Raw genomic sequence first — 72089 nt, forward strand, 5'->3', positions numbered from 1 at the left:
TCACTCACTATCCGGGGTGGAAACCAATCCCGGCCTTCCTGCCTTGAATGTTACGCTGAGTTGAGTATCACCATTCACTAAAAGGACCCACGATGGAGTCTAGAAGAGCCCAAGGGAAAACTTTGTGGGTCACTTTGGACTCTGTTGGAAACAGATACCAAGATGGAATCAGACACACAAGTGATTTGCCTGGGAAATGCTCGTGGTGAATAAAGAAGCAGGAGTAGAAGGGGAGAGCATTCCAACTGCGATGCAGGACACTTGAGAGACCAGACAGGGGAAGAGGCAGGATCAAGCAAGAAGAGACTCGGACTTCGGTGCAGCTCTGAGAAAGCCTTGGTCAGGCAGATGGGGAGCTCCAGAGCAAAGGTTGCCCACTGGGGGAATCCCACACCAGGCAGGGAGGGCCCCACTCTACCATCCAGCCACTGGCTGGGAGAAGCCTGGGGGAGAGCATGGCCCCAGTTCGAAGGCCTCGGGGGGATCCCAAAAGTCCCAGAGATGAAGTAGCTGGGGGCTGTCCCTGCTGTCCCTACTGCCCCTACTGCCTCTTACAATATGTCACAATACGTTCTTTTGAAAGGGAGAGCTGAAAAGCGTACTTCCACAGGTGCCTCACTAAGAAATATAAATCTAGTAAACTCACCATACCAAGATGCCTACAGTCTTCAGTGTCTGCATGACAATGAAATATCATGAACACATCTGGACTTCTATGTGCTTGCCTGTCAATTAGGATGTTTAAGAGTATCGCACTGCTGTTCCTAATGATATTGAAATCAAATAAGAATTATGTGTCTGACTCAAGGGATTTTTTTTCTAAACTTTGCTTTGTTTACAAACAAGTAAAAATTTCACATTGGGAAGCCTGGATGGCTCAGTTGATTGAGCGTCCAAATCATGATTTTGGCTCAGGTCACGATCTCACAGTCGTGGGATCAAACCCTGAGTCGAGCTCCGCACCGAGCGTGGAGCCCCTGAGATTCTCTCTCTCCCTCTGCCCCTCTCTCCCACTTGCATTCTCTCTCTCTCTCTAAAAATAAAAATGTAAAGAACGCTTTAAACTTCACATTTTTTAAATTTACAAATTAAACTGATATAGAGACATATGTCACTATTCTGTAGTCTCCATTATCTATAAGTACAGTGATTCTCTTTTGTGTTCCCATCCTAGGGCATCCTTAATTAGCTTACTGTAAACAGGATTTCTTCTGCATGAACACATACTCATTATTTATTTGGACTTCACATAAAATGATCGCTACCCTGACCCAGCGGTCCCTAATCACTCATGTGTGTCTAGAACATTCTGTGCCTAGTGATGCTGACATAAGATTGTGGAAATCAGCCCTCCTTCAGTGTTTATTATGTGATGCTCAGACCTCTCAGACTCATTTGCCTTGTTACTTTATTCCTATGAACAGCATATCCCATTAAAGCAGAAAGACACAACTGGCTTCCGATAAGAGGCCAAGCTTAAGCAAGAGACTGATCCTTTATCCCTCCCTTTGCAATGTTCAGTTTGCATAATTTATAATAGGAAAGAAGTGGAATGTCTCACTCATTGTTGTACTAGAAGGATACAACATCTATATTAGGTTGGCCTTCTGTGCAGGAAAATAGAAATACGAATCCCTATAGGTTTCTCTAACAGAGGCCACTCAGTCCAAGGAGGTGCAGAGAATTCTAGAAATGACATGCATCTGTGATGTCTACCATGTTACATGCCTTTACCCAAACCTCTTCCTATCTCACTAGAAATCTCTTACTACCAGCATGGTTTTCTGTTTAGTCTCATGGCCACAGTAAACCTTCTGGAAGGAGAACAGCTTTCCAGTTGGAACATCAGTATTCCTTCCTCTCCTGACGGCCTCACCCTCCAGTCCCCTGACTCAATGCCTATGCACTTTGGCCCTTGAATGGCTCTGACTGACAATTTGACCTCCCTTTATTCCTGTCACCACCCCTCTGCCCCCTTTAACAGAAAACACTGTTCAATGACAGTGCAAGAAGACCCATCAAAAATAGAACCCAAGTCACTGTTAGAAGACTCACTATAAAACATCAAAACCAAATTTGCAAAATCAAAGCTCACATTAGAAGCCAGACCTCCCTTGGGGCGCCTGGGTGGCGCAGTCGGTTAAGCGTCCGACTTCAGCCAGGTCACGATCTCGCGTTCCGTGAGTTCGAGCCCCGCGTCAGGCTCTGGGCTGATGGCTCAGAGCCTGGAGCCTGTTTCCGATTCTGTGTCTCCCTCTCTCTCTGCCCCTCGCCCGTTCATGCTCTGTCTCTCTCTGTCCCAAAAATAAATAAACGTTGAAAAAAAAAAAAAAAAAAAGAAGCCAGACCTCCCAAAGCCAAAGAAACTCCTTGACTGACAAATATACTAATATAGCCCCTTTCCAAGGCAATTCTTCCTCTACTACGACACTCTGTCCCCCGCTCAACCTTCTGTAGAAACAGAAACTTAACTAATCTAAAACACAACAGCTGCCAACATCTGGGGCTGAAAAGCCCATTGGAAGGATGAGGCGGGACGTTTTGCCACTCAATGGGTTTTGGAGACATCCAGATTGTCCACTGGGTCTCTTCGGGGCCCTTCGCCCAAAATCTAGTCCACAGCCTTCATAAGACTACGCATCAGGGCAAAGGAAATCTCAAAGATCTCCTCCACAAATATTTACGGCAATGATGACAACCAGATCTTTTGCACAACCAGAAATGGGGATCTTGTGCTCTTATTTCTGTGCTTTTGTGGGATGCATGGCTGAAGTTTTAGAATTCAAGCTCTCCGTTTGCGTCTGCCTGTATGTGTTCATGTCTGTGAATACACGATAGTTTCCTACCTTTGGATGGTATTACAAAATTAGAACATAAATTTCTTAAAGGGACTTCTTTTCTGATTGCTCTAAAGATGAACACTTCACACTAGAGTTCTGAGAAATTCAGGGAACTGCGCTTCTGATATTTTCATATGCTTTAAAAAGAAGTACTCTAATAAAACTAACTCAAAGATTTTTAAAAATTCAAGTTCACCTAATTTATGTAAATCTTTGGCAAACAGGACTAGTTTGATATTGTTGGTTGAATAAAAATGGCTACGTTTTCAGTGTCATACGTTTTTATTCTATTTGTACGTATTTCTCCTAAACTTACAAAGGTTTCCTGATTAGGGGCACCTGGGTGGCTCAGTCAGTTGAGTTTCCAACTCTTGATTTCAGCTCAGGTCATCAGGCTTTGCAGAGAGCATGGAGCCTCCTGAAATTCTCTGAAATTCTCTCTCTCTCTCTCTCTCTCTCTCTCTCTCTCTCTCTCTCTCTCTCTCTCCCCCTCCCTCCCCACCCCCCCATTCCTCTATTCTGCTCACACTGTCTAAAATAAAATAACAACAATAATAATAATAAATAATTTTAAAACAACAAAAAAATAAAGTTTTCTGGGTTAAATAAACCAGCATTGTAGCTACCAGATGCTTCAGATTATTAAAAATGTGCGTTTGTGTTTAACCAAATTGAACCATTCTTCCGACCAAACTTATTTCAACAGTACTTACGATTCGTAGTATGAAAATAGTTTCCAATCTCTTTAGATAACTTAAAACCTTAAACTTATGCTAAACTGAGCTGATAGTATCCTGTGGAAGGGTGCCTGGGTGGCTCAGGTGGTTAAGAGTCTGACTCTTGATTTAGGCTCAGGTCATGATCTCGCAATTCATGAGATAGAACCCCACATCGGGTTCTATCCCCACATCTGCACTGACGGTGTGGAGCCTGGGATTCTCTCTCTCTCCCTCTCTCTCAGCCCCTCCCCTGTTCCCCTCTCTCTCTTGGAAGAAAGAAATAAAACTTTTTAAAAAATAGTATTCTTTGGGTACCCAAGTCACTTATAAACAAGATAAAATACTGAAAATTAATTACTAATTTTTGTCTCTTCATTTTTACATGGTACAGGGAGGCTACAGTCTCTTGACTTACCGTAACATTTTATATTAGCATTTCTCTTTTTCACCTATGGCACCCCTCTTTTCAGATACCTGATCTCCAGGTCTCTAAAACAACCGATCTGAGAACTGAGGTCAAGAGATGCACCATCAGGGCGCCTGCGGGGGGGGGGGGGGGGGCGCAGCCAGTTGAGCGTCTGACTTCGGCTCAGGTCATGATCTCGTGGTCCATGAGTTCGAGCCCCATGTCAGGCTCTGTGCTGACAGCTCAGAGCCAGGAGTCTGCTTCAGATTCTGTGTCCCTCTCTTGCTCTGCCCCTCCCTTACTCATGCTCTGTCTCTCTCTCTCTCTCTCAAGAATAAATAAAATATTTTAAAATTTTTTTTAAAGAGAGAGAGAGAGATGCACCATCAATTTATTTAAGAAACAATTTCATAATTAAGCAGTTATACTTCAAGAACATTTTGAACTCCTACTATCTGGGGGGATAACTTCAGAACACTAGCAAAGATGCAGAAAAATGCACACAATTCCCTGTACAAAGTTCCCAATTTCTCCTAATATTTCTGTTTTAGTTCCTAACTTATGGTATAATTTATAATTCCTTCCTTATAGTTTTTGAGGTTGGCCTTGAGTTTACAACACATATTTTTAAGTAATCTAAAGCCACCTTGAAATAACATTACACCACTTCACGTGTAGTGCAGGGACCTTATAACAGAGTGTTGCCAGTTCTTTCCCCTCCTCCCTGGGACATCCTTGTCATTCGTTTCACTGATCTAGATTCTGTAACTACATTACACATTGTTAGTATTGTCACTTTAAACAGTTATCTTTCAGAAATCAATTAAGAATCACAAAACTCAAGGATTCCATTTTACCTTCACTCCTTCCTTCCTGGAAGCACCTCCTTTATGTAGATCCAACTTTCTAATCTTTATCAGTTTGGTCATGTTTAATGTTTGTGATAATGTTGGTGCCAGAGGTTTCAAATGCCTCTAGTGTTCTTGTTTTTGTCTCCCCTCTTGACTTTGGGCTTTCCTAAGTACTCTTCTTCAGAGAGAATCTTTGTCTTCCTGTTCTTTTGGCTATAATTCACTCTTACTAGATTGGTGTCATGGTAGACTGTTGGTGTCATAGTAGGCTTTGGTGTCATGGTAGGTTGTTGGTGTCATGGTAGACTGTTGGTGTCATGGTGGACTGTTGGTATCATGGCAGGTTGTTAGTGTCATGGCAGGTTGTTGGTGTCATGGCAGGTTGTTGGTGTCATGGTAGACTGTTGGTGTCATGGTAGGTTGTTGGTGTCATGGCAGGTTGTTGGTGTCATGGTAGACTGTTGGTGTCATGGCAGGTTGTTGGTGTCATGGCAGGTTGTTGGTGTTATGGTAGACTGTTGGTGTCATGGCAGGTTGTTGGTGTCATGGCAGGTTGTTGGTGTCATGGTAGGTTGTTGGTGTCATGGTAGGTTGTTGGTGCCATGGTAGACTTTCAGGGAGAGAAAGCATTCTAGAACTTGCCAGGGAGTCCCAGTCTATAGTGGGCCTCTGTCTGGGGCTGTGATCTTCACAGATTTTTGTGACTCTGCTGCAGGGACATATCTCTCTGCCTGTGGCCCCTGCTCCTTTCCATAACTGCAGCATTCCCTATCTATTTCTTGAAGCTCTATCACCTGTCGATGTCTTTTACCCACCCACCTCCCTACATGAGAAAGGAAGGATGCAGGAGGCTGAAGTGGGGGATTATTTAGTCCCTAACTAGGATAAGATTTCAGAATTGCACTCTGGCCAAGTTCTTTCTCCTGGAGAGTATCCTTCTGCTCTATAGAAAGCTCTGCTCATGTTTCCAAACAATTCCTGTCTCCCACCACCTCCTCCTTGCATTCAGCCCCCTCCAGAGCCACCAGGGCATCTCACTCTTCACCATGAGAGCCTATAAGAGTCCTGATGGAGAAGCCCCAAGACTGTGGCCTCCAGGATTTTCTCATTCTCAATGAGTCACACAGCCTCCAGCGATTTGTCAGAATTATCATTTAAGTCTTCCTACCAGTACAGGGCTACAGTGGTGCCTGCCACAGATCTCAGGAAGCAGCAAGCAGGTCTCAGTTCCTAGCTTTCTGCCTGTGCCTGTCTCTCCAGCCTTGCGGGTAGCAATTAGCCTTGAAGCCTTGGTTCTCTGATGAGTCCGAGAAAAGCTATTGATTTCCAACCTGTCCAGAATTTTCTTATTGTAAGGATAAAAGCGATGACTTCTAGAAGTTGCTTCCGTTAATATTAACATCTCATATAACCATGGTACATCTGTAATACTAAGAAATCAACATTGGTACTATACTGTTAACTAAATTACAGATTTTATTCAGATTTCACCAGTTTTTCAACTAATGTCCTTTTTCTCTCCCAGAATCCAAATAAGGATAACGCATAGAATTTCGTTATGTATCAGCTTAGTCATCCTTAATCGGTGATACTCTCACAGCCTTTCCTTGTTTTTCATGACTTTTTCCGTTTGAAGTTCTCTCCCTTAGATTATTCTGATACTTTCTATTGATTAGACTGAGGTTATGGTTTGGACGAAGTATAGCACGAAGGTGAGAACCCCCAAGGGGTACATGACGTCAACATGACTAACCACCGGGGGTGTTAGCTTGATCGTGGGTTTTGGTGGTGCCCGCCAGACTTCTCCTCTGTAAAGCTACATTTTCTTTTCTCAAAAGTATCTATCAGTTAGAAGCCAATCACTAAATCCAGTGCACACTCAAGAGGAAGGGAGTTAAGTTCTTCTTCTTTGAGTCAGGAATATTTGCATTTGTATTATTAATTTTTCTGTTATTTATTTTTATGGTCAATAATTTATATTTATATGGATGCATGGACATTTATTTTATTCTTTGAGATATGACCCAGGATTTGTGTTTTATTTTAACAAATAAAAATTTGTTAAGAATTTTCTAGTTTAACCTTTGTTTGAGCTTATAGCTTATTCAGTCTGCGTCTGTCCTAAGTAATGCTGAGCTCTTATTTCTTCCCATGGGTGCCCGTCACTTTTTAGATTTCATGTTGCTTGTTTTTCTGTAATCTCAGTTCTCTGATGAGCTTGCAAAAAGTAATTAATTTCCAGCAATGCTCTTGCCAGCTCTCTATGTCTCTGAAGTCATTTGCTAGACTGATATCTGTCAAAAACACCTTTCCATTTATCCATAAAAATGTCCAGAAAAATCTCTGATAAATCATGATCCAAGAGCTCATATGAGAATAATGGGTGTATAATTACAATATAATTTCTGACTCATTGGTTCTGTGTGCTTTGAAATGTTTTGATCCAGGCTGGTGCCATTAAAGAAGATAAAAATAGAGAGATTACTTCTTAGCGTCACTTCAGTTCTCTCCCTCTGCCTCCATCCCATTTCTGCCTCACTCACAAAACCTATTACACACACGGACCATGACTCTTGGCTTGTTTTACATCTGCACTATCAATCATGCTCTTTGGCCTTACAGCAATATGCTCACTCCCTACTTTGTCCTCAGTGGAGAATATAGTAAATTACCAAAAACAGAAAGCTCACATTACTCCCATAAAGTGTAGTTAACAAGCAGGGGGAATGTTCATGCAACACCCTCATCAATCAGCCCCATGCCAAGGCATAACAGTAAATATCAATGGCAAAAAAATAAAGGCTTTTAAACTGGGCACACTCCCAGGATCTTAGGAATAAAGGCAACATGCATTTAGGACTCAAGAGAGGTGGAAAGGTTGAAACAGGTCAGGAAGAGTAAAACTAACACTATCTCATAGATATGAACAACAACCTTAGGAAAAACCCATTACATAATACACCTGATAAATGCTGATGAATTAGCATGGAAATGTACTGTCTTGTACGATTGAAAAATACTGTAAAAATGTTGGGGCGCCTGGGTGGCTCGGGTGGCTAAGCATCCAACTCTTGATTTCACCTTAGATCGTGATCTCAGAGGTCGTGGGTTTGAGTCCCATGTCAGACTCTACACTGACAGCATGGAGTCTGCTTGGAATTCTCAGTCTCCCTCCCTCTCTCTCTCTCTCTTTCAAAAATAAACTTTTCATTTTATTTTATCTTATTATATTTTCTTTCTTTTTTTAATTTACATCCAACTTAGCATATAGTGCAACAATGATTTCAGGAGTAGATTCTTTCATGCCCCTTAACCATTTAGCCCATCCCCCCCTCCCACAAAGCCCTCCAGTAACACTCTGTTCTCCACATTTAAGAGTCTCTTACGTTTTGTCCCCCTCCCTGTTTTTATATTATTTTTGCTTCCCTTCTCTTATATTCAGCTGCTTTGTATCTTAAAGTCCTCATATGAGTGAAGTCAACAAACATTTTTTTTTTTTAAAGACACTATAAAAATGTATTCTGGGAAGGGATCCAATATGGCAGCAAAGAAAGACCCTAAACTGATCTCCTCCTACAGACACACCAAATCTACAGCTATGTATGGGTAATTTCTCTGTGAAAAAGATGTGAAATCTAGATGAACTGCTTCCCCACAACAAAGGATAAAAGAATCTCGAGACATGTAGGAGAGGCAGAGACAGAGGTCTTCACAAAAAAAACTCAACCCCCAGTGTCCCAACACACGATAGGGAGGGATCTCACCAGTCTAGTGCTTCTTCTGGAAGAGTGAGGGGTTGGTGCCTGACATCAGGCACCCCAACCCTTGTGATCTGCAGCGGAGAGATGAACTCCCAAAGATGCCTGGCTTAGAAAACCATGGAGGCTGCCATCCCAGGAACCCAAGTGCTACAGGAAACAGAGATTCTCCTTTTAAATGGCTTCTGTTCGGTCTCACTCACCGGGGGAGCCGGCTCAAAAGCACCAACTTTAAAAGCGCCTAGACTGACGTCAAAGTCTCTGAGACCCTTGCTCACCTGAGGGTATCTGCCGGAGGGGCAGGGGAGAGTCAGGGGCCTCTCTGGAGGCTCTGGCAGACACTGTGGGCTTTCCACCTACTCTGCTGGCACAGGTGGGCACACCTGTGCCTGACTAGGGCTAGTTCGCTCCCTGACTAGGGCAGGCTAGCAGGACGAGTCGTGGCATCTTCCTGCCCCCAGCCTGGGACCTGGGACAGGGCAATCTCTTGCAGCATTGCTGGAAGCCGTGAGTGCATGCATTCAAGGCATTTTCCTGTTCTCTTTCTGAAGCCAGAGAGCGTGCTTTGCCCCCTACACATACCAGCTGCCTTGCTAAAGCCGGTAGGCATGTGCAAACCACACAAGAGATGCCCCTTGTTTGCGTGGCCCTGGTGGCCAAGGGAGTCAGCACTGCTAGGCTCCAGGGGACCATAACAATTGGAAAGACACTCCTTGGCAGGTCAACTGCCCCAGGGCACTGCACAGACGACAGAAACACACCCCCAGTCTTCCTGTGAAAAAGACCGATTTACTTACCCTTCAACCTGAGGGACAAGCTTCAGGTTTCTCAGACTCCCAGGGAATAGAAGCGGGGAGACACCATCCCTGGGCACCCCACTGACCTCACTATAGCTCTGCCAAACATCCCAGAAAGGACCTTAAACATTTATCTAGGGCCCTGATGTTTTAAACTGTTTTAAACACCTCCAGGTTCCCCAATCTGGAGTCCAGCTGGGCTTATGATTGTGGCCCTACAGGACTATAAATATATTCACACTTTAAAAGCTTCTGCCTGAGGGTCTGGCTTCCAATCAGCCTGAAACTAAGGGTTAAATTAGATTCCTCTCCTTGGAACATTGCCAGATCTTGGCACCCCCTCAACAGTGGCAGCATATCAAAATAAATCTGCCTGTTTAGACAATGACAAAAGGTAGGAAACAACCAAGAACTAGGACAAGGGTGAGCGAGAAAATTCATCTTTACACGTGGCAACTCCTTCAAGACTGAAAAGTTGTTGTTTTGCCAAATATAGGGAAACACAGAAAGTCCAGCAAAACGAGGAAACGGAGAAATATGTTCCAAATAACAGAAGAAGATAAAACTTCAGAAAAACCTTAACGATACGGAGATAAGTAATCTACATGTAATGACTCCAATTTCATAAAGATGCTCATCGAACCTAGGAGAAGAATGCATGAACACAGTGGGTACTTCAACAGAAATAGGAAGTGTGAGAAGGTACCAACTAGAAGTCACAGAGTTGAAGAATACAATAATTAAACTGAAAAGTACACTACAGAGGTTCAACAGTAGACTGGATGAAAGAGAAAATAGGGTCTGAGAGCTGGAAGACAAAGCATTAAAATTCACCCAGCTAGCGTGGCAGAAAGAGAAATGAATTTAAAATAGTAAAGATAACTGGGCACCTGGGTGGCTCAGTTGGTTAAGCATCTGACTTTGGCTCAGGTCATGATCTTGCAGTTCATGAGTTTGAGCCCTGCTTGGGGCTCTGTGCTGACATCTCGGAGTCTGGAGCCTGCTTTGGATTCTGTGTCTCCCTCTCTCTCTGCCTCTCCCCTGCTCATGTTCTGTTTCTCTCTCTCTCTCTCTCTCTCTCTCGCTCTCTCAAAAATAAACAAACATTAAAAATATATACATTAAAGATAACTTAAGAAACCTATGGGACAACATCAAGCAAAATAATGTTCAAATTAAAGGGGGTCCCAAAAGGAGAAGAGAGAGAGAAAGGTGCAAAAAACTCATTTGAAGAAATCACGGCTGAAAACTTTCCTAACCTGGAGAAGAAAACACACATCCAGGTCCAGGAACCACAGGGAGTTTCAAATATAAAAAAAGAGACCAACAGCAAGACACATTATAATTAGAATGTCAAAAGTTAGAAAGAATATAAAAAGCAGCAAAAAAAAAAATTGTTTGTACACCGGGGAAACCCCATTACACAGCACAAATTCTGTAGGCCAGAAGAGAGTAGCATGACATATTCAAAGTGCAGAAAGAAAAAAATCTTCCAACCAAGAATACTCTACCCAACAAGGTTATTATTCAGAATTAATAGGGAGATTTAGAGTTTTCCAAATAAGCAACAATAAAGGAGTTCATTACCACTGAACTGGCCTTACAAGAGATGTTTAAGGGACTTTTATTTAAACTGAAAAGTAATGGCATAGTTAATAACAAGAAAATATGTTAAATTCTTAACAGAAAAGATAATATATAGTATATACACAGCAAAGATAGTGAATAAATTACTTATAAAGCTAGTATGAATGTTAAAAGACAAAAATAGTAAAATTAACAAGAACTACAATACTTATTTAAGAGATCCATAAAATAAAAAGAGGTAAATGTGACATCAAAAGCATTAAACGTGTGGGGAAAGAAGTAAAAATGCAGATCTTTAAAATATGTTCACATTTAAGTTAGTGGCAACATAAAACAGATGATTATATACATAAGGTGTTATATGTGACGCTCATAGTAACCACAGGAAAGTAACTGTAGTAAATATATAAAAGAAAATGAGAAGGGAATCTAAGTGTAGCACTAAAGAAAGACATCATATCATAAGGGAAGAGAGAAAAAGAAAAAGAGAGAAAGAACAGAGCAGAAGTACAGAAAGAGTCAGGAAAAAGCAAAATGGCAATAGTACATACCTGTCAACAATTACTTTGATGTAAACGCACCAAATTCTCCAATCAAAAGACATAGAGTGGCAGAATAAATTAAAAAACAACAACAACAACAACAAACAGGACTCATCTACACACTGCCTATAAAAGAGTCACTTCAAAAGAGGTTAGAGTGGGAAAGAGCCAAAGCATAAGAGACTCTTAAAAACTGAGAACAAACTGAGGGTTGATGGGGGGTGGGAGGGAGGGGAGGGTGGGTGATGGGTATTGAGGAGGGCACCTGTTGGGATGAGCACTGGGTGTTGTATGGAAACCAATGTGACAATAAATTTCATATATTGGAAAAAAAAAGAGTCACTTCAGAAACAAGGACACACAGAGACTAAATGTGAAATGGAAAGAATAGAAAAAGATGTTCCACACAAATGGAAGTGAAAAGAAAACCAGTGTGTCTGTTCTCTTATCAGACAAAATAGACTTTAAAAGAAAGACTATATTTTAAAAGAAAACAAGGAAAGGCATTACATAATGATAAAAGGCACAATCCAACCAGAAGACATAACACAAATATGAGGGCACCTGGGTGGATCAAACATCAGACAGCTCAGGTCCCGATCTCACGGGTTGTGAGATCGAGCCCCACATCGGGCTCTGTGCTGACAGCGTGGAGCCTGCTTGGGATTCTTTCTCTCCCTCTCTTTGCCCCTCCCTGCTCTCTCTCTCAAAATAAATAAATAAAATTGAGAAAAAACATTTTTTAAAAACACAAATACGTATCGACATACCTCAGGAGCACCAAAATGTATAAAACACATATTTACAGACCTAAAGAGGGAAAGGGACAGTGATACAATAATTACACTATACAATACAGGACTGATACAATACAGGACTTTAATACGTCATTTACACCAATGGATAGGTCATCCACACAGAAGGTCAGTAAGAAAACATCGACCTTAAATGACCCATATGTATTGGGATGAACAGATAAAGATGTCATGCACACACACACATGCACACGTGCATACACACACACACTAGAATACTACTCAGCCATAAAAAAATAATGAAATCTTGCCATTTGCGACAACATGGATAGACCTAGGGAGTATTCTGCTCAATGAAATAAGCCAGACAAGTACCACGATTTCACTTATATGTGGAATCAAAAACCAAAACAAACAAACAAAACAAAACAAAACTCAGACTCATAGATGCAAAGAAGAGATTGGTGCCTATCAAGGGGAGGAGTGTGGAAGCTGGGGGGAGATGAGGAGCTACAGGGCTGGGGTGGGGGGGAGGGGCTGTGGTCCAGCCTGCTCTTCTTCTGTCCCCTCCCCCTCCCTCAGGGGCCCTTTGTGACCAGGCCACGGCTCTGTGATGTGAGCCTAGGGCTCTTGTCCCCAAGTACAAGCTCAGCGCTCAGTTGCGCGAGGACAGTAGTGGGATCAGGAACTAACGCTTCGAGTAAGGAGATGGAGAATATTCTCTTCGCTCTGAGAAGCATTAGCGCTGGTTGGCTGAGCTCCAGCCTCCCCTCCTGGACAACCGAGACCATCTTCTGCTTCCTGTGTGGACTGTCGTTCTTCCTCCTGTTGATCTCCTGCTTCCAGACGGATCCAACATCCTCAGCACCACGAAGGAAACGCAGAAGCAGCAGAAAGGTAAGGAACCTTGGCCCGGACCCAGCAGAGAGGAGGATTCCGTCTTCTTTTCTATTAACGTTTCCACTTTTCTGAGTCACTGGGGAGACTCCCGAGCTGGGAAAGAGCAGAACGGGTGTTCTCGGGGAAGAAGAGAGCACCATCCTCCCAGGCCAGGCCAGGCCAGGCAGGGGTTAGAGGGGCAGGAGGGCTTCTCCCGGGAGATCTCGGGCCAGGAGGCCGGGTGTGGCAGAGGGCTCCAGGGCCACGGCCCCAACACAGTGACCGGAGGACTGGAGGCCCAGAGCTCCATCTCCGGGGGAGGACTGGAGGCCCAGAGCTCCATCTCCGGGGGAGGACAGGCTGCTGGGCACCGGGCCGGCAGCCACCTTCCCGGGGCAGGTGTCTCAGGAGAGCTGCCTTGGTTGGGGCCGATCGAGGGCGGCACCGAGCCTGGGAGGCCCCGAGCAGAGGCGGCAGCCGGGCTCGGGGTCTCGGGAAGCGAGGTGCTTCCTCAAGGCGCTGAGATGCACCCGCAGGTCTGGGAACGTTTCTCGAGCAGACGAACAGGGACGGAGAGATTTCTCGCATCGAAAATCCGCGCGTCCATTCTTCAAAGTAGAAAAACGGAGAACAGTTTTGTCCACTTTGCAAATGAGGAACAGGAAAGAAAGCCACCCCCCCCACCCCCGCCCCATGAGTTGAATGTAGGAAGTCGCGCTGTTCTTGAACACAGAGCACCTGCAGCCAGAGAGGCGAGAGAGACTGGGGGTCCCGTCCCCCCAACCCCGTGTTCTCTCGTCTCTGCAGCAGGTGGCGCCACGGCGAAGGAGCACCAGAGGCAAGAACAGCGAGATCCTGAAAGGTAAGGGGCCGCCGCGGAGCCCTGCGCCCCTGGCGAGTGTCCCTCCTGCTCCGAGCGCCCAGCCCCGCCGTCTCCGGGACACCCGCGTCCGTCCCTCAGGAAACAGAGCCCCGGGAGGCTCCCGGGACGGAGGGCGGAACCCCGAGGCCTCCCAGATTCTGGGCCGGAACCAGCCCGAGGGGCCGGACACGGGTGTCGCCCGGCAGGGGCCTGGGACCTCCAGCTCCAGCTGTGGCCAAGTTGTGGAACTTTGCTCCGGTTCCTCGGGGAGGCGACCCGGCCCTTTCTCCCCCCACAAGGTCACGAGTGGGGAAGCTCTCCATAAAGGACCACCACCGTGGGTCTTGTTGCCACCGTGAGACCACGTGGCCTCGGACACCGATGTTCGGGGCTCCCGAGTCTACTCCCCCAAAGGTGTCCCCTAAAGGGACACTGCACCCGCCTCCCGTAAGACCCCCGGGCCCCCGCCTTCGGCTCTGTGACCGGGTCTCCCGCCTCCAGCTTACAGAAACTGCCTGCAGGAGCTGGAAGGGGTTCGGGACCTGGTTTCCCTTCTGCAGAGGTAAAGAATCTTGCCCCTTCTCTCCCGGGTGGGCCTCTCAGAGCCTCCGGTGGGACCCCAGGGCTGCAGGGGGCAGGGGGAGCCCTGGGGACAGAGATCGGATAGGGCCCCAGGGGGAGGGACGGCGGGAGCGCTGTGAAGTGGGTGCGGGGGCCCGGAGGGCGGTGATGGCCATGCCCGGCCCTGTCTGCTCCCGGCTGCAGCGCGTGCCTCGTGTCTCCCGCAGCCACTTGGGGCGGCTCTCTGACCAGGGAGGCCTTCAGCAGCTCTTGGGGCAAGAAGCCCCTGGGGCCAAGGGCAAAGCAGCACCTGCCGGAGCCCATCAGCCCCGCGGGGCGCCTGTGAGAGATGCCGCGCCCGCCAGGGCCCCGCCGGCGTCCCCCACTCTCAGCCAACACCCTCCACGCCTGGCCTCCATCCTACCAGTAGGACCTCAAGAAGACCAATCTAACTTAAAGAGAACCCCAGCAGACACAGTCAGAGAGAGCTCACCTCCAGGCAATTCCCATTTGGCACCTCTCGTTCCAGCCGTCTCAGGCCTTGGCCATGCAAGCTACCCCATCTTGTCCTTGTCCTGGTGGTGGGAAAGCACCAAGTCCTGGTTCTTCCCCATCTGGGCACAGCGCGAGTGCCACCAACAACACCTGACCTGCCACCCAAAAGAGGCCTTGTCCTGGGGTGGCCCTTCCAAAAGGCAGATAGAGACTCGTAACCCCTCATTTGTCAACCCGGACGTCCAGAAACTGCTGGAGATACTCATCACCAAAAGGGCAGAACAGAAGATTTGGAAGGAGAAAGAAAGGGATGGGTCAGTTGTGAAGCAGTTGGACTCAGACAACCCCTTGAACTTTGGGGGGACTTTGTGGAAGTTGCTGGGTGCTGAGCAGGACACCACAACCCCACGATCCTTCTGGCACCGGAAAAACAAACTCGAGAAGCTGCCCAGTCCTCGGCGGCTGTCATTCCCCAAGGTCTTGGAGGGCAACTCACAGCAGAAATGCAGCCAGCTCTTCTGGGGTCTCCCCTCTCTGCACAGTGAGTCCCTCAAGTCCCCTGCCTTGGCCTCTAGTTCTCAGCTACACGTTCCCTCTGTTTTGTTCAATGTTATCTCTAATTGCTTGCCAATTCTAATTCAGCAGCAAATATCTTCACAGTTTCCCCCTGCCCCACCCTTGCCCTGCCGTGGGATCCAGCCCCAACCCTCCACGCCAACCGTGTCCCAGCCCCAGGCCCACCTTGCACCCTCTGTCCCAATCAGACCTCCTTCTCCTCCACCCCAGATGAGGACCTATGGGATATCTGGCCCTCCATCCCAGAAGAAGACCCCATCTTTTATTCCAACTGAAATTCAACCTCGGGAACAGCCCTTGTTGCAAAAGCAACCAGAAGGGGAAAGGACGTTACCCTTAGTGCTGAAAATATCTCCCAAATTCTTAAGCAGTATCCCTCCTAAGCTTCTCCAGGACAGCCAGGCCTCTGAGGTCCACGAGTCAGTTTCCATCTTTCACAGGGATTTTGTCATCTGTGATATCCAGAAGCAAAACCTTCAAAGGAGGCTTAGCAAGGATAAACACCAGGGCAGTCTGGCCCACAGGGTCCAAGTGTCTCTGGACCCGATGTGGCCTCAGGGTGAATTCCCAAGGGTGAGTCAGGCACAGGACAAGCAGGGGCTCTCAAGGTCCTTTGCATCTAAATCCAAAAGCAGCCAGGCCACACAGAGGACCAGGTCCAGACACCCTAGAAGTTCCCGTAGGAAGGGCCGAGCAAGGTTTCAACTAAAGGACAACTTTGGTATGGGTCTACAGCGATGTCTGAGAAGGATCCCAACAGATCTCTCCAGGGTCTCAGCCAACTTCCCAGTGAAGGTTCCAGGAACTAGCTCTGAGAAGGAGTTAGAAAGATACTTGATGAGGACCTTGAAGAGGGACTCAGGAAAATACTTGACTAGGACCCCAGATAAGAAACGTGTAGAAAAAACCTTGAAAGTTCATTTGCGCAAGAAATTGGGACAGATCAGCGAGGGTTTGATCCCCGTGAGTGTACGTCGATCCTGGCTTGTGGCCAACCATATTTTGCCCAAGTGCCACACTCACACGGAAATCAGAAATTCAGCACCCTTGAAGGGTCGGAAACCCTGCGTAAACACCTCCCATGAGCTGTCTTTCCTTAATTCGCTCACTCAACAGATGCTGGAAGCACACATCATAAGGTTTCGGGTGAAGCATAAGTGGGGCCCACCCCTCCAAGCCTTTGAGTCCATAAATCTCAAGCCATATGAAGCTCAACCCTTGCCCTTTCCCCGGTCCCCGTCTCCCTGCTTGGCCACCTGTGTATCTGGGGCCCACTCAAAAGCCAAGTTCTACAAGTTCCTGGGAAAACCTCCTCAGCCCTATCCGGGAGAAAAGGGGATAGCAGACGAGTCTCTTCCCACCTCAGGGAGTTCCCTGCCTGCCCCCTCACCCCCATCTGAGGAAATCCAGAAATCCCTGGAAGGGACCTCACCAGGTGACAGCCATGAGCCCTCGGAGGCCCCTTTACCTGGACAGGAGGGCAGCTCACCTTCTCCGACCTTCACACTCAGCCTCATAAACAGAACCCCTCAGAGTGAGACAGTTATGGGGGCCAAGAAAGGCAATCTGGAGCCAAGTCTAAGTTCAGAAATAGCCAGGAATGAGCTAAGGGCAAAAAGGGGGGCTCAGGCTTCACGAGAGAATGTAGCAATACTGGAGATGAAGTCCAGGTCCCAATCTTCAGGAGCTGAAGAGGCCAGGGAGACGATGGAGGCTGAGAAGGCCCCTGCTTGGAAAGTCATCTTAGGACCCAGGGTGCTGGCCAACAGTCAAACCAGTTATGTGGCTCGGAGGAGATTGGGGTCTCCAGGGACTAGTAAAAGCCCCTCACCACCTACAGAGTTGGTTGCCCAAGAGCCAAAGGAACCAATCCTTAAAACAAAGGTGGCTATTAAGTTTGGGCTCCAAGAGAAGGAAGAGTCAGAGGGCCAGCCTCAAGGCTGTGCCACTGGTGTACTTCTTCAAGGTTCTCCCCGTAACATCGCCCTTCAAGACTTTGCCACCGGCATTCTTGTCCAAGACCGTGACACCGGTGCGCTCCTGCAAGACTCTCACACTGATGTTTTCCTTGCTGAAGACATCTTGAAGTCACCCTCCGGTTCCCAGGGTCAATATTCCAGCAGGGACACACCAGCTTCCCTGGTGCCAGAAACTGACCTGATATCCAGCCGACCAAGCAGCCAGGGGCAGCAGGAGCCCAGTATACCAAAAGCCGATGAGCCACGTAAGAGCCAGAGCAAGATGACTGCCTCCACCGGTGAGAGAAAAGACCAGAAGAGTCCCAAACTAGAAGGGAATGAAAAAGGGTTTGTAGAACTGAGGGCTTCCCAAGCCAGTAGGCTGAGCCACCCTCCCCAGGTTACAGGAACAGGGGACAGCCTTGGGAGCAAATGCCTCCAGCCCGTGCCAGAAAAGGGACAGATTTTTCCAGAAAGCCACTTTAGAAAAAAGATGAGGTACTTTCTGCATTATCTTCATCTCAATAAAAAAGGCAAAGGACTGGAAGATCCCCTTCAAAAAGGCAATCCTGCATCAGCCACTGTCCAGGGCCGAGGACCAGTAAGAAGCAGATCGGTGGGGGGCGGCAAAGCTGTTGAAACTCAGACGATTGTGACAACTGTGGGACAGATCCTGGTGCAGAAACTGGGACTCCACCAAGGACTTCATGCCTCAGAGGTAAATCAGCACAAAGAACTCCAGGGCCCAGTGGGTTCCCCTACCCAGACCAGAGGAGGGAGATGAGAGAGACGGCCTCCAATCACCAGGCCACCCCCAAGTCCCACAGCTGTCCTAACAAGAGCCAACGAACCAGAGACAGGGATGGCAGGCCAACCTTCCCACCGAGGGAGCCAGGGTTCCCAAGCGGGCCCTGCCACCATAAGCCGATGGTGGCAGGAGCCTCAGATCACGTCCACCGTCACCCAGTATGCAGTCTTCAAAAATGTGGCTCATCCCATCAAGCAGCGGGTGCTTCTCACGCCTTTCCTGGTAGGAAAGCTTTTCTTCAAGAAAAAATTGAGTATATGCAGAGAAAGCCTGTTTTTTCTCAGGGTAGCACATCCTCTATGTGCTAATGGCTTCTTCCCACCACAATTTTTATTTTCCCAAAATATATGTTGTTTTTTAATTTTTCTCATGAGAGGAGCTGGCCTCTGTCTGTGCCCCGCGGGGCGGGGGGGAGGATCCGGGCATGCGCTCCCCCAGTGCCTGCTTTGGTTCCCAGGAATGGAGCCCTGGGAGGAGGGTGGCCACGTGGTATACTCCAGACCCCCTCCCTCACACACCTTCCGTTACCATAACGAAAGAGGAACACAACCCAGAAGACCCCACCCCGGGATCTGGCTCCGCCCTTCCCGTCCTGCTGTCTCTCTACCTTGACCTTGGGTGGCTGTAGGGGGGGTCTGCAGGGGCAGAAACCCCTGGGCTCCGGGGCACCTGGAAGACAGCGTCAGGCGTCAGAGCCGGAGCCGAGTTTGGAGGCCAGGTTGGACCTGACGGCAGCGGTGGGAGGAATCCTGCCCCCCCTCCCCACCGACCCCTCGCCTGCCCCGGGACCCCTGATGGGGCTGGGGTGCAGATCGGCCGGGAGCCGCCCTCGGCTCCGCGTCACCCCCCTGCTTTCTCACACTCTGGACCAGCGCGGGACGAGGACGTGCTCCCGGCCCGGGGAGCGAGCGGGTGGGGGGCGCAGAGGCCGCGAGGGACCGCGCGGCGCGCCCTGCCCCGGGGTGCAGTGACCCAGGAGCCCGCGGTGCCCACTGCCACCTGCAGGCCCCCAAGGAGAGGAGTCTTTCCTGCGGTTCACCCCCAAGGCCCCCCCCCCGCCCCCCGCTGCGGCCGCGGAGCCCGGGTGGGGGGGGTGGGTAAGGGAGGCCGCCGGGGCCCCTCCGCAGACGGCCAGGCTGGCACAGGAGGCCCGGCCGGGCAGGTGCCCTTCTGCGCAGTCTGGGGGTCTCGGGCGGACTGGGACTTAACGAATGGCCCAAGGCCCCGGGACGGGTGGGGGTCAGGGTGGGGGTACTCACTGGCGTGGTGCGGAGTCCACCCCAGGAGGGACCCTGAAGACCGCAGCAGGGGTGGCCCTGCCCCCACGCGGGTCAGGACCCCGCAGGTGGGCCTGGAACCCGGTGCAGGGGCAGCGGGCACAGCTTCTCTCCGGGGAAGCAGTGGGGGGCCAGCAATGACAGTGCGGCCAGGACCTGGGGGGAGGGGGCCCAGCGGTGACAGTGCGGCCAGGACCTGGGGGGAGGGGGCCCAGCGGTGACAGTGAGGCCAGGACCTGGGGGGAGGGGGCCCAGCGGTGACAGTGAGGCCAGGACCTGGGGGGAGGGGACCCAGCGGTGACAGTGCGGCCAGGACCTGGGGGGAGGGGGCCCAGCGGTGACAGTGCGGCCAGGACCTGGGGGGGGGGGCCCAGCGGTGACAGTGAGGCCAGGACCTGGGGGGAGGGGCCCAGCGGTGACTGTGAGGCCAGACCTGGGGGGAGGGACCCAGCGGTGACAGTGCGGCCAGGACCTGGGGGGAGGGGGCCCAGCGGTGGCAGTGCGGCCAGGACCTGGGGGGGGTCCCAGCGGTGGCAGTGCGGCCAGGGCCTGGGGGGAGGGGGCCCAGCGGTGACAGTGAGGCCAGGACCTGGGGGGAGGGGGCCCAGCGGTGGCAGTGCGGCCAGGGCCTGGGGGGAGGGGGCCCAGCGGTGGCAGTGCGGCCAGGGCCTGGGGGGAGGGGGCCCAGCGGTGGCAGTGCGGCCAGGGCCTGGGGGTCGGGGGGAGGGGAGACCAGGACAGAGAGCACCCGGGTCCTCGGGAGCTCAGGACAGGGTGACCTGGAGCAGGGTCCCTGAGTCTGGCTGCTCCCGGGTCCTCTCGGCGGCACCGAGAGGTGGACGCGGCCCCCACAGGCCCCTCCGGAGAAGGGCCACGGGCAGGATGCCGAGGCGGCAGCAGGAGACAGGAAGGAGCAAGTCCCCTGTGCCCTCCTCCCGCCGGTGGTGCAGTTAGGCGGGAAAGGGACGCCCCGCACTGTGAGACCCCCACAGAGATCTCTGACAGAGACCCCACACACAGACCTCCACAGAGACCTCCCACAGAGACCCACACCAAGAGCTTACACAGAGACCTCTGACGGAGACCCACGCAGATCTCTCAGAGAGCCCTGACCTAGGCCACTATCCAGGGACAAAGACCTCCTGCCCAGATCTTACACAGAGACCTCTCAAAGAGACCTCCCACAGAAACACCTCAGAGATCCCAGATCTTACCACAGAGACCACACGGTCCGCACAAAGGCCCCCCCAGTGCCCCACAGACAGACCTTGAACAGCGGCCTCACCCCCATCCTTACAAGGCCGAGGGGCCACTCAGTGACAGGCCCTCTGAGTGGATCCGAAGGCACTTAGCAAGTTGGGTGTAGGGAGGAGTATCAGCAGCCTCCCCAGAGAAAACGCTGGCGTATTTTTTTATCCTAAGAAAAAGCCTTGGATTCCCCACGTAGACCCACCAACTCCCTTCCTTCGCCGATTTTCATTAGCCTGAGCTCTGACCCACAGTTTGAAGAATCACAAACTGAAGAGGAGCAAATGTCTGCCAGCGCCTAACGAGGGAAGGTATCTTATTTGTCCGTTTTTAGTCACTGTTTAGTCAAACGGCATCAGGGGTCACTTTTTTGTTTTGTTAGGGACAAGTCCCCGCACTGCAAATGACTTCTTCACCCTGGAAACCCCCTAGGGAGGCCTAAGGCAACTGGGATACAGGGTGGTGTAAGAGAGCAAAGAGGCGTCTGACTCCTGCCGTACAGATAGTGAGTGCACTGTTTGTGTTAGGTTTGTGAGGTTGGCTTTATTTTATTTTATTTTATTTTATTTTATTTTATTTTATTTTATTTTTTAACGTTTATTTATTTTTGGGACAGAGAGAGACAGAGCATGAACGGGCGAGGGGCAGAGAGAGAGGGAGACACAGAATCTGAAACAGGCTCCAGGATCTGAGCGGTCAGCAAAGAGCCCGACGCGGGGCTCGAACTCACGGACCGCGAGATCATGACCTGAGCCGAAGTCGACCGCTCAACCGGCTGAGCCACCCAGGCGCCCCGAGGTTGGCTTTATTTTAAAACTAAACAATCCACAATATCAAACACATAAAGCTGTTTGACAAATGAGACAGAGTTTTGGCAATATTTCTATCCTATCCTCTGGCTTGTTTATATTTATTGTTAATGATACGAGATACTTCTACTTTTTTCTTTGTGTTCTTTTTATGGGGCGCCTGGGTGGCTCAGCCAGTTAAGTGTCTGACTTCAGCTCAGGCCATGATCTCATGGTGTGTGGGTTCGAGCCCCGCGTCGGGCTCTGTGCTGACAGCTCAGAGCCTGGAGCCTGCTTGGAATTCTGTGTCTCCCTCCCTCTCTGCCCCTCCCCTGCTCATGCTCTGTCTTTCCCTTTCAAAAATAAACATTTAAAATAAAATAAGGCTTGGGGCGCCTGGGTGGCTCAGTCAGTTGAGCATCCGACTTTGGTTCAGGTCATGATCTCACAGCTTGTGAGTTTAAGCCCCATGTCGGGCTCTGTGCTGACAGCTCAGAGCCTGGAGCCTGCTTTGGATTCTGTGTCTCCCTCTGTCTCTGCCCCTAACCCACTCGCATCTTGTCTCTGTCTCTCTCAAAAATAAATAAACATTTAAAAAAAATTAAAAAAATAAAATAAAATAAAATAAAATAAAATAAAATAAAATAAGGCATACTAATATCCTTAGATGGTATCATGTGTATCTCCAGAATATGAAAAAAGAAAAAAAAGTCCTAATGCTCAGCTAAGATACCTTAAACTTCTGGACTATTTTAGAAGGACTCATTGTATATATTCTAAGGAATGCACATTTTCCAAGACTCGGGAGGTCAGGCTCTGTTTTACATTATCGGGTTCCAACAAAGACACGTTGCTTAAAATAATTTTGAAATCTTAGAAAATATTTCACTTAACTGGTGCTTTAAATATACATTATGTCAATTAAATTACTGATGAATTGATATTTTAAAATCTGTTCAAAAAAGTATTCGTTTAATCAGCATTTCTATTATAATAATAAAGGTCTCACCATCTACCTAATATTTTATAAATCGAAAGACTCCATATTTCTAACTGGTCATAAGAATCCTGTTGCCCTTGACATGGTAAGATCTAGATAAACAGATGTCAAGTATATGGTTGTGTCTCAGGTCACCCATTGGGGTGACAATGTCACAATCCTTTCTCAGAAGAGAGGGATGAGCTGGTGTGAGCTCTGTGGCTGTCTGTATTTTTTAATTAAGAAAAAAAATCCTCAGGCAATAAAATATTTTATGAAATCACAGCTATTAATGCTTTGAAATTGGCTCCCTTGGTGATACTTTCTCATGTTATTGAATCACAGAACTCTGGAAGGTGGCCAGGGATGCCCTCTAATGTCCAATCAATAGTATTTAATAACTAGAATATCCCATCATTTCCCTATAGATGCCCACACCCACCATATTCCGCAATCATAAAAATGATACTTTCTCTTTGGAAGTTTAAGCTATTTCTAACCCACATTTTTAATTAGAATAAAACGAAATTGTGGTAAGAGGCATAAAATAACATAACTTCCCACAAAACAGATGAGGATTTAGGAAATGTTACCATCTTTCATAGGAAAACACAATTGCCTCACCCCATCCCGATAACAAGAAATGTGGGTGACATGGCTTTTTGCTCTGAGCATTTTTATGCGTGTGCTTTAGCTGGCCTGTGGGTTGGATGCATTGCTTTTTTTTTTTTTAAGATTCGTGGGACAGAATATGTTTGCAGAAGTGACAAATAGTATATGTGTCCTGTACATTACCTCCTATGGCCATTCCTCGCCCCCTAGGAGCAGAATGGAGCATAAGGAAGGACAAGCAGAACTGCGGATATAAATATTTTCTGGAAAATGATTCCATTACCTCCAACCTTTCTCAGTGGAAGAAAAGATGGAGGTCTGAGGTAGGAAGCTGAGATACCCTTCCCTCACAAATAAGTACGTACTTACAGGCTATTAAAACTGGAAGGCTCACCACTAGGCTGTTTGCTGGAAGGACGTGCAGAGAGCAGATCGAGAAGGACAGGCGAGTTCAGGGTCAGTTGGTCATGGCCAGGACACCAGTTACAGAATTTGCCCGTAATTTAAGTAGGAAACAGAATTTGGCCAAAGCAGGACTGGGAACAGCACCCTCCCTCCTTACTCCGAGGTGACACCGCTCCCCACCACCACCTCGCCCCGTCACCCCCTCATTGGCTGAGGCTTACTGGAGACGTCAGATGCAGAAGTGGGTAAGGAGAGAAGTAAATGGAACAAAAAGGGAACAGGAGAAGGGGGGAGATGAAGAACCATTACCTAATAATATAATAATAATAGTAATAATGTCCTCCTCCCTAGCCCAGTCACATAATTAACAAATGGGGACCCCAAGGCACGGAGAGACTCCCCAAACCACATGCACATTCGGTTTCCACATGTGACTCTAATCAAATGCTGCTTCTACTATGGGACAGCATCGGTGTGGAAGGATCCCTTTCCTAAGTTGGCCAGATGATATCCCTACACGAAATCATTTCCACCCCCACCACGTTAGGGTACGTACCACTCTTTCAGAAAGAAAAAGAAGATTCACTTCTCCATTTAGATCACAAAATATCTCAGAGAGAAGAAACCTCTCTTGCCATCGGTCAGTTGTTTTGGGTTTGTTTTTTTTTTAAGTTTATTTATTTTTTTGAGAGAGAGAACATGCATGAGCGAGGGAGGGGCGGAGAGAGAGGGAGAGAGACAATCCCAAACGGGCCCCACTTGCTATCAAGGGTCGGACGCTTAACCGACTGAGCCACCCAGGCACCTCTTGACAGTAGATTTTTTCCTCACACCTCCTACCGAGACATTTGGTGGTTTCCATGGTGTGTGTCCTCTCTCGCCGCAATGAGTAATAAACCCAACTTGACCTGGATAAAACTTGCTCACAGGGGTGTTCCTGGACACGGATGTTGGAATGATCTCATCTTAACCAACTGACTCGGCCTCCCTAGAACACCCCCATTCTTCAGTCCTCTCTCCAAACACACTCACTCCAGAACGTTCCTCTGCTTCCTCAGCTAAGTCAATCGCCACATGTAGTGTTCTCCAGACCCCCTCGCACTACCTTCTGTGACAGCCACCTCGTATCTTCGCAGGTTTCTGACAAGTGCACCGAAACTCCTTGCAGGCGGAGTGGGGAGTGATGAGTCTGACCGCATTCCCAGTACTTAATCTAGTGCCTAATTAATTAAAGTTTGCTAATTAATAAGAACGTGAATTAAAGCTTTCTCATCTACCTTATGTACAAATCACAACAGTGTAATCACATCTTTAAAAAGGTTTCCAACTCAAGTAGCCAAAATGTTTCGAGAAGAATCGGTAAGATAAAATAGCATCAACGATTGAAATATAATGATGCAAAGAAAATTCAAAATTAATGAATCTAAGTCTTTCATTTCATTTTTTAATATCTATCTGTTTATTTTGAGAGAGAGTGCATGAGCGAGGGAAGGGCAGAGAGAGAAGGAGAGAGAAAGTTCCAAGAAGGCTTTGTCCTGTCAGTGCAGAGCCTGTCACGGGGCTCGATCCCACAAACAGTGAGATCATGACCTGAGCCAAACTCCAGAGTTGGATGCTCACTCACTGAGCCACCCAGGTGCCCCTAAGTCCTTTATTTTAAATGTCAAATATGGATACCCTTGTAGCTTTTGAAATTAATCACAAATTTAAGTGTTTGCAGAATATAATTTAAAAAGCAATTTTACCTCGAGGTATTGTTTCTATTATGACAAAAAATTCATTTAAAAAGCTATTACCAAAGAATATATTTAAAATCATTTAAATATGTAACTTGCAACAGCTACATATACTGTAAACCTACTATTCTAAAAATAAGAAACAATTATCTCTTGTTTACTTTAACATTTAATGTGACAAAAAGTCTGGAGAACCATTGGTTTCTTAACAAACACAGGTAAAAGGTGGTAGTGAAAAAAAACACCACACGCATTTTTTTTCTTTGTTGAAATTAGTTTTGAATTATTGAAAATGTTTCAAGACATCATTTGAAAGATGTATAAGAGAAAAAGTAGGAAAAATATGTCTTCTTATTCCCTAACAATTTCACTTTAAATTACAAATATACAGAGGGTACAGACTTTCAGTTATTAGATGAAAAGTTCTAGAGATTTAATGTGCAATATGGTGATTATAGTTAATAAGAATGTATTGCAGGGGTGCCTGAGTGGCTTTAAGCGTCCGACTTCGGCTCAGGTCATGATCTCACAGTTCATGGGTTCAAGCCCCACATCGGGCTCTGTGCTGACAGCTCAGAGCCTGGAGCCTGCTTCAGATTCTGTGTCTCCCTCTCTTTCTGCCCCTTCCCCACTCATGTGCAGGCCCTCTCTCTCTCTCTCTCTCTCTCTCTCAAAAATATATAAACATTAAAAAAAAATAAGAATGTCTTGTATATTGAAATTTGCTGGGAGAGTAGATCTCAAGTGTTCTCACCGCAAAGAAAAGCTAATGATGTCAGGTGATGGATATATTAATTAGCTTAAACTGTGGTATGATTTTCTGGTTTCACTTCACAAAATGATTGCAAACTCATTTACGTTATGTGGGTAAATGAAAACATCGCATTGTACAACCTAATATATACAATTTTTATTTGTCTATCATACCTCAATAAAGCTGTAAGAAAAAAATACATATATATATATATACACACACATACGCACACACACATATACCTATATATATATATACCTATATATATACGTGCGTGTTTTAGCACCCTTAAATTTGTATTACCTATTCCAGTTTTTGCTGCCAAACGCTGTTTTCATTATTCTATATAAAATGGCGCACTAGGGTTGATCAGCAGATTCAAAGCCCAAGTAACTATTCTCTCTTTCTCTAGAAGTTTCTGCTAGGTCAACCTGTCTGTCCTTGGGTTTGGAGAATTCCCTCCCAGCTCCCACACCAACACTAACACTGTCCCCAGCTCACTCCTGACCCTCTGGTTCTACCTCGAATGCTCAAAAAGTTTCATGAGTATTAAGAGGTTTTTCCTCGGGGAGATACTGGATGACTCTACTATTGACCAAATATGGGTTTATAATGAATGATCAGTCTGTGTGATTCGTCTATAAACCTAGAAGGACAAAACAAGTACTTTTCCCTTTTTCTCAGAATAACTAAAGGTACACACAAAGCTATTATTGAAAGTAAAACTTCAGGGGTTCCTGGGGGGCTCAGTCGGTTAAGCCTCCGACTCTGGTCTCAGCTCAGGTCATGATCTCACGGTTTGTGAATTTGAGCCCCACGTCAGGCTCCACACTGACAGTGCAGCGCCTGCTTGGGATTCTCTCTCTCTCCCTCTCTCTCTGCCCCTCTCCCACTCACGCTTTCTCTCTCTCTCTCTGTCTCAAAATAAATACACTTTAAAAAAAAGAAAATTTCATTAAAAGGTACTCATAAAAAAAGAAATGAGAGCTCTTTGCCTGTCCTTGCATCCAAAAGTCTTTCTCCTGAGTTTGAATAGTTTTATAATATTACATTTTATATCTAAGCTTGTGATCCATTTTGAGTTAATAGTGTGAACGGGGTGAAGTCTGGGTTGAGATTTTTTTTGGCCTCTGGATGTCCATTTTCTCCAGTATCATTTGTTTAAAAGACGAGCTTTCTTCTTTCAGAAAAAAATTATCAGAGACTATGTTTAGTGAGTGGGGAAAACAATGTAAAACTGAAAGTGAAGATTTTTATTGTCTTTGTGTAAAAAAATGCTTTGAGATATCCCCATGTATAGGGGCGCCTGCGTGGCTCAGCCGGTTAAGCATCCAACTTTGGCTCGGGTCATGATGTCACAGTTCGTGAGTTCAAGCCCCGAGACAGGCTCTGTGCTGACAGCTCAGCTCGCTTGTTCTCTCTCTCCTCTCAGAAATAAGCATTGAAGGGATGCCTGGGTGGCTCAGTTCAGTTAAGCGTCCAACTTCAGCTCGGGTCATGACCTCGTGGTTCGTGGGTTTGAGCCCCACGTCGGGCTCTGTGCTGACGGCACAGAGCCTGGAGCCTGCTTTGGATTCTGTGTCTCCCTCTCTCTCTATCCCTCCTCACTCACAGTCTCTCTCTCTCTCTCTCTCTCTCTCTCTCTCAAAAATAAACATTAAAAAAAATTTTTTAATAAGCATTAAAAAAAAAATTTAAGATATTCCCACTTACAAACAATTTATGAAGAGAGTTACATGAAGCAATAAACGAATGTGAAATTGAATCATGTTCACAATTAACCCAGCAAGTTTGAGAGAAAAGACTTCACTAATCGCATCCGTTGCTATGAGACCATCACAACTTCCCGGGTTTATTGGTCAACCTGAGAGACAACTTGATCTCACACGGCCCCAGCTTACCTGGCTGAACGCCACCTGCATAGCCTCAAATGACCTAGTTCTGAAACTCATCTAGATCTCCAGCAAAGGAAATATAAAGGCCTATGTATTCATTTTCTGGTACATAACGCATCACCACAAACTTGCTGGCCTCAAACAATACCCACTTTTTTTTTTTAATTTTTTTTTCAACATTTTTTATTTATTTTTGGGACAGAGAGAGACAGAGCATGAACGGGGGAGGGGCAGAGAGAGAGGGAGACACAGAATCGGAAACAGGCTCCAGGCTCTGAGCCATCAGCCCAGAGCCCCGACGCGGGGCTCGAACTCACAGACCGCGAGATCGTGACCTGGCTGAAGTCGGACGCTTAACTGACTGCGCCACCCAGGCGCCCCACAATACCCACTTATTAATACAGTTTCCAATATGGCTGGATTCTCTGTTCTGAGTATCACAAGGCTGAAAGGAAGGTGTTAGCCAGCAGATTCCTTGCCTGGAGGCCCTAAGGAGAAATCCGTGTCTAGGCTCGTTCAGGTTATCCGAGTTGCGTTCCTTACAGTTATAGGACTGAGGTCCCTTCTTCGCCGTCTGTCATTCTGGGTCCTCACTCAGCATCCGAAGGTCACCCACACTCCTTCTCACGTGTCTTCCTCTATCTTCAAACCAACAATGATGTGTCAAATCCTCGGTGCTTTAAATCTATCTGACCTTTTCATCTATTACCAGCCAAACAAACCCTGTGTGTAAAGAGCTCACCTGATTTGGTCAGGCCCACCTGGATTATCTCTATGTTTTAGGGTCAACTGACTCAGAGTTCTAGTTACATCTGCAAAAGTCTCTTCACAGTAGTAGCTAGATTAGTGTTTCACTGGATAATCGGAGGACAGGAATCTTAGAGGATTGTGTTCAGAGTCACTTCACCCACAACCTACATCCATCAGTCTGGGATGTAGGTACACATGTGGGCACTTCTGGGAATTCCCAGGAAGGTCTCGTACTTGGTGATAAAACATTTTAGTCAGTTATGCATATTAAAATGTCAATCTTTTAGATTTTCCTGGGGTCTGCAGCGACCCCCAGGTCATCCACAGTCAACAAGTTCCATAAACTTCCGTGGCGGGGGGGGGGGGGGGGGGGGGAGGATAGTACCGCCCTCACCTGGTATGCCTGAAAATTACATCAGTGGCAAAGCAGGAGACTCTCTGAGGGGTCCCTCAATGACAGGTGGGGTAGAGGACACGGTCTTCTTTCCCTCTTTTGTACACAAGCTTCGGTTAACCATCTGACTCTTGGTTTTGGCTCAGGTCATGATCTCACAGTCCATCAGTTTGTGAGTTCAAGCGCCCCGTGTCGGGCTCCATGCTGACCATGCAGAACCTGCTTGGGATTCTCTCTCTCGTTCTCTTTCTGCCCCTCCCCTGCTTTCTCTCTCATCTCAAAATAAATAAACTTTAAACAAATTTAAAGAAGTGTCAAAATTTCAGGGCTTTTGAAATTTTTTTATTTTACTTGTAACACTCTGTCCCTTCCTCCATGGGGCTCAGGCATCAGTTAATGAAATTGGTCCAGGTAGTGGATCTAGTTAGCAGAAACTACAGAGGACTGGATTGGGACCAGACCTCTCCTAGGATGTCACAGCTTGGTCTCACTTTAACTCACGATCAGTAACTTCACGAGTGTCCTCGTTGCCCAACAATCCTAATATATTTCTTCTGTTTACTCTTCCTTGTTCCTAAATTATTTTATATTTCGTACTTTCTCTTTCTGAAAACCTCCAAAATCTCTTTCCCAGTGCCCACTCTTAGCTGAGGACTTGCTTCCCATGGGATTGAAAAAAATAGAAGCAATCAAAAGACGCTTTCCCTATATCCCCTACATCTGCATTTTGCCTTCCTTCCGGACACAGTGGGCTCGCTATCTTGCCCCTTTCAGAGACCAAACCCTCCACTTGGCACCAGAATCTAACTACCCCCCACCCAGATTCAAGGACACAAGACAGTGGATTGCCCCAGACATTGACTAACTTCCTCTCATGAATCAACAATGAAAATTTTATTTAATCATTATAATCAGCATGCAATCCCACCATAATTTTTGTGTATTAGGAAATAAATACATAATACCTCTTTTTTGACCTCATACATACCTTTAACTACTCATCCATATTTCCAACTTATGGCTGTATTTGAATTTTTAAGTTGACATACAACATTGTATTAGTTTCAGGTGTACAACCTAATGATTCGCTATTTGTAAATATTGCAAAATGCTCATCACCACAGTAAGTCTGGTTAACATCCATCACCATACATAGCTATAGATTTTTTTTCCTGTGATGAGAATTTTTAAGGTCTACTATTTGGCAACTTTCAAATATGCAATACAGTATTATTAACTACAGTCACTATGCTGTAAGTTACATTCTCATGACATCCTATTTTTCTGTTTCAGTTTTTATTGATCATTAAATTCTCTTCTTATTTCTATTTTTTTCATTATGAATGTCCTCCTTAATTCCCATCATTTATTTCTCCCATCCCCCACCCACCTCCCCTCTGGTGACCATCAGTTTGTTCTCTATAGTTAAGAGTCTGTTTCTTGGTTTGCGTCTCTCTCTCTCTCTCTCTCTCTCTCTTTTTTCCTTTGTTCATTTGTTTTGTTTCTTAAATTCCACAAATAAGTGAGGTCACATGGTAGTCATCTTTCCCTGACAGATTGATTTCACTTAGCATTACACTCTCTAGCTCCATCCATGTCATTGCAAATGACAAAATGACTTATCTGTTTCATAACTGGAAGTTTGTGCCTTTTGAATCCCTGCACCCATCTGGACCACTTCCCCGTCCCCACCTCTGGCAACCACCAATCTGTTCTCTATGTCTTTATGCGTGGAATTTTTTATTTTATTTTTGTGTTAGATTCTGCATATAAGTGAGATTCAACAATATGTGTCTTTCTCTGTCTGACTCGTTTCACTTAGCATAAGCCCCTCGAGGTCCACTCATGTTACTGGAAATGGCAGGATTTCTTCAAGTTTTTTTTTAATGGCTGAATAATATTGTATTGTATTATATATCACATTTTCTTTATCCATTCATTTGCCAGTGAATACTTAGGGTATTTCCATATCTTGACTATCGTAAATAATGCTGCAAGTAACATGGAGGTGTATAGATCTTTTTGAGTTAGTGTTGTCATTTTCTTTGGCTAAATACCCAGAAGTGGAATTGTTGGATCATATGGTAATTCTCTTTTTAATTTTTTGAGGATCTTCCATACTGTTTTCCATACTGGCTTCACTAATTTCCATTCCTACCGATAGTGCACGTGTTCCCTTTTCTCCACATCCTCACCAACAACTGTTGTTTCTTGTCTTTTTGACATTTGCCATTCTAACAGGTATAAGATGATATCTCATCATGGTTTTGATTTGCATTTGCCCAATGGTTACTGATGTTGAGCATCTTTTTTTGTACCTCTTGGCCATCTCTATGTATCTGTTTTATCTGGAGGTCTATTCCAAATCTGTTTCTGCATCTATCTGTTGGCCATTCTTCTCTTCCAATTCGATCTACAACTCACTCATCCCCTACCAAAATTGCCCCCTCGGTTACCACTGATCACATTCTACATCCAAAGTTTCGTTGTTAATCTTTCCCTTAACAGACACGGGAGCCACAGTTGATGGCCACCAATACCTCCTCACGGGAAGGTGTCTTCATTTGACCTCCTGGCACCACATTCTCTTAGTTATCCTTCTACCTCAGGAGCCACTGCTTCTATGTCTCCTTCGTTTAATTTATCCCTATCTTCTCATTCTGCTTTTCTCTCACTCCTTATGGGAGTTCATATAATCTCATGACTTTAAATACCATTGGCACACTGATGACTCACAAGATTACATTTCCAGCCTGGACCCATTCCCCTTCTTGTGTGTCTAATTGTGTATGGGTTGACTCAGCCCAAGTGTCTACAAGTCATTTGACCTTACCTCATCTCCTGTCCTTGTTCTCTTGAATCTGTTCCCACCTCCAGTCTTTCTTTTCCCAGCTAATGATCAATTCCATTCTCCTAGTAGCTCAGGCAAAAATGTCTCGGTGTCATCCTTAGTTTCTAACTCACGTAACCCTATATGTCCCATATCAACCAATCCCATTGGCCCTACTTCAGAATTTTAATGGGTGTCTAGTGATGTCTCACTACTAACCCTCCTCCTGCTCTTGCCCAAACCACTCTCCTCTTTTGCTGAGGTTTTTGCTAGTTTCCTAATTCAGATGCTTTCTGCTGCTTCCGACCTTGTGCTTCTACAGTTTATTCTAAAAAAATTTTTTTAATTAAAAAAAAAAGAAACAAACAAAACAAACAGAAAGAGTGAGACTTCTAAAATGCAAGGTGGACAGTTCCACCCCTCTTCTCAAAACATCAGAAGAACTTCCCAATTCACACAGTAAATTCTAGAGTGTTTACCACAGTCCTAACCAGGCTCTGCCCCCTCCCTACACTCCCTCTTTCCCTCACCCCTACTCTTTTCTGCATTGTCTAGTTTGCTTCTGTGCTCTTCTCTAAACAGGTCATGGCCTGGCCTCAGTTCCATTTTATTTGCTGTTTGCTCTGTCCTCAGGCATTTCCCCCCCACATTTACACGGCCCGGCCCTCACTTCCTGCTGCTCAGCTAAAAAGACACCGTGATAGTTAAAACTTCTCTGATCACCTTATTTTTTTAAAGGCCCTGGTCCCCACCTCCCCACTTTGCAATCTTTATCCTCCTTCCGCTTTATTTTATTTAAAAAACATATGTATATTTTAGAGCTGATTCAACATGGTGGTGTAGAAAGATCCTGAACTTACTTCCTTCCACAAGCACAACGACCCTGTAGCTGCATATCGAATAATCTCCTCTGAAAAAAAGTCCTATAAACTAGATGAACAGGACCTCCACCACAAATGGCGAAAGCCACATTGAGATGAGCAGGAGGAGCAGAGAACATGCTGTCACCAAAACCCCACCCCCTGCAGAGCGCCCCACAGTCAGGAGGGATCTCACAGACGTGCAACTTTCCCCTGAGGGGCAAGGAGCTTGGCTTCTGTATCAGACATCCCAACCAGAGGAACAAGCCCTCCTTGCTTTGAAAGCCAGCAGGGAGTTATGTCCAGGACAACCACAGAACTGTAGGGAATAGCCAATCCGTTCTTCAAGGGCTCACACACAGATTCACTCACGCTGGGACCCAGCACAAAAGCGGCATTTTGGAAAGGACCTAGACCATATGTGGAAGAGCCTCACCTACTAATTCTAACGTGACTTCCAGAGAGTCAGAACCATGTTGGGACTCATTCCAGGAACCAAAGTGATGGAGGGCACCGTTTTTGTAATCCCATTCTGCCTGCTGGCAGGTACCGTCTTGGCAATGTCACTCTAACCTTTTAGTGCCACTGGACATACTTCACCTACCCATCTGCCACAGCCACACCACAGCCAGCCGGCAAGCACCCCTGTGTTGCAACCACGCCATAGTCAGACGGCTCTTTATAAGCCGCCTATAAGAGACTTACTTTAAAGTAAGGACACGTGTACTACTGAAAGTGAAGCCCTGTAAAAACATATTCTATGCAAATGAAAACCAAAACAAAGCTGTTGTAGCTATACTCATACCAGATAAAATAGATTTTATTTTATTTTAAAGTTTCTTTATCTTGAGAAAGAGAGAGAGAGAGCAAGCAGGGGAGGGGCAGAGAGAGAGGGAGAGAGAGAATCCCAAGCAGTCTCTGCACCACAGTGCAGAGATCATGGCCTGAGCCAAAATCAAGAGTTAGATGTTTAACCAACTGAGCCACTCAGGTGCCCTGGGATAAAATAGGCTTTAAAGCAAAGACTGTAATAATAGACAAAGAAAGGCATTGCAAAATGCTAAAGTCAATCCAGCAAGAAGATACAACATTTATAAATATATACACACAAAAAGTCAGAGCACTACAATATATAAAGCAAATATTAACAGACCTAAAAAGAGAAATTGACACAGTAAATACAATATACTGCAGTACAAGTAGGCAACTTGAACATCCCACTTACGTCAGTGTATATATCATCTTACTAGAGATTACATTGGGAAACATCAGCCTTATACAACACATTAGACCAGATGGACTTAATAGATAGGTACAGAACATTCCATCCCAAAGCAGCAGAATTCACATTCTTCTCAGGTGCACATGGAACATTCTTCAGGATAGGTCACATGGTAGGCCACAAAACAAGGCTCAACAAATTCAAGAAGATTGAACTCGTATCAAGCATCTTTTCCAACCACAATGGTATGAAATTGGAAATCAATTAGAAAACGGGAAAAAACACTAATATTTGGAGATTAAACTACACGCTACTGAACAACCAATAGGTCATTGAAGAAATCAGTGAAATCAAAAAATAGCTAGAGACAAATGGAAATAGAAACGTGACATATCAAAATCTATGAGATGCCCGGAAAGCTGTTCTAGTGACAAACTTGGCAATACTCCAAGAAGACATAGCAAACCTAAAGGTGTATGCACCTAACAAAAGAGCTTCAAAATACATAAGGCAAAAGCTGAAAAATCTGAAAGGAGAAATATACAAATACAAGGAAGACTTAAATACTCCTCAATAATTAAAGATAGAATAAGTAGGCAGAAAACCATGTGAATCATCACGACTTTAAGTCAAACATAAACGGATTGTGATTTCAAAAACTCAACTAGAGATTATAAAATAATGTACCATTAGTGTGTTGTTTGGGCCATTTCTCTATTACCATCTAAAGGGCAAGTGCAGTTAAGCCAGGGTCTATAGCTGTGTGCCATATATAAGGATTTATCTTTCACAAGGAACATCAGGAAAAAATATAGTGAAAATGAAAGGAAGACTAATACAGAGACAGTGGTATAGTACCTTTGGATTGAGCTAATTGTGTATGTTCTTGTGGCAAGACTCCCAATACGATTCATTATGAAAGCACATACATAAAATTGAGACTTAACAATTCCTTTTGTTCAACTCTATTAGTGCTATGAGCACTCTCATTAGCAAGTTTTCCCACTAGTGTAGAAGTTTTGGTTCTGATTTTTGTTTCTAAACTAGAGCTGAAAACTATTTCAATCCAATTTTGCGTTCACAAAATAATAAGCAACTGTTCAGTGTCTCCAATGCAATATAGCAATGCTCGCATGTTGAAGTGGGAAAAGCAAAGTGGAGAGAAAAGAGGATGACAGGGAATAGGAATTAATTAGTCTCCTTTAAAAAAAAATCTAAGCCTGCTGCTATGTTACGCAAAATTCAAAATTAGAATTACATAAAATTCTTACACATGTCACTCTGCAGAAGAGACTGAGAAAACTGCAAATATGGCAGCAATCTCAATACTAATAAAATGTGAGTCTATTTATCAAGAGCTCATGGAACTTCTGGGACCACAGAGCTCCTGACCCATTAGCAGTTGAACAGAAGTGGAGAGTCAGCATCAAACAGCAGTCTCCTGGATCCATAATAACTGAAATAATATGTACATAATTGTGAACATATGCACCACAGGAGAGAAGCATTGGCTTGGGTTGATTAAGAAATTAAAATTCCAGTATAACTCTAGAAGAAAAAAAAAACATTCCCTTAGGACTCATTAGGGCAAGACAGTTGTACTTTACATAATTTACCTTTTAGTACATTATTACAAATGTACTGAAAATACCAGAGGAATTTATCAAATTTTTTCATCCCTCCCAAGGAATTATTAATTATAAGAGACACCATCAATATTTTAAGAGGACTAAAGGAGGGAAAAAAACTAGATTAAATATGCACTTTAATTTTAAAAATTATACTAACTAGAAATATTAAGCATGAACAACATGTCTAGCCATTGAAGGAACACAGTAAGTCTCAACTGACCAATAATTCGACTATTTCAGTAACCTCAACCAGGTGGACACACTATAATAGGAACATTAATGACCAGATGTAGCTCAAGAGGAAAACAAACAGGAGATGAGGATTCTGAAAACACATTCTTGGAACACAATAGAAAAATCCAAGAGTTGTTGAAAGTATAAGACCTGGAGGAGAGAGAATGACATATGGTAGTGAGATCTAACTTGCTAAAAAATATAGGTCAAGAACACTGGCATTGTTTTCAAAGAGGGACATAGGCAATGAATCTAGATTTTTCTAACCTGGCTGGAGCCCTCTCCAGGGAGCTAGCTTGGCAACAGCTGTAGAAGGATGCTATACAAAGAACACCCATGAGAGCAGGAAGTTGAATCCAATGATTGAAATGTATGAGACCATGACAGGTGCACTTAGGATGGACTTTAGGGATATCTAGTCTAACTCCCAAGTCTACAGATGAGTTAACCAGGGCCCAGAAAGGAGAGTACTAAGGCAGTTGATAAGTAGCTGGGCTGTGGTGTAATCCAGCTTTGCAAATTTAGTGACCAGATACTAAAATTCTTCAGGGTCACCATGTTCCATTCTGAGAGACTTTCAAACTCAAGGCTGTTTTCTCTCAGGAGATAGGTTTCTAGACAGCTGGTTTCTTGGAGACATATGCTGCTAATAAATGGACTAATACACAATAAGGCATTCTAACAATCCTTGTTTATTTGGCTTACATCCTCCTAACCCCCTTTAATGTTTTTAGATCCCATCAAGCCTTATAATCCCAATCCAGTACAAACTTTAAAAACGCACATGCATAGGGGCACCTGGGTGGTCGGTTAAGCGTCCGACTTCGGCTCAGGTGATGATCTCACCATTCTCAAGTTCAAGCCCCGCATCAGGCTCTGTGCTGACAGCTCAGAGCCTGGAGCCTGTTTCAGATTCTGTGTCTCCTTCTCTCTCTGCCCTTCCCCTGCTTGCTCTCTGTCTTTCTCTCAAAAATAAACAAACATTTAAAAATTTAAAAAAAATACACATGCATATACATAGATGCTCCTTTCAGAAGCTTCATGATTGTCTAGGGTCTTCATTATAAAACTATATCCTATGAAGTGCACAGCTTGAGAAGTCAATGGCATTTCCTCTATCAATCCCTCTTTGTTAAGTCATGCCCTTGGGTGCAATTATATCACCAAAGTCAGAGCTATAAAAAGTAAATTTATAATTTTTCACGCTGAAATCTATCTATAATTACATTTTTTTTTTGCCATGGTGATACTCTCCAAAAATTTGAAGTCACTTGTGCTGACTGTTCCCAGGTGGCACTGGTCCTAAATATTAATGCCAAGAATAGGTAAATTGCTCTCCTTAAGGGCCTTTATACTTTTATAATTATTTCACACTCTGCAATAGTCAGCAATGGCAAAGAAAGGTTATTTCAATTACCCCTCAAAGTGGTACTAGAGTGACATATGGATGCCTGATTGACTAGGATATTAGTGCCATGTAATTTTCTGATTAATCAAAATGTCTAGGATTTTAAGGTCCTATTTTCCAGATAGTCAATAGAACAGGTCGTAGACACTTTAAGTTTAATAAAAAAACTTAGAAGTTAGAAATGGCCAATGTTAGAAAAATTAGAATATCCCATGCATGGAAACCGATAAGTTTAAACAAGTAATTCTACTTCGCTGTTAAGATCGATCCTCAGGGGACTGGAGGAAGAAAAGACAGTGGTGTTGGAACCATCAGGCATCCATCTCTGCAGCCAGACAACAATTGTACTAGCAGAAACTATCTCAAGTGATTATTTTGGAATGGTGTAGTTTATGTGAGCACTTGTAATGTCCAGGGGACAGCTTGGCTGGGAAATTTCGGTTAACTTGGTTTATTCAAGGCATGAAGGTGGTGGCAGATATCCAGCCCTATATCAGGCAGCTGTGAGGAATACAATCCATGTTTCCGAGGCAGCTTACTGAACCAGGGTTGCCAATCAGGACCTTGTCATCCAACTATTAGGGTCTTGGATTCTCACTGTAAGTCATTGCTCTGATTGATGAGGTGTGGACATGGAGGCTGGCCACCAATATTACAACTCCCACCAGCTTCAGCGGCTTCCAGGAGATTTAAAAGTCACACCTGTTGTTTTTTACATTAAAACAACTGTGTATGAAGGGGGACTTGGAAAGCCATCATGCTTACCCAAGGAAAGATGCAGCTCAGAAAAGACACCCCAGCACAGAGGCACCCTACAAGAACAATAAAAAGGCACCAAACTCTGGCTAAAGGGGAGAATCTAATTTCCAGTTTCCGCATTATAAGATTCAAAACTCCCAATTTCCAATAAAAAAATAGCAAGGCATACAAAGAAACAGGAAAGTATAGCTGATTCAGAGAAGAAAAATGAATCAACAGAAGATGTACCTGAGGAAGCCCAGGTGTCAGACTTACTAGACAAAGGCTTTAAAAATAACTGTCCTAAAGATGCTCAAAGAGATAAAGGAAGATATAAACAAAGACAGGAAAAGAATATGTGGGAAAATAATACCAATAAAAAAGATAAATTTATTTTTAAAAAGAACCAAAAAAGAAATTCTGAAGATTGAAAAGTACACTAACTTAAATGAAAAATACGTTAAAGGGATTCAAAAGCAGATTTGTACAAGCAGAAGAAAGAATTGGTGGGCTGAAAGAAAGAACAATTGAAATGATCAAGTCAATTCTGAAGAACAGAAAGAACAAAGAATGAAGAAAAATGAACAGAACCTATAAAGGACCTGTAAAATATTATCAAGTGGACCAACATAGGCATTGTGGGAAGGAGGAGGCCAGCAGGAGAAGAGTGATAGAAAGGGGCGGAAAAAATTCTTGAAGAAATGATGCCTGACAACTTTCCAAATTTAAAGGATTTAAATTTCAATAAATTAATCTACATGTTCGAGAAACTTAACGAACTCTAAATAGGATAAATCAAAGATATTCACCGTAAGACGCATTGTAATAAAAATGTTGAAAGATAAAGCCAAAGAGATAATCTTAGAAGTAGCAAGAGAGAAATGACTCAACACACACAAAAGATCCCCAATAAGATTATCTGTCAATTTCTCATCAGAAACCTTGGAGGCCAGAAGTCAGTGGGCTGATATACCCAATATGCTTAAAGGAAGAAAAAACAAAAATAAAGCTGTCAATGGACAATTTTATATTCAGCAAAATTGTTCTTCAAAAATAATAAAGAAATGGCGCTCTCAGATTTTAAAAAGCTGAGGGAGTTCATTACCACTACACCTTTCCTGCAAGAAATGCTAAAAAGAGTCCTTCAGGTTGAAAAGAAAAAAAAATAGTAACTTGAAGCCATACAAAGAAAGAGGGTAAAGGTAATTACGGGCAATGCAAAGCAATTATTATTGTAATTTTGGTTTATAATCCAACTTTATATTTTCTTCAGGGTTTGAAAAACAAATGCATAGAAAATAATTATTAATTCATATTATTTGGCACACCATGTATAATCTATGGCAATAGTAACAGTAAGCAAGGGCGGAGCTATATAGGAGAGAATCTTTTTTTTTTTTAATTTTTTTTTCAACGTTTATTTATTTTTGGGACAGAGAGAGACAGAGCATGAACGGGGGAGGGGCAGAGAGAGAGGGAGACACAGAATCGGAAACAGGCTCCAGGCTCTGAGCCATCAGCCCAGAGCCCGACGCGGGGCTCGAACTCACGGACCGGGAGATCGTGACCTGGCTGAAGTCGGACGCTTAACCGACTGCGCCACCCAGGCGCCCCTAGGAGAGAATCTTTTGAATGCTGTTGACGTTAGGTTGACATCCATTCAAATTAGATTTTTTAAATTTTAGGATATTAAATGTAACATTCATGGTAACTACCAAGAAACTGTATGTACACTATACATATAAGGAATTAAGAAGAGAATCAAAACAATTCATCAAACACACACACAAAAAACAACTAAAAGGAAGACAGTAATGGAGAAAACTGAGGGACAGAAAGACTATAGACATGTAGAAAACACATTTGTTTTCTGGAAGATAGTGGAAGCAAAGCCCTCCTGATCAGTGACTAAGTGTAAATAGATTAAACTCTCCAATCAAAAAATAGAGATTGGCAGAATGGATAAGACTACATGATCCAACTATGTGCTGTCCACCAGACTCACATCATTTCTAAGACAAAAATAGGTTGAAAGTAAAAGGATGGAGAAATATATTCCATACAAATAGTGGGTGGAGTGGCTATACTAATATCAAACAAAGTCGATTTTCACTCTATAAAGTTTAAAAGAGGGGCGCTGGGTGGTTCAGTCAGTTAAGTGTACAAATTCAGCTCAGGTCATGATCTCATGGTTTGTGAGTTCGAGCCCCATGTCGGGCTCTGTGCTGACAGTTCAGAGGCTGGAACCTGCTTCAGATTCTGTGTCTCCCTCTCTCTCTGCCCCTCCCCTGCTCGTGCTCTCTCTGTCTCTCAAAAATAAATAAACATTAAAAAAATTTAAGTTTAAAAGAGACAAAGGAGAAAATTATATGCTAATAAAAGGTAAAATATTTCAAGGAAAATAAAAGCTATAAACATTTATGCAACTGATAACAAAACCTCAAAATATATGAAGCAAAAAATTAATAGAATGGAAAGGAGGAATTCAGAGTTTTATGATAGTAGTTGGCAACTTCAATGATCCACTTTCAATAACTGATTGATCAGTTAGACATTAAAGAATTAAGAAAATAAAGGACTTGAACAACCCAATAAATCAATAAATCAGTTTACCCAACAATAGCAGAAGAGATTCTCTTTCAGTGCCCATGGGATGTTCCACAGGACAGATCACATGTTAAACCACAAAACAAGTCTCAATAAGTTTTAAAAGGCAGATATTGTACAAAGTACTTCCTCCACCACAACACGATGAAGGTAAAAATATATAACTGAAGGGAAGACAGGAAAATTCACAAATATATGGAAACTCCAACAATACATGCTTAAAAATCACAAGGGAAATTAGAAAACACTGATAGACAAGTGAAAATGGAAACACAACTTATCAAAACTGAAGGGGTGCAGTGAAAGAAGTACTCAGAAGGAAATCTATAGGCATAAATGCCAACATTTAAAAAAAAGTAAGGTCTCAAATCAATAATGTAACTTCACAACATAAGGAATTGTATAAGGAAAAGCAAAGCAACTCAAAGCTAGCGGATGGAAGGAAATAATAAAGTTTAGAGCAGAAATAAACAAAATAGAGAAATCAAATAATAGAAAAAATCAATGAAACCCAAAATTGGTTCTTAGAAAAAGACCAACAAATTTGACAAATATTTAGCTGGGCTGACAAAGTAATAAAGAGAAGACATAAATTGCTAAAATCAATCCGAACGACAGTGGAGGAAATGCTACTAACCTTATAGAGTTGAACATTAATTGTAAGAGAATACTGTGTACAATTGTGTGGTAAAAAATTAGGTAACCATTAGAGAAGTGGATGAACTCCTTGAAACACACAAATGACCTAAACTAACTCATGAAGAAATAGAAAATCTCAACAGACTTGGAACAAGTAAAGATATTTTGAGTTCTACAGACTAAACAAACATAATCAAGAGAAGTAAGTCTGTTTTACCTGGAGTGTCTATCCTTACCTCTACTCAGTATCTTACAAGAAGAAAAGCCTATCAACCACCAAAGTAGACTCTGATAATTAATTACTTTTTAGTCATTGGACTTCTTAAGTGAAGAATTTCAAGTGCTTTATGAAAAACGAATGCCTGTGTTCACAACAGAGCTCAATAAAATGTGAGTAAGCATCCTCTGGGATCCCTCCTTGTATTTATGTTTTGGGGAAAGGTATGTATTTACTCCACTTTCACGCTGATCTAATATTAATAGGAAGTAATGATAATAATAATATCAACTACAAAAATAAACTGTCATTTATTGAGTGTTCATATTTTGCCAGACATGAGACACTAGGTGTTTTACATGTAATTTCTTCTGTACTTCATGCTGTAATCCTAATATGTTGGCAATAATATCTTTATTTATTTTATTTTATTTTATTTTATTTTATTTTATTTTATTTTATTTTATTTTATTTTATTTATTTTATTTATTTATGTTTAATGTGTATTTTTGAGAGAGAGAGAGAGAGAGAGATTACATTTAACCATCCACATGTGTTTTCCCTGAGGGGGGAAGCGTGACTTGTAATGGGCAGGCATCCTCTCTTCCACAAGTTTTTTTCTGAATACAAACGTCACAGGCAAGAACACACAGTGCTAAAAGGAACCTGAAAGAAATTGGGGGTGGAATACCAAGAGGCATTGGGGGGGGGGGGCGGGCATAGGGCAGCGGTTCCCAGTGGGGGAGGACTGAACCCCCAGGGTCATTTGGAAAAGTCATGAAATTATTTGTGTTTAGCCCAATGGTAGGCACCGAGCGGGTACCGGTCAGGGATGCTACACACCCTCTCACACGCAAGGTTACCACGGTCAAGTTCCAGTTGTCGGAACGGACGTTCATGTGGGTAGAACACCGTTTACACATGCGCCGTGTTGGTCCCAGGCTGTCCAGAGTGATGTTCTCAAATGGGAGCGCCTGGACCACTCACGTGGCCTATATCACTAGTAGTGAGCCCCACAGACATTTCCCTGACCAGAACTGGCCCTTGTGGTCCTTACTATGATTGGTGGACACACCTCAGCGAAATCCACCGGGGAATTTTGTGGGACAAGGTTATATATTGCAATCTTCCCTTTAAACATGATAGATACTTATACATACATGCTTTGTGTGTAAAATGGCTAAGGGTAGCAGAAGTGTGGGCCAGGTATCAACTTAATGATTCTCCACACCAAATGTATACTTTTTTTGCCTGATCCATGACCATAGAGCTGGGCATTTTAAATATTTCCCTTGCTGCCGGAATGATGTGAAGCTTGGGCAGTCAAGAATGCCCTGGAGAGACATTGCAAGAAGAAGGGGTTTTCCTTCCTGGTAGCTGTATGCTCCTTCTCCAGCCTAACTCCAAAAGTGCCTGTAGAAGTGCCCCCGACTCCCTCCGTTTGTCTGCCTACAAGCTGCAGCTCTGAACCCCAGAATCACTGCTGCTTTCCCAGGAGTTATGGATCGCCCCAGCGGCGATCCAGCACATTTCTCTGTAACCACACCTTATTCAGCAAAGCCCGATTCCCCTTCCAAGTCTGTCCTGCCTTGGGTCCTCTCCCTTAAGCCCTAAGGTACCCTTTAGGGTACTCCTTCCACTTCCCAAGTTACTTTCCTCTAACAGCTTAATACTTCTTCATAGTTTCCCAGTTGGGTCTCCTGAATGGAACCCGACGTGATAGCAAGAGGTTCCAGAAGACGGGCCCATAAGGACAGGATCTGGAAGTTCGTTTTCTCATGCCTTTGGGCTCAACATGGGGTGCTGATCTCCTGCCTCGTGGAAGATGAGATGCTAGAAATCCATGGCGTGTGTGACATGAAATTTAACCAAACCACACTAGCCATCTGTGCCAAGCTGTGATAACCACCAACTGACACACACACTCGGGGGCCCCTGTAGCTGCTGCCCTTGACCATTACAGCAGTGTGGATGACTGTGGTGTGGGATGACTTATTTTTAGTGTAATTAAGTTTTTTTTTTAAAAATTTTTTTTTTTTAACGTTTTTTTATTTATTTTTGAGACAGAGAGAGACAGAGCATGAACGGGGGAGGGGCAGAGAGAGGGGGAGACACAGAATGGAAGCAGGCTCCAGGCTCTGAGCCATCAGCCCAGAGCCTGACGCGGGGCTCGAACTCACGGACCGCGAGATCGTGACCTGGCTGAAGTCGGACGCTTAACCGACTGCGCCACCCAGGCGCCCCTGTAATTAAGTTTTTGCAGAGAGAAAAGAACAAGCTTAAGTCTTTTAATTCTCAGCTCAGATGAGGGCCGGAGAACCAGAGGGCCTACATGTCAACGCGAAAAAGAAAATTTCGTATTTCTTGTAGCCACAGGACTGACATCACTGAAAATTAAACATGAGATCTAATTTTGTACTGAATTGCACAATAGTGTGATTCATAGTGTCACTTAGATTCCCCCCACGGAGTAGTAAGAACAAACATCGCCTTACTCCTGATCTGATGGTGAAAATACTTAGTCTTTCATCATCAAGAATGATGTTATCTGTGGGTCTTTTTGTAGACGCTCTGTTTTCTTTTATTTATTTTGAGAAAGACAAGAAACAGCATGAGCAGGGGAGGGGCAGAGAGAGAGGGGGGGGGGGGGGAGGGAGAGAGAGAGAAAGAGAGAGAGAGAGAGAGAGAGAGAGAGAGAGAGAGAACCCCAAGCAGGCTCCACACTGCCAGCACAGAGTCCAATATAGGGCTCAGACCCATGAACCCATAAGATCATGACCTGAGCCAAAACCACGAGTCAGATGCTTAACTGATTGAGCCACTCAGGTGCCCCTGTAGATGCTCTGTATCAGGTTGAAGATGTTACCTTGTATTCCTAGTTTTTTGACAGATTTGGGTGTTGATTGTTGTCAAATGGTTGTTCTGCATCAGTTGATATAATCATCTAGTTTTTGTTTCTTAGACTGTTAACTTAGTAGATTACATTGATCCATCTGTGTAAGGATGAAAGAGAATGGATAAACCCAAAGAGGAAAAAAGGACAAATTAATCAAAATAAGAACAGAAATCAATGAAGGAGAAAACACACATAGTTTTGACACTGTTAAAAGCTAGTTCTTACAAAGACTAGAACATAAAGAAATCCAGTGGTATTTGCTAAATTTTTCTTATAATCTGTAAACCTTCTACCAGGGGCCACACTGAGTCTGAATCTGAAAGAAAAGACCTCCTCCATCATATATGGGGCTCACGAAACTATGTACTGTCCCTTATTTCATACCGCTTTCCATTGCACAACATATATTTTAGAATCTGTTAATTATAGAAAAATTAAGACGCAACTAACTCATTCTGGGTTTATAAATATGAGTTAGAATGTTTTACCCATTCAAAATAACTAGTCGTAAAGCTAGAAATAGAATTCATTCCTCTAATCCATTCAAAATAACTAGTCATAAAGCTAGAAATAGAATTCATTCCTCTAACCCATTCAAAATAACTAGTCGTAAAGCTAGAAATAGAATTCATTCCTCTAACGTTGGTCACCAGACATCATGGTACTAAAGGCATTCATTCTCTTAGCTCACAACCTATGTTCAGGGACATTTTCGCCTGGTTCTAGTTTCAGCAGCCAAGGCATAAAAACCCTTTAACTATCTCAAAAGACTCCAATGCTCTAATAATCGTGTCACTTAAAACAATTAAAGACTCCAACAACACAACAACAAAAGAAGTAAATGAAAACATGAATTCAGCATGTCAATAAAGTTGTAACTATGAAGATATTATATTTTCCCGACCTGAACTTATAATGCTGTTTCAAATCAGTATGGTTTTTAAAATGAAAATGTATTTTTCTGAAGCCACTTAACTAATGTAAGAACAAGAAAAAAAATGACATTTAATTCAATAGGGGCTGTCAACACACAGAATGTTGTTAGTCAAATGTACAAACAAGAGTGTTTGCTTTGCAACTTTATTTCTGCTGATGAATATGGTGCGGGAAGTTGAGATTATAGTGTTCTGAAAACATAAGCATGAAAACTTTGCTATTGTGATAGTCACATTTGTCACTTTTGTCACTTTTGGGTGTATATGCTGTAAAACAAAAAACAGTTACAGACACATATGGGGTGCTTGGATGGCTCAACTGGTTGAGTGTCTGACTTCATCTCAGGTCATAATCTAGTGGTTTGTGAGTTCGAGCCCCGCATCAGGCTTGCTGCTGTTAGCACAAAGCCCACTTCGGATCCTCTGTCCCTCTCTCTCTCTGCCCCTCCCCTGCTCATGCTCTTATCCCCCCCATGCTTTCTCTCTCTCTCAAAAATGAATAAAAACATTTAAAAAATTAATAAAATAAAAATAAAAATAAAAAGAGTTCCAGACACACACACACACACACACACACACACACACTTACACATACACATTCACATATGCATAAATGCACATGCAAATACACATACAAACACAAAACAGAAACATACACATGTGCATGCATAAACACATACACACATGTATACACACAGATATACCCACTTAAACACGTAAACCCCTATTTATGCACGTGCAAATATTTACACATATACACACCAACTTACACACAAGCATGCACACACATACTTATACACAAACACACATACCTAACTCATACATACATACGCTGCACACACATACCCGATCATACTATAGCGTGTGTGTATAGATGTCCAAAAATAATTTTAAAAATTATTGGGGCTTAGAAGACATGAAAGTACCCTAATAAATGCTGCATTAAAACCAAGTAAAATGTGTACCATGCTTATTTGGGCAACAGAACCTTTAGCAAAAGAAATGTCCTTGAAAATATTGTGATTATTCTCAACCATGAGTACAAATGTACCCTATTATAGATAGCTCAAACATTCTCATTTATAAAGCTGTTCCATTTCATCCCGGCCTCTTTTCCGATTTCGTCTCTGCCCTAATTTTGTCTTCTCCTCCCATCGTGTGATGCTCCAGACCTGACTTGAAAGTATCATAAGTCTAATGCTGAAAGTAACCAGCATTTTACAGGCTGATTGGAATTGCTGGGCTATTAGTAGGAATAAAATTGGCTCAATAAATTCTAGTATTCTAGTCTTGTTAATGTCATCCAAGGTGTAGGGAGAGATAAAGAATATTCGATACCTTCACTGTAATGATATTGACACAAACTACTGTGCTTTGGTTCATGCTTGGAAACGAGCAGACACTGTGGTTAGAAGCAAGCTCAAGAAACATTGGGAAAATGTTCTCGACTACTTCAAGTTTCTTTATAAGGGAGAGGGCTCTGTATAAGGAAACGGGCTTCCTCAGAGTCCCATCTTGACTTAGGAAAAGACCATCACTGGCTTGCCATGATTCTCCTCCACTCCATAGAAGAAACATAGATAGCATGGAGAGGAGAGGCAGAGGGCACCAGGCCAGGTGGCAGTGACCAGGAGAAAAGACTAAGGCCTCTATTAATCAGCAATCCCTAGTCATTTGTGTTCCAGACATATTTCACCATGAGAACTGAAACGTGGCCAGGAAATGCACACTCTTAGACTCCTTAAGAGAGACGTCCTTGGGCCTGGACAAGTGTGCACTTGTGGCATTTTGCATTTATCCGCAGAGCTTAGAGCAAAATGCTGAAGAGTCACAAGACACAGCTAATTTGGGGGCTCCTGGTTGGCTCAGTCAGTTGAGCATCAGGTCATGATCTCACGGCTCAAGAGTTCGAACCTGACTTCAGGTTCTCTGCCGTCAGCGCAGAGCCAACTTGAGATCCTCTGTAGCCCGCTTTCTCTCTTCCCCTGCCCCACTTGCACATGTTCTCTCTCTCTCTCTCTCTCTCTCTCTCTCTCTCTCTCTCTCTCTCTAATAAATAAACATTTGAAAAAAAGACACAGGCGCCTGGGTGGCTCAGTCAGTTAAGCATCCGACTTCAGCTCAGACCATGATCTCATGATTCGTGAGAGCCCCACGTCAGGCTCTGTGCTGACAGCTTGGAGCCTGGAACCCACTTCGGATTCTGTGTCTCCTTCTCTCTCTGCCCCTCCCCTACTTGTGTGCACACATTCTCTCTCTCTCTCTCTCTCTCTCTCTCTCTCAAAAAATGAATAAAACATTTAAGAATATTTTTTAAAAATACACAACTAATTTTATTTCTCATGTGAAGATTCTTACATTCTACCCCTGCAGCATGGCTAAAAACCTGGAAAAACAAACATAGATATTCTCTTTTTTCCAAATACCACAATGCTCTATAATAAGTTTAAAAAGCAAAATACCTCCCTCTTTGGAATCTGAAATAGATGATACACTCCTGTAACCATTCGTTACTATGTAAATTGACAAATCATTGGTTATCAGCTTGAGTTGAAGTAACAATCTGCTCTAAATCCAGAATTAAATACAGGTGAAAAGCTCAACTTGGGGGTGATTAGTCTTGGAGATTGAATTAAAGTAGAGCAGACAGAGAGGTGGCAGACATGTGGCGGGGGGGAGGGTGGAAGCTAGGAACAAATACTGGCAATGCAGAGGAAGAAAAGGGTCATACCTGCCCTGCCCTGCCCTGCCCTGCCCCCTCCATGTCTCCTCCAACATCCCTGGACCAGCCAAGGACTACCATTTTGCACCCAGATGACTCATCAATCCCACCACAGCCTCCTTAGTTGATGCTCTGTTCCACTGCTTTGGCGGGCATCAAAGTCATGGGTGAGCTCTGCTTTATGTGCTCTTTTTGTATTCTCAGCAATCCTGCACGCAAATCAGTTTTATTAACAATTTAGGGTGAGCATGGAATTTGGTAACTGCCCCACGAATTCTAGGGATAGTTTATATTCTCAGTTAGTTGTTTGTATATATCATTTCTGTGAACTTTCTATACACCAGGGAAAAAAAATGGAAACGATGCGATAGCCCTTTGTTAGTTCTCTGGCAGTCACCAGTGAGGACTGTCCACAGGCATAGTCATCTGCTTGGTGGGGATCACGGGGCTCCTGTTTCCACACGTCATTGTCCAGACAGAACCAGGATCACGCCAATGGCAGAGAGACTGTAGCGCCATCCAGACGCCTTTCCTCTGACAGTTCAAGATTGGTAGTCAGTACTCAGATAGAAAGAGGTGCTGATGAACATGGCTGGTTTTTTTAGGACTGAACTCAATGTCTTACAACAATAAACGTTTGGGACATGAAAGAAACAGCTTAAAACATTAACCGCGCAAGTGTTGGGAAATACGAGCATTTTCCAATTGCTATCAAATTCTGTTGCTTTGGTTTCCTAGATTTTTGTTTGCTTCTCTTGCTGGATCATAAGGTATTTCTATTTTTCAAATTTTCAAGGAACCTCTACACTGCTTTCCATAGTGGCTGTACCAGTTTACACTCCAATCAACGGTGCACAAGGATTCTCTTTTCTCCACACCCTCACCTTCTGGGACTTTAAAGCAATCCAAAAACATCACCCCTGCATTGTGTGTATGTAGTTAGGGTAGGGGCGTTAGGGAACGGAGAGAGTAACCATCTCCTCCAATGGGCGTCTCCATCTGGAAAGTGTGAGGGGGGGTTTCACCTGCCATTATTTCATTTAAAGGGCAGTAAAACTGCTCATCATCCAGATGTGGGATGCTTAAAGCAAACCCTGTGTGCAGACTAAAAAGGAGGAGGCTTTGCCTGGCGCTGCATGGAATTTCCCACAAAGGGCGTCCTATCCTTACGGTATTCCTCTTCCTAACCTGGCAGGTGCAGAGGTAGCTACAGGAAGCAGATTAGCTACCCCATGTCTTACTCCTCTGCCGTCCATTAAGCCAAAGCCCTCTCTGCATTGAAAAACTCCCTATGTGAAAGAGTTTATTCTAAGATGACTTTCACTGTCTTAGGAATGAGATGTCAACATGGGATCAATCCATCAAATAAATAACACAGATTGGAAGCAGTTTCCATGTAGTTACAGGATTATAGCCATCCTTTAAAACGTGATAAAGGGCAGGTGGATTTTTCATCTATGATGTGCACCCACCACCCTTCCTAGCAGCTCCCCACCCTGACCCACAATCCCGGAGCCAAAGCGGTCCCGTCCAGAGTCAGACTGAATTTCAATCAATTTTCCCACTTCCACTCTTCATTCTGCCATTTCTTTGTTGAGCCCTTTCAAGGCTGAGCCATGCGGTTCAGACAAGGACCAACAACCAAAATTATAGTGTATTCAAGGTTACAAAGTTTTGCCTCCAATACATTCATTTAAGCAAAAGTATTTTCACAAAGAATGTTTATGAACTATTTCATGCTTGGAAAGTACTCTGCAAATGAAATCGTCTCTGGCTTCACTGGGTTAGTGTTTAGTTATGGCTGCCATGGAGTTGTCATTGAGGACCCAGGGCAAGCTATGCCCTGGAGAGGGGAGGGGAGAGAAGGGGAGGGGAGGGGAGGGGAGGGGAGGGGAGGGGGAGAGGAGAGGAGAGGAGAGGAGAGGAGAGGAGAGGAGAGGAGAGGAGAGGAGGAGGAGAAAAGGGGAAGGGAGGGGAGGGGACGAGAGAAGAGAAAAGAGAAACATTTATAAGGTACAGCAGAGTGAAACTGAGGTAGCATTGTCATCATATTAATGTTTCTTAATTTTTCTAGCAGTGTTTTTTTAATAACTTGAAGCATTTCAGAATCTTTGCTGCAGAAAGACCGTGAGATACAGTTTATGAAGGAAGACGACATCACGATCATCCTAACCCCAAAATTCCACCTAAGCTTTGGCTCCTGCTGTCCTGACAGACAACTGTAAGAGAAGGAAAGAGGGAGCCCCCATGCGCTGAGCACCCCAGGAACCCACATGTTTCCTCCAGAGTCACCTCAGTTAACCTCTACCCTGTGGGCCAGCTGCTAGGGGCATTTGATAGAGGTTCCCACATCTCAAGAAAATGGCCCAGGGCATTCGGTCTTGTGGATGTGGGGAGCATAGTGAGCTCTATGTCAATGCATGTTTCCTTCTCCATTCATGGTCACCCCTCAAATGAAATAGGAGGTGTAGAACAACTATTTGGGAAGGGAAGGGGCGGGCAGACCCAGAAATGCAACACTCTTGGCGTTACAAGGAGTGGTGAATTGTAAGACAAACAGTATTCTTAAGTGGATGCCAATTCCAGAAGACTCTGAAGGATGTGAGTGAGTGCCCAGACTGATCTGTGCAAGGTAACCTGGTCATCTGGGTGCCAACAGACAATGTGTGAAAATGGTATCCCAATGGCGAGACATGGAATTGAGAGCAGAGGCCAGCAAGTTGTGGTTGGGGACTCTATTCTAACCCTCACCAGCTCCCTAGGCCATTACGCCCATAAGCCCCTCACACGACAGCCGTTGTAGAAAGAACTTCCAAAACTTTGCGTGGATGGAAATTTTGCCCATGAGTTGAGAAATCTGGAATTGACTAGAATTATTTACTGTCAAGCAGAAATGAGATTTTATGATGGAAAATGAAATATTTAAAAAATTACAATTTTTCCCTCTTTAGTAGTTTTTTCAGATTGTAGTTATGAAACCTAGACATGGCTTTAGACTTTATTTTCAAAACAGGAATGTTTTGAAAGCATTATTGAAGTAGGATTGATTTTCGCCAGCTGCCAAAGGAAAGTGTGCAATCTTCTCTTTATCCCTTTGTTTTTCTAGTGAACTATTTTCTGTTTTCACCTTGAAAACTGGAGCCCCCTCCCCCCTAAGACAAAAACCTCTTACTGACCAAAGCAGCAATCATTAAAAAAAAAATCTCATCCCTTTTAATATTTTAAGCTTGTGGTTGTTACAACTTGTTTTTTTCCTCTTTAGAAAGCCTTCCCATGCTATTCCAGGCCCACAGATGTGGGAACGGAGTACTGTATCAAACAGCCTCACAAGGAGACAGGACATTAATTACAGAGACAGGAAAAGCCATGGCCTAATTAACAATTAATACAAGTCCATCTCTATTCTAGAAAAGCAGAGGTCTGTGAAGGGCAGAGAGCACGGGTATTCACAACATCACGTCCCTGCTAAGCAACTAGTGACCTATTTCAACTGCTGTACTGACATCCCAGGTCCAAAGAAAAAATGTTCTCATTTCTACCAAACGCCCAGGAAAAAAAATAACTTTTCTTCCATTAGTTTTATTTTATTTTATCTTATTTTTGGTCTTTGGAAAATTCTTTCATATTAGGCAGATACGACTGTATTTTGAATTCCTCTGCGGGTCTTTCCACAACACCTCCTCCCTGTGAGGTTCACCACTCATTCCTGACTGGCCAGCAAGTTTCTTCTGTGACTGGATGACACCCCCTGGCTGACATAGCTTGCCTGTCCCCACCACTTCCATTAGTTGGCAGATCCTCTAAATTAGGGTGCTTCCATTTTTCCAGTATATTCTTACCATAGTGAAAGATGAGATAATCAGTGCCCGTGTTTTCATTTGCTTAGGCTAAGGTCAAAGTCAGGAATAAATCTAACATGTTAGTAAGAATTTTTTCTTCCTTTCTCTTAGTTTTTATTTATCTTTGAGAGAGTGAGAGACCACGAGTGGGAGGAGGTGCAGAGAGAGAGGGGGACAGGGGATCTGAAGCAGGCTGTGCGTTGACAGTAGAGAGGCTGACGTGGGGCTCGAACCCACGAACCACGAGATCATGACCTGAACCGAAGTAGGAGGCCAAACCGACTGATCCATCCGGTGCCCCCTTCCTTTTTTATTTTTTAAATGCAAATAATATTTATACCACTTTTCCCCCGTGGAAGGTGGTTATTTATGCCCATTAATTGGATCGCTTACACATGTCAGGACAAATCAATGGAACCTTAGCTTTAAGGTAAGTTTTGGGTTTAAATCCAAACATCACCGACCACCTAATGGTAGTGACTGTGTAAGTTACATAACTCTCTGAGTTGTGTTTATTCTTCCATAAAGTAAGAAAGAGCCTTACGTATCATAGAGCTCCATGAGGGCAGAGAACTCACGCCATTTTGTTTTACACATCACCTTTTCCGGTTGTCAAATAACTAAGAGCCCCTCCTTAAGGGATGATGCCCAAGTCCACTCCAGTAACATGGTCAGTACACAGGGCCTCAGGTAATGGCCACATCACCCAATGTGTGGCCAGAATCATAGCGGAAATGCCTTCCCAATTTCTGGGTAGAATTGCTTATAATAAGGACAGAAAGAAGAGAGCACAGGGGGTGGCATCCTCAGACATGAAAAAGAACTCTCGTCCAGGTGGGGCTCACGGAGTTACTAGGTAAACACACTCCCACCACACCCCTTCAATCAGTTTTGTCCAACATCGACTGCAAAAGTCACATGCCTTTTTTTTTTTTAATCTCCCTGGGTGATTTTAATAGACAACCAGGACTTTTTTATTTTTTTTAAGTTTATTCATTTATTTTGAGAGAGACAGAGAGAGAGTGGGGGAGTGGCAGAGAGAGGGAGAGAGAGACAGAATCTCAAGCTGGCTCTCCCCTGTCGGCACAGAGCCAGACGTGGGGCTCGATCCCACAGGCCGTGAGATCGTGACCTGAGCTGAGATCAAGAGTCGGACGCTTAACCGACTGAGCCACCCAGGCGCCCCTAAGATTTTATTTTTAAGTAATCTCTACACCCAACATGGGGCTCAAATCCATAACCCCAAGATCAAGAGTCACACGCTCCACCAACTGAGCCACTCAGGCACCCCAGGAGTCACACACCTTCTTGAAACTCCCTGTCGGCGCTCTAGCCCACATGGCGAGTGGTGGCTAGGAATATGCAATGGACCCAGCAAGCAGCAGAAACCATGGCCCCCAACTCACCATCGAAGAACAAGGCAGCAGGTAGCAGCATCTTGAAAAGCCTAAAATACCTTCCTAAACTACGGAGGGATGATAATGACAGCCTGGAATTAACTTCTGATGGTGCATATCGTACCGTGTATATGTCGTCCAGAGTGCATTGTATTTATAAAACCATGGAAGAAGGACCAGGGAAAATATATGATGACACAGTCAGGGCCCCTGAGTCAACAGGCAGAGCAAGAACCCTGGTTCTGTCACTGGCCTGACCCCCTGAACTCAGGAAATTTCTAGTAGAAAGTTCTGCCTAGCTGCCATTATACCTTTTAGAAGCAAGTGAAGGGCTGGACCAGAAGAACCATTTGAGGAAGACCCCCTAACCAAATGAATCAGAAAGTGCCAGAAATGGCCAACAGTCACCTCAACCTCATTGTAATGTTAAAATCTCCTTCTGAATATTCATCCCAAGCCCTAATAAAAGGAGCCTGCTGGGGCGCCTGGGTGGCTCAGTCAGTTAAGCTTCGGAGACTTCCGGCTCAGTTCATGATCTCGCAGTTCGTGAGTTCAAGCCTCGCGTTGGGCTCTGTGCTGACAGCTCAGAGCCCGGAGCCTGTTTCTGATTCTGTGTCTCCCTCTCTCTCTGACCCTCCCCCGTTCATGCTCTGTCTCTCTCTGTCTCAAAAATAAATAAACGTTTAAAAAAAAATTAAAAAAAAAAAGGAGCCTGCTTTCCTTTGTCTGGGGAGTCATGGCTTTGGAAATTATTCCAGAGATCTCCTTGTTTGTACAAATAAAAGCAACCTTGTGAGGCAACCCCACCTGGTAAAGTCTCCGTCTATGGCTCACCAGGGAGAGGCCCACCCTGGCCCTTGGTCCCAGGACAAGAGCCTCAGGAACTGCATCGACTGTTGCAGGACACTGGCGGTTCTCAGGGCTCCCAGGAGAGGCTCTGCCTATAGCCGCCACATTGCCGAGCATTTCTCTTGCTCCAAAACTTAGAGCAGCTCTGGCCTGCTTGATTTTTGGGAGGTCTTTTCACTCTCTATGCCCCTGAGGGAGACAGATTCTCTGTGCAAGTGAGATAAAAAGAGAGAAAAAAAAAAAAAAAAAAAAGGGAGCTTTCTGTCTCCTGAGAAACTGCTATTCCTTGTGCCTGCCCTCATCCTCCAAAGATGGGAGAACCCAGTCGCCAAGGGCACATTGCAGAGTAAAGTGCCTGTTTTTGTAGAAACATTCTAAAGAAGTCTTCCCTTCTAAGTTCCCTTCTGCTAATCTACACCCCCCAGGATGTCCACCCCCTGGAGCACCTGTTCCCAAAGGGGAAGCCACCCCACCACGTGCACGGCCCTGCAGGTCTGGCCCAGATTAAGCCCCCAGGGATGGAGACACTAACCACCCACCCACGTTCACATTAATCCTGACTAAAGCTGAGCCTTGACGTCCAGAAATGTTTCCTCTTTTCCTCTGTGAAGCTTTCCTTCAAATCCCTAAGTGTTTAGTGTTTCTTTGTTTTATGTTTATTTTATTTTTTTAATAATCTTAACACCCAACATGGGGCTCGAACCCACCACCCTGAGATCAAGAGTCGCACGCTCTTCCGACCGAGCCAGCCAGGCACCCCTAGTGTTTCTTCGTATAAGGTGCCTTGTTTCTTTCCTATGTGCATCCCACATTTTGCAAGGAAAGGCAATTCTTTCTTGGTTACTGTGTGGCAGGCTCTTTGCACTGCTTTTGTTAACGGTGTTTAACTCATACCAGCCCTCCAAGACGAATGTTATTATTTCCATTTTAAAGATGCAGAGGCTAAGATGCAGGGACATTAAGTAAGTTGACGGTGGACACTCTGATAAAGAAAAGAAGTAGGTCTGTTCAAGTCTAAAAACCCCTAATCTTTCCCTATGCCAAGATGTCTCTAGGGCAGGTGGCACATGCATTTAACAAGTAACTCTACTAAATGATCTATTACACAACACAATTAAGCCAGAACCGGAAAGAGTTTATAAATAGACTAAGCAAATATCTCATGTGTATCATATGGTCAAAATTGGTAGAGAAATGTTTTTAAAGTCACAGGAAAAGAACTTCCAAAAATAACAAATTCATAAGACCAAGTGAGAATTTTAAGAAAAGATTTCCTAGGGGCACCTGGATGGCTCAGTCAGTCAGCCTCTGACTCTTGGTTCTTGGTTTCGGCTCAGGTCAAGGTCATGACCACTGTTTGTGAGTTCCAGCCCCACTTTCCCATCAGGCTCCACACAGCTGGTGTAGAACCTGCTTGGGATTCTCCCTCTCTCTTTGCTCCTTCCCCTCTCTCTCTGTCTCTCTCGCTCGCTCTCAAATAAATAAACTTAAAAAAAAAAAACTGGGGGCAGGGGGGCAACTGGGTGGCTCAGTCAAAGCGTCCAACTTTGGCTCAGGTCATAATCTCATGGTTCATGGGTTCAAGCCCCACATTGGGCTCTGTGCTGACAGCTCAGAGCCTGGAGCCTGCTTCAGATTCTGTGTCTTCCTCTCTCTCTGCCCCTCCCTGCTCATGCTCTATCTCTCTATCCTTCAAAAATAAATAAACATTAAAAAATTAAAAAAAGAAAGAAAAGTTTTCCTAGCAAAAGTACACTGATATTTGAGTATTTGGATATTTTTCCTCTGAAGAAATCTTATTTGGTCTCTCTATGAGTGGCAAACAAGATAAAAAAAATAATGATAAGGCCATATACATCATACACCCTGTCCCTTCAAACTATAAATCCAGAAGTGTTTTTTTATCTTTCATTGAATAAGAGAAGAGAATCATGTTGACATTCTTAGTTACACTGAAGGAAGTGAAGACAAATACATTAATTAGCTAAAGACCTTTATCTACTTTAAAGTTGATAAAATAACCAATATGAAATAAATAAAATCATCTCAAGCATTCTTTTATGTTATTTATTTTTGAGAGAGAGAGCGAGCGAGCAGGGGAGGGGCAGAGAGCGTGAAAGAGAATCCCAAGCAGGCTCTGTGCTGAGGCAGTGAGCCCAATTCAGGGCTCGAACTCTCGAACTGCGAGATCATGACCTGAGCCGAAATCAGATGCTCAACCGAGCCACCCAGACGCCCCCATCTAAAGTATGTTTAAAGTGCTAACAAAGGACAGAAATAAATGTCTGGCACCAGCAGAAAGATGCCCGTGGCATCTATACTCCAGACATCCACGTGAAGCTAGAGTTGAAGATGCTGATTATCTAGGATGGGAGCGCTCAGTGCAATAATCTAATCAAGTACAGAGGCAACAGCTCTAGGGACACGCAAAAAGGAAAGAAAATACCACGTCTTAGCAAGTCTTAAGATAGTTATTGAGGGATGTCTTTTATTTTGCCAGTATCCCATAATTATCTAGTCTATATATCTCTGCCTATTCACTCCAGAGAAGGTAAAATCCTAGTTGCGACAGAGGAACCAGTGAAGACAAGACACCGTTTCTGGTCTTAGACGTCCCGATACCTTGGAGGTGCAGGCAGCTGCATGTCAACATACTTTCAGACGGAAAGGCAGGTGGTTGCTTGCTAAGGGGTATTAAGAGTCTCTCCTTTAAAGAAATTCTATGTTAGAAATGTAACTCATGGCTCACAACTGTGTCCAAGGCTCCAGATCACTCAGATTAAATGCTCGTGGTGTAAACCTTTGACAGCCACCAGCACCGATGGACGCAAATAGAGATGCTCACCACGAGACATAATAGAATTTTTACCGTAGTATGATTTGGAATAGGCAAAAACTGGAAACGATGAAATGCCCATCAAAAGCAGAAAGGCAAATCAATTCTGAATGTAAAGTGGAAAACGATAGAGCAGTCAGCATAAATGTTCTACTACTACATATAATGACATAGCTGAAGCCACAAACAATATCGTGTGAAAAGGACAAATGACACGAGAGTACACGCTATACAATGCCACTCATAAAGGACAGGAACAGGAAATACCAAGCTGTGTACTGCCCAATGACAAAAGGAAAGAAATCAGAAGATGAGCCAAGTACTTGGACTGAGACTGTTCCGGAGAAGATATCCAAATGGCCACCAGGCACGGGAAAAGCTCTTCCACATCATTATTCCTTAGGGAATACAAACCAAACAACAAGGAGAAAACACTTCACACCCACCAGGATGGCTGTAATCAAAACAATGGAAAGTGACAGCTGTTGGCAAGGATGTCAAGAAATCAAGACCATCGCCCATTGCTGGCGGAAACGTAAAACGGTTCAGACGGTGTGGAAAACAGTTTGGCAGTTCCTCAAAAATCGGAGTGTGAAATTACCGTGGTTCTTTTCCTGAGGCATATATCCCAAACGACTAAAAACAGGTGTGTAAATAAAAACTTTCCTATGGATGTTAATAGCAATACTAGTTACACTAGCCAAAAGGTGGGAACAACCCCAGAAAAAGTCTGGAAGGACTATTCTTCATATCAGCCCAAAGCAAGCACCTGTGAGATTTGGAACTCTGGTCTGCTCCCGGCATGTGGGGATCGGCAAACCGTGCTTCCCTCAAAATCTTAGATTATGATGCTAATCCCCTCAGCACATATCCAAATTAGGACATAAACTTGTGATGGTCCTATTTCGGACATCTAGGTCTCACAACCCGAGAGAGCCTGAGAATGGAGTATAGGCTTCGGGTTACACTGATCTCGTAAAAGGGATGTTTTCATATCTCAGAGGTGGCCTCTCTCCAAACCCCTCTTTCATTGGCCTGATGCTGACGAATCAGGTACGTGAGCTTAGCTTTTTAGGGGGCCACCAGAACATGTGCAAACCCTCGAAGACAGCATCCGCTTCTAGATCCTTATTAAGTCTCCCCCACTGACACCTCTACATCAACCCCAAAGGTTCAACTGCATAAATTATATGACCTCCTAATGGGCCTATGCTCAATCTATATGTCATATGCCACTCACTGTCCTCTCTTCTTGAAATCAAAGGGCTGTTCTGTCACTTTTCAAAATTTAATAGGGAAGGGGCACCTGAGTGTGGCTCAGTCGGTTAAGCGGCTGACCCTTGATCTCAGCTCAGCTCGTGATCTTGCGGTTTGTGGGATGGAGCCCCGCATGGGGCTCTGTGCTGGCGGCACGGAACCTGCTTGGGATTCTCCCTCCCTTTCTCTCTGCCCCTCCCCTGCTCTCTCTCTCAAAATAAATAAATAAACTTAAAAAAAAATTTTTTTTAATTAAAAACCTAGTAGGGAACTCAAGAAGGCCTGGCAGGATTTTGTTGAGCACAACCCGATAATGTGTAGAATCTGAGAGCCCTGCTGCCTTTTCGCTACTGTTGACTTTCAGAGCTGAAGCAAGGCAGTGTGCTCCCACATCTCCCCCAGAGCTCTTCCAGTCCATGCTACTGTCACAGTGGAGGTCAGCTTCTTAAAGTCACCCGTTCTCACACAGAACAGAAGGGATACTGATGGGTGCCACGCTCAGCATGAACTGTCAGGCATCGGCTATTTAACAAAGAGCAGGAAGCACTTGCTTTTGTAAGATAGAGCCCACTGGCGATGCCTGTATCACTTTTAAATAGTATGCAGAAACTGAGGGTTTTAAAAGGTAACTTACATTTATCTGTCTCTGAAATGATGCCCTCCCCGCCCCCCTCTCACAACGAAGGTTTCAGGTACTTGCAGTCACTTTATCGTCCCACGTGCAGAGGTCTGAGCTAGGAATTCATCGAAGGTGATAGATGCACACTGCACTTTTTTGACTCCCACAAAAGCAAAATCATTTATTTTTATATATAACTTTTCTCCACTTTTCCCTGACAGAGATTACAGACATACGCAAAAAGCATCAGTCAGTCCCCAAGCATGTATTGATTATCTGCCACAGACCAGGCAGTTATCTGGATCCCGGAGTCAGAGAATGAGTTACCTGCCAGCCAAGACCGTGGACTCTGGCACAGGCACAACAAAGATGTACCCGGTCGATCAATAATCACCCACTGAACGCTGCATGTGGGAAGCACTGTGCACAGAACTGGAGAGCCAAAGACCAACAAATGATGGACCCTTAAGACTCTCAGTCTGCAAAGAGAGGAAGCCAGGCTGGAATGAGAGGTACCGTTAAACACGGGAGGTAATGGGAGCCCTAGGGCGGAACTGCCTGGTATAAAAATGCCTTAAGCACAGCCCATTGTAGGGGAGCCTGGGTCGCTCGGTTAAGCATCTGACTTTGGCTCAGGTCATGATCTCGCAGTTCATGAGTTCAAGCCCATGTCAGGCTCTCTGCTGTCAGCACGCAGAGCCTGCTTCAGATCCTTTATTCCCCCTCTCTATGCCTCTCCCGTGCTCGCTCTCTCTCTCTCTCAAATACAACGGTTGATCAAAAGCCAAACACAAGTTAAATAGAGCTTTTAAGAGAAAAAAAAATTCAAGATCACAAATCCTCAGTCCTTTTACTAGGCTTTACCCTGCACGCTGGCATTTCGAATAATTGTGTTAGTTGTCATCTGCCACTGCCTAACAAAGTACCCCAAAACCGAGCGGCCTAAAACGACACTGGCATTTGCTCGTAGTTCTACTTGGGCCAGGCCTGGCCCAGTTCTTTCGGCTGGTCTCATCCGTGGTTATTTATGTGGCGGTTCAAGCAGGGTCTGGCTCATCTGGGGGAGGGGACCCCAACTGGTGGGGCATGTGGGTCCCCGAGTCTCAGGTGACCATTCTAGCTTCCTCACACAAAGGCAGCAACTTGCAAACAGGAAGAGGAAGCTACAGTGACTGCCTCTTAAGACCTGGGATCAGCTGTCACAAATATTACTCACTCCACATTCTTCTGGTCAAAGGCAGTCACAAGGCCATTCCAAGTATACAAATGGGGGGAGGGGAGACTCTACCTCTTAATAAGGGTCAGCAAAGCCATATATTGCACATAGGTGTGTGTATAAGAAATGAGGAATTATTGTAGCATCTACCAATCTAACAACGTCTAGCCCACAGGACTCCAAATATCTAATTTTCGTAACGTCTGAAAAATCCCTTCCTTCTACTTTCACTTGAAACAGTCTAAATATTCCTAACTTCAACCATGGGGGAGGGGAAGGAAAAAAAATGGTTAGAGAGGGAGGGAGCCAAAACATAAGAGACTCCTAAAAACTGAGAACCTGAGGGTTTATGGGGGGGGGGGGTGGGCAACGGGCATTGAGGAGGGCACCTGTTGGGATGAGCACTGGGTATTGTATGGAAACCAATCTGACAATAAATTACATAATAAAAAAAAAAAGAATCATATAAAAAAAAAATTCCTGGGGCGCCTGGGTGGCGCAGTCGGTTAAGCGTCCGACTTCAGCCAGGTCACGATCTCGCGGTCCGTGAGTTCGAGCCCCGCGTCAGGCTCTGGGCTGATGGCTCAGAGCCTGGAGCCTGTTTCCGATTCTGTGTCTCCCTCTCTCTCTGCCCCTCCCCCGTTCATGCTCTGTCTCTCTCTGTCCCAAAAAAATAAATAAACGTTGAAAAAAAAAAAATTCCTAACTCGATGTCGAAATCTCCAAACTCTGGACATGCTAGTTTTATCACTAAAACACGTTTATAATAGCACTTGGATTAATGACATAGCTTTTTTCACCTCACAGGCTCAGTACAATACTCTCCACATGTGGATTATTAAAATACATAATAAGGGGTGCCTGGGTGGGTTTGTGGGTTGAACCTCCCACTCTTGATGCCCGCTCAGATCATGATCCCAGGATCATGGGATCAAGCCCCTCGTTGGGCTCCTTGCTAAATATGGAAACTGCTTAAGATTCTCTCTCCCTCTTTCTCTGCCCCTCCCCCACTTGCTCACACACACACTCTCTCTCTCTCTCTAAAATAAACATTAAAAAGTAATAAATAAATAAAATAATGATGAGGATAGTAAGAAGCATATTCCTTGTTCCAAGATTACTCCCCTCTACTAGACCGGCATTTGACGACTTCTGATGAACACAACACTTTTTATATTTGACATCAATTTCAAAGGCATCAATTAAAATTATGAATCCTGGGGCACCTGGGTGGCTCAGTCGGTTGAGCATCTGACTTCAGCTCAGATCATGATCTCGAATCCCGTGGGTTCCAGCCCCGTGTCAGGCCCTGTGCTGATAGCTCTGCTTCAGCTTCTGTGTCTCCCTCTCTCTCTGCCCCTCCCTGGCTTGTACTCTGTCTCTCTCTCTCTAGCTCTCTCTCTCTCTTTCAAAAATAAACATTTAAAAACGTTTTTAAGTTTAATTTTCTAATAACATTTTAAAATTTTGAATTAATTTTTAATTATAAAGTTTTTAAAATTATAATCAAGTTGAAACAACTTCCTGAAACATGTGATTCCTCCTGGAGACCCTCACCAGATAACTGAAGATAAGTGACCAAGGGGACAATCAGTAATCCTGATTTTTCCAGTACAATATGCAGTCTGTGTTTCCTCAACAAGAGAGATGGAAGAAAAAAACCTTAGAGTGAGGGCTTTTTAAATCTCCTAATTAAAGAAAATCTATTTTGCCTTTCGTTATAACTCAAGCTGACTATATTTCAAGAGTAGGGACATTTACTTATTATTGAACAGGAGATGGTTAGCCTAAAAACACAAAAAACCAACCCAACAAAAACCTTTGAGTGCTCCTCCAAAGCCATTGGATCACAATTGTTTCTGCTAGAAAAGAAGAAAAATCTAGGTGATGCACTGAAAACTTCCGTCAGGAGACACAAGCTGACTGGTATCCTATCGCCCCATGATGTCCGTGAACTGGCCCCTGTGCCGGTTAACCCACCACAAGGTCGCTTGGCAAGGTTCTGAGACAGCCTTCCCTGATTTCCCTTGGCAGACTGAGGCAGTTTTTCTACTCTGTGATTGATTGCAGCATTGCCTGGATATTCTTAGTCCCAACTCTCGTGTGAAAGTCTTGAATAATTTGCAGCTCCTGCCATGAGCTCAGCACCTGATTTATTACACGCCATCATTGCACCTGCCCGTGTACCCAGGCAACAAGTGGAAAAGTGCACAGAGGGCAGGGAAGAAGACAGCTCCCATCCCCACGCAGAACCCGCAACAAGACAGACCGTGCTTGTAGATTCTGTGTTACAAAAACTCCAAACTAAACACAGAAGCTTCCCTGTTAACAACTTAGCGTTGACTCAGCCAAGCCACCGCTCTTCCTTTCCCCAAGCTCCTCCCTTTTGTTCATAACCTTCCTCTCATTTCCGTTCTACCAAATGCTCGAACCACAGTAAAATTATCCCCCACCTTGTTCTATTGCAAATAACCCCACTTTGAAATGCACTGAACACAAGAAAGCACCCAAAACAATGGAAAGATGCAAATGGTTAAGACCCGTATTTAAACCAATAAAGAACAGCCAACACTCACTCAGAACTATCTATGAGGCATCTCTCACAAAATAACCTAGATGTCTAGCTCACAGTGTAAGCGTTTTTGAGCTAGTGATGTTTTTGAGCTAGTGATGTCACTGCCACTAATCAACTCCCATTATGTGTGAAAGATTACCACATATTCTCCTTGATCACATTTTTGTTTATTTTAGAATCGCCTTCCCACAAAACTTGCCAAGAGTTTCTTCCTCTGAGTTGTACACTTGAAATGGATTAATTGTATGGCATGTGAGTTATATGTCAAAGAAGGTGAGAGAGAAAGAGAGAAAATGGGATTCCTGCTGGATGTTTTCTCTCGGGGCCACTGAATGCAGATTCTCAGAAGGAGGCAGTTAAGCCTCTCCCCAGTGTGCGGAAATACACATACCTCGGGAAGTGGGCCCTATGATTACCTAAAAGTCCAATGGGAAATGTGGAAGTTCACCTGTTATGCACTGAATGTTTGTGTACTACCCCAGACTCGTATGTTGAGTCCTAAAGACCAGTGTGATGCTATTCCGTGGTATGGTCTTCAGGAGGTAATTAAGTTTAGATGAGGTCATAAGGTTGGAGCCACCATGATGGAATTGGTGTTCTTATAACAAGAGATCAAAGTGCTCTATCTATCTGTCATCTATCTATCTACTATCTATCTATCTATCTATCTATCTATCTATCTATCTATCTATCATCTCTATCTCTCCACCCTGTGAAGACATAGCAAGGAGGTAGCCAGCTGAAAGCCAGAAAGAGAGTCCTCACCAGGAAATGAATCTGCCAGCACCTTGATCTTGGACTTCCCCGGCTCCAGAATTATTAGAAATAAATATTTGTTCTTACAGCCATCCAGTCTATGGTATTTTGTTGAAGCAACCCAAGCAGATTGATACATCATTACCAGACATTTTCAAAGCATGTAACTTTCTTCATGCTTAGGCACCTACACCTAAGTCGTCAGGCATCAGGTTGTTAGTAAAGCTCTTAGTACTTGAAAACCTTTCACCCAAAGACAAACAGAAGACCCCTCTATCTTTAAAGTCTGCACTGTTTCAGGATCCTCTGAGACCGATTTTGCACGGAGAAAATGACACAGGCTCTTAAGATGTCCTGCACAGAGCCAGAGAAAAAGTCGTTGAAGGTCAAGTTAATGAAGAAAAAGTTCCTGGGGAGATTTTAACTCAATTTCACTAAACACGGGCAGTCACAAAGTGTTTAATTAGCTCCTGCACCTTGACGCACCCGCCCTCCCCACTAACACCAAATAGCACACTCGAAATATTCTCTGAGGTGATCCTGAAGAAGGCAGATAAATTTGAGACTGGCTTAGAGCCTGACTCCAATTTCGGTCTGCAGACTAATGGGTTACAATCCTATCCGTACGTATTTAATGAATACAAAGTTATCTGTTAAATTCCGTGTCTCTGAAGTTTGTTTTTTTTTTCTCCTTTTGTCTACCAAATAAAACTGTTTTCAAACTTGATGAAAGGAAACTGCCACATCCACACCAAAACCAGTCAGAATTCTTGCTATTCTTTGGAGAGGACATTCACTGCCTAATACCCTACACCACCGCCACGTTATTTTTACTTTTGAGAAAATGTAAGTGATTATTTGTACCAGCTAAGGCCCTTTATGAGGAATAAAACAGTCCGTGCATATTTTAAATCCTGAGAAACAATGGATGCTATATTTAAAAGGCCACAATGGGGCGCCTGGGTGGCGCAGTCGGTTAAGCGTCCGACTTCAGCCAGGTCACGATCTCGCGGTCCGTGAGTTCGAGCCCCGCGTCGGGCTCTGGGCTGACGGCTCAGAGCCTGGAGCCTGTTTCCGATTCTGTGTCTCCCTCTCTCTCTGCCCCTCCCCCCGTTCATGCTCTGTCTCTCTCTGTCCCAAAAATAAATAAACGTTGGAAAAAAAAAAATTTAAAAGGCCACAATGATGGCTGAGGGAAGAAAATGTAGCCACACTTCTCTCCATTGTTCATTTTCACAGTGCGGGGCATACCAGTGCTCCCTTAGCGAGGTGCTGGGCACTTAGGAATTCCTTAACAAAGACAAAGAGGAAGGAATAGAAGAGAATGACCAGATGCCTAAAACAATATCTAAAGGAATACGGTCATCTAAAGTGATAATTATGACCAGCACAAATCTCCCTAGAAAATCCTCACCACAAAGAGCTACTCTTGGACGGGGGAGAGAAAAGGGGTTTGGGCTTGAAGCTACAAGACATAGCCTATAGCGGTAACTCTCTAACAGGTGGGAGATGGGAATCAGAGGCAGCATAACGCAGCACAGAGGCAAGAATATGCAGCGTGTTGAGCAAGTGCTTAAACTGGTGGGAAATGAGAGATTAACTGTTGAAAAAGCCTGGAGAGGTTGGTTGGGGTAGGATGCGAGGGGTCTTGGGTGCCATGCTCAGGAGAGTGACGGCATCCCGCACTTTGGACAATCGCCTCGGAGGCGGGGAGCCTGAGCAGTGCACTGTCACATGCAGTAGACTTGCCTATACCAACAAGGCCCCAGTAAAGGGTCTCTGGAGAAAGAAATATGATCAGATACGTGCTTTAGAAAGATAACTCTCCGGATAAAGCGTAGGATGGCAGGGCACAGAAGGCACAGAAAATTGTAGTGGCGATAATAGTCCCGGGGTCCCCCGGAGAATCTATGGTCCCTCCATAGAGTCAAATGTTGGGCAGTCATTAAAAATCATGATCTTAAAAAAAAAAAATCATGATCTTAAAGAAAAAAGTAATGCTACGTAGAAAAAGAACACGGATGTGATCCTAAAAGAAAAAAAAAAGAATTCTACATTCCGTTGTAATGTTTCCAATTTTATTTTTTTTAATTATCCAAAATAAACAGAAGAAAAAAGTGAGTCATAAATACACCATCTGGAGTTCCACTTCCAGGATGACAGTGTGAGGATCTCCGTGGACTCACTCCGCTCCCCAGTGTAACCAGCAAAGCTGGTGGAAACTAGATTTGAGAAGTAAAGGTTTCTAGAAATTGTCCTCAGGGAAGGTATCAAATGGAGAAACGTTTATTCAAGAAAACCTTCTAAAGCTGTGTATGAATAGTGTGGCATTTGAGCCACAAACTATTCCCTCCTTCACCAGCAGAATCCCCAGGTCAGCTTGAAGGAAGCTCTCTCCACTCCAGGTGGGCCAAGAAGAAAACATGGCCAAGAAGATGGGGACCCCTCTTCCCTCTGCTCTCAAGCCGATTTCGGCTCAGGTCATGATCTCACAGCTCATGAGTTCAAGCCCCACGTCAGGCTCTGTGCTGACAGCTCAGAGCCTGGAGCCTGCTTCGGATCCTGTGTCTCCTTTTCTTTCTGCCCCTCCCCCACTCACGCTCTGTCTCTGCCTCTCTCCCCCTCTCAAAAATGAATATTAAAAAAAAATTTTTTAATAAAAATAAATAATAATAAACAAAGAACCAAATGAAAATTCTGGAGCTGAAAAATACCATAAATAAATTATAAATTCACTGGATGCCTTCAACATTAGATTCAAACTGGTAGAAGGAATAATCAGTAATCCAAAAAAAGCTGAGCAAACATTGAATGCAGAAAAACGAGCAGAGCCTCAGAGAAACTTGGGACGCCATTAAATACAGCAACACACGTTGGGTAGAAGTGCTAGAAAAGAGGAGAGGCAAAGGAATAGAAAAATTATTCTAAGAAATTAATGGCTGAAATTGTCCCAGATTTGCTGAAAAGCATTAATCTGCATATGCAAGATGATCAAAATCCGAATAGAATAAACCATAGTAAAAATGTTGAAAGTCGAGCATAGAAAGAAAATCTTGAAAGGCAGCAAGACAAAGACCCTACAGGATATACATTGAATGGGGTTTTCTGTAATGGGAAGGGGGATGGGTGTCATTTCGATTATTTTTTATGGTTTCCTCTATTTTCTACGTTTTAAAATTTAACATGGGTTGCTTTTGAATTAAAAAAAAATCCTGTCAAAATACATTATTGAATGAACATAAGCAAATAGGTTATTTTTTGTATTCTGGATGTGAGATGGAGAGAATGTGGTTGAGTGAACTAGGAAATGAAATTGGTGAAGAAAGCGGTGTGCTGTCCTTTTTAGTGTGGAAAGCCACGCTAAGGCCACGTGGAGTGTGCTGTGTTCTCTTGGTCTGGCTGGATGTCCATCTAATTACTACTAACTTTCTTCGACTTTGAGATAAGAACAATATTATATACTTGAATTACAGCATGCTGAAGATAAAAAAAAAACAGCTAGGAAAAACAAAATCTGCAAAGATGACAATGATGGCTGGGAGGAAATATAAACTAGACAATGTATAGGAAGTTAAAGACTATTGTCTTTACAAAGCTCTCTGCTTGTTCGTGCCGGTGTCCACATGGAAGTAGGTTCCTACCAAGCCATCTGTGATTTCTTTCCATAGTCCTTCTTGGGCTTATCCCACCATTACTGGTTCGGTGCTATAGCTTTACTCAGTCTCTCCATGGAAGAGAGTTTCCATCAGTTTGAGGTGCCCCAATGTCCACCTCCACTAATCTTTGAATAATCAATTTGTATTGTTCCCATTCCTTTTACTACACAGAAGCTTGCCTCATAAAATGGTTTCGAATATTATTCTAGAATAGAATAACATTACTCTTCTAAGTAGTGACATAAGTATTCTCCAGTATTATTGTCTGTGCTCCCGTGTTTCCATTGAAATAGAGACTATAATCTCAAGAGCATAAAAGAAAAATCAAGTAGACCCACAGACGTCACTAATTCCTTTTGTTTTAGGGTCTGCCTCCCAATACATGTGATCCTTCTTAGGGATTCCAACACAAGCTTGTGGATCAGATTCAAGAGGCTGGAAAACCTGGGGAGTTTTGTGTGCAACTGTAGGTGAGTGTATTACATTTTTATGTAATACATTCCATCATTTTCATCTGATTCTCAAAAATATTCACGATCTGAAAAAGCCAGGAATTACAGCTCTATAATGACCTCAGCTGGGTTATTTCTTCCCTTAGGCTCAAATTGTTTTTATAATTCCTGAAAAGACACAAAATGGTGGTATGAAAAGTGTCGAGCATTGTCAAAGATTCAAGAGTAGAGGTCAGTTAAATATAAAAAAATCCACTAAAATGATCCAGTGTATATTCTACATTCAAAGAATTACGAATTCAAGAAACCACTTTCAACAGGATCAATCAGAAATGTATAAATATAAAAATGGAACAAGGTTTCTTTCCAAAATTTTCTTTTAGATTAGGGAGAACTTTAATGGGCATTGCAGTTAGGGCCAGTCTCTACACTGTGGGGAAGAAAGTGCCAGGTGAAACAAGGTTTCAAAGAAACCTCATATGAGATAAGCACCTAAAGGCAGCCTGGTGCTGAGAAGGTAGATGGCAGAGAAGGAAAGGCGTTCAGTATAGGGGGCAAGAAAAGACTGGAAGAAGGATTTCACTCCCTTAGTCCATCTGGGCCTCTATAACAGAATAGCATGGACTAGGTGGCTTATAAACAACAGGCATTTATCTTTCATAACTCTGGATGCCATGAAGCCCAAGATCAAGGTTCCAGCAGATTCAGTGTCTGGTGAGATCTCACTTCTTGGTTCACAGAGGGCCATCTTCTGGCTGTCCTCACATCACAAAAGGGGCGAAGGAGCTCTCTGGGGCCTCTTATAACACTAATTCCCCTCATGAGGGGTACATCCTCATGACCAAATCACCTCTAAAAGAGCCCACCCCTAAATATCACCACATTGGGGATTAGGTTTCAACATATGAATTCTGGGAGACACAAATGTTCAATCTACAGCACTCCCCAAGAGGAAGAAAGGGACCCCAGACAAGGAGGTAGTCAATGTTCCCTTGCTTTCTCCGCATGCCTAGAACCAATCTCGGTCTCTATGACTATCATCTACATTCTTCACCTTTCTCCTCAGCTTGATTAACTTCTATTTTTAAACACATCAAGTTACTTAGAAATACACAGTGGATGAATTTCTCGTTTAGAAGTGTCTTAGAAAACAATTTGATTCTCCTTTTAGTTTTATGGGAGGAATCTAATTTTCTTTGTTGGATGATCCAATGCTTAGCATAAAGCTTCTTCCTCCAACACATCAAGGACCTGAGGGCACTCAGGTAATAAAAGATTGTCCATCTTGAGAGCAGTAGAGGGCCATAAGGGTGTTCTTAGTTCTCTAGTGGTGACTAAGACCAAACCATCATCAGCACAACTCCATGATCTGTAGCCACATGAATACTTTAATATCGTCTCTAAAACAGTTCAGAACTGGTACTTGGAGGGCAGTGAATGATTGTCATTGTGTTTTATGACATTTCCTCCCTTGATTTGCTCATTATGAACTCGGTTTTATTTTTGGTCTTTGCAGATGTCTTATTTCTCTCCATTTTCCATGATCATTTGTCCTAAATGTAGGCCATTCTATTTTTCTCTTGGTACATCTGCCACCTGTGATTCTTCCTTTTCTCATTTCCAAGTCTCATTTCCCCAATCAGTGTCTCTCCTGCCTTGATCGTGAGATCTGTTACTCACAAGAGACTTTAGGCATCTTCTCTTTTGTTCTGTCTGAAGGCTGGCAAAGGCTCTTAGGTTTTGTTTTGGGGTTTTTTTTTTTTTTTTTTTGCCAAAATGCACAGTCACGGAATGAGAGACTAGAAGGAAGTCTGTGAAACTCTGTGCTTTTTTACTTTTTGGAAGAATTATCTTCTCTGGTGTTTCTATGATTTTTTTTTCCAATTTAGAAATAGCCAAAGAAGAGTCTATCCTTCCTAACACACTTCCAAGCCTGCAGGAGTTGAATAAGTGCTTGTTGACTGGCTTATGGATCTTTTGAGAGCACCCTTAGTAACAGAAAATTTATCTTGACATCTAACCTAGGATTGTTTCTACTTCAACTCTTTTTCCTCTAATTACTTTGAGCACTTTCCTTCTCAACAATCTAGTACATGGAGCTCAATTCCCCTTTGTTGCTTTCTCCTTCATTTCTGTTCAAATATTTAAATGCCTCATAAGCCCATCGAGTGATTGATGTTCTTTTACTTTTTATTTTTACGCTGTTCTATGTTCTGAAGACTTATAAACTACAATGTCTCTGGTTCCCTGGGATCAGCTGACATGCTGACATGGTGCTGGGGATTGAAATCTCAAGGAAGCAGAAGAGAGAGCATCGCTCATCAGACCAACACGGAGCAGCAAGCGTAGCCAATCACTCGATCACACAGGGTAATTTTAGAGATACCAATTACACCACTGCTTCTCAGGACAGTATGGGGGATGCAGGAGGAAAAGGAAAGAATTTATGGCTGACTCCTAACTATTTTCCTTCTCTCCCATTGGTGTTGACTCAGCCATGCTTTTCGAGTTACATCATCCAGATGCTTAAGGAGACCACAGGAGCTCAGAGCCCCCGTGGCTATTGATTCAGTCCTGTTGGCACTCAGCGAAGTGATCTCTTTTGCCCAGCTGGCACCACAGTGCAGAGCTTCTCCATCTCTGCTGATTGATGAGAGTGACAACATCAGCAACGTGGACCATCGCCCTGGGGACGGTGGAAGCCATTCCAAGCCAATTTCCTCAGCAAGCAGAACCAGTGCCCATTACCTGGGTCGCACATAACACCCTTTATAGAGAAAAGTAATGTATTAGATCCTCACACACTGCGTCTATCATTTTCCACGTGGAGCCAAACTCATCCTTCAGTATCAATTTTGTGCATTTTGTTTTTTAACTTCACCCATCCACCTCTCTCCAGTGAGGACCCTTTTCCCTCTCATAACCCTGGCTGTGTCCCTAACTCTCAAAATCATCTCCTTTGAACTCCACGGTCTTCACTTACACTCTCCTTTCACCATTTAATCTGTGCTGACTTTCTGTGACCAAATGCTGAAATGTTTTGCTGTATTTCTGTCTTTCACCAGCTTGTCCACATTCTCCCTTCCCTGTGCCTTGCTATGCCCCTGAGGGATCAGACTATCCACCTTGATTACCTGTCCAACGCTTCATTAATCGGCCTGCAACTGTTGGATATTTGGGGTCAATTACCATATTTCACTATTATAAATAGTACCTAATATTTGCATGTATCTGTGATTGTTTCCTTAGGATATGTTCCTAAAAGAGAAAGTTCTATGCGACTGGGAGGTTTAATTGATATTGAATTTTCCCTCATGGAGTACTAAAGCACATATTTATTGACATTCTTAGCAATATGAATGATCTTTCCAAAGTGTTTAATAAAACAGAAAGATAATATATAATATAATGATGTCTATTCAATGCTATGTAGTACAAAAGTATAAGAGATTCTATGCAGTCATTCATTCATTGGCTGGCCTTCATTTTTCAGATTTTTCTGTAATAAACATAACTAAGAGGAGACCTATTTTGTAAATGACATTCAGATACACTCACAGCAGGCAAGCTATACGTTTAAAATTTAATATCATATTTACACTTCATAGAAGCACTAGATGTTTGCACCGTAAACAAGTAAAACAGTGAATTTCACATCATTGAATGGGATTCAGAGCATTATCAACTCTCTTTCTATTAGGAGAGAAAAGTTTTATGACCTGATTTTCCTTTTTGGTGCTTAAGAAAAGTCCATAAAGATTCTCCTTCATGAAGATTTACTCTTCTGGGGTCATGCAGCTACCTTCTGTGTAATTTCAGAATTCTCTTGATAAACTATGTTTACTATATGTATCATCCAACAGATGTGCTAGTACTTAAAAGCTGGCAATGAATATGTATCCTGTGGATTTAAATTCTTAAGTTTTTAAATATAGGATTTTTAGTTTATGTTTACCTTCTAGCACAGAGGTATATACCAGATGTTTACCATAATTCCATTTTACTTTGCTTTCTCTAATCTCTACCAATATTTTAGCACCAAATTGCATCTAACTAATTTGGAAATATTTTAATTATATTAGACCTATTTGCTTAAAAAAAACCCTCTGAGTCATAAAAAATAAAAGTGTTCTCCAAGATATAGTAATGAATACATAAGTGTAAACATGCCAAGTATGAAGGCTTCTATATCAAATGGGTCATAACACAATCAGATAAGTTCTTGGACACTTACCAAAAGGCATTCCATCATGAATTATTTTTAAAATTTACTAGCAACTTCCCATTTACCCAAAACTTTAATGTTCGATAATAAACTCTGCATCTTTTCTTCTTCCCTTTTGAACCACCATATTATCTCAGACCAACTTTCTTCCAAATTTTCTGAGTAAAGGTAAAAAGTAAAAGCTTTTACAGAGGTAAAGCTTATTTTTTTATAATTTATTTAATAACATAAAATAAAGGAT

General features: G+C 43.8%; 1 protein-coding gene across 1 annotated transcript; it reads left to right on the forward strand.

Moving 5' to 3' along the window:
• The first annotated feature begins 14377 nt into the window (after positions 1-14377).
• LOC115499937 (spermatogenesis-associated protein 31E1-like) lies at positions 14378-18702 on the forward strand. The gene is given in 2 exon segments (XM_030294219.1): positions 14378-18317; positions 18320-18702. Coding segments are annotated over 2 exon segments (4323 nt in total).
• Positions 18703-72089: the final 53387 nt, after the last annotated feature.

This window comes from Lynx canadensis, chromosome D4 (genome assembly GCF_007474595.2).
Source record: "Lynx canadensis isolate LIC74 chromosome D4, mLynCan4.pri.v2, whole genome shotgun sequence".
Classification (NCBI taxonomy): Eukaryota; Metazoa; Chordata; class Mammalia; order Carnivora; family Felidae; genus Lynx; species Lynx canadensis.